This window comes from Bacillus rossius, chromosome 17, assembly GCF_032445375.1.
Source record: "Bacillus rossius redtenbacheri isolate Brsri chromosome 17, Brsri_v3, whole genome shotgun sequence".
Taxonomy (NCBI): domain Eukaryota; kingdom Metazoa; phylum Arthropoda; class Insecta; order Phasmatodea; family Bacillidae; genus Bacillus; species Bacillus rossius.
The window spans coordinates 39,975,546-40,046,938 of NC_086344.1; the positions used below are offsets into that span (position 1 = coordinate 39,975,546).

Genomic DNA, 71,393 nt, shown 5'->3' on the forward strand with positions numbered 1-71,393 from the left:
TAGAGTTACTGTCCTCATGGAGGAGTAGAGTTACTGTTCTCTATAGAGGAGTAGAGTTACTGTCCTCGCTGGAGGAGTAGAGTTACTGTCCTCGCTGGAGGAGAAGAGTTACTGTCCTCGATGGAGGAGTAGAGTTACTGTCCTCGCTGGAGGAGTAGAGTTACTGTCCTCGCTGGAGGAGTAGAGTTACTGTCCTCGATGGAGTAGTAGAGTTACTGTCCTCGCTGGAGGAGTAGAGTTACTGTCCTCGCTGGAGGAGTAGAGTTACTGTCCTCACTGGAGGAGTAGAGTTAATGTCCTCGCTGGAGGAGTAGAGTTAATGTCCTCGCTGGAGGAGTACAGTTACTGTCCTCGCTGGAGGAGTAGAGTTACTGTACTCGCTGGAGGAGTAGAGTTACAGTCCTCGATAGAGGAGTAGAGTTACTGTCCTCGATAGAGGAGTAGAGTTACTGTCCTCGATAGAAGAGTAGAGTTACTGTCCTCGCTGGAGGAGTAGAGTTACTGTCCTCGATGGAGTAGTAGAGTTACTGTCCTCGCTGGAGGAGTAGAGTGACTGTCCTCGCTGGAGTAGTAGAGTTACTGTCCTCGGTAGTGGAGTAGAGTTACTGTCCTCGATGGAGGAGTAGAGTTATTATCCTCGCTGGAGGATTAGAGTTACTGTACTCGCTGGAGGAGTAGAGTTACAGTCCTCGATAGAGGAGTAGAGTTACTGTCCTCGATAGAGGAGTAGAGTTACTGTCCTCACTGGAGGAGTAGAGTTACTGTCCTCGCTGGAGGAGTAGAGTTACTGTCCTCGATGGAGGAGTAGAATTACTGTCCTCGCTGGAGGAGTAGAGTTACTGTCTTCGATGGAGGAGTAGAGTTACTGTCCTCGTTGGAGGAGTAGAGTTACTGTCCTCGCTGGAGGAGTAGAGTTACTGTCCTCGCTGGAGGAGTAGGGTTACTGTCCTCGATAGAGAAGTAGAGTTACTGTCCTCGCTGGAGGAATAGAGTTACTGTCCTCGCTGGAGGAGTAGAGTTACTGTCCTCGCTGGAGGAGTAGGGTTACTTTTTTCTCGCTGGAGGAGTAGAGTTACTGTCCTCGATAGAGGAGTAGAGTTACTGTCCTCGCTGGAGGAGTAGAGTTACTGTCCTCGCTGGAGGAGTAGAGTTATTGTCCTCGCTGGAGGAATAGAGTTACTGTCCTCGATAGAGGAGTAGAGTTACTGTCCTCGCTGGAGGAGTAGGGTTACTTTCCTCGCTGGAGGAAAGTAACTGTCCTCAATGGAGGAGTAGAGTTACTGTCCTAGCTGGAGGAGGAGAGCTACTACCCTTGCTGGAGTAGAGCTTCTTCCTTGTTGGAGAAGTAGAGCTACTTTCCTCGCTGGAGGAGTAGAGTTACTGTCCTCGATAGAGGAGTAGAGTTACTGTCCTTGCTGGAGGAGTAGAGTTACTGTCCTAGCTGGAGGAGGAGAGCTACTACCCTTGCTGGAGTAGAGCTTCTTCCTTGTTGGAGAAGTAGAGCTACTGTCCTCGCTGGAGGAGTAGAGTTACTGTCCTCGATAGAGGAGTAGAGTTACTGTCCTCGCTGGAGTAGTAGAGTTACTGTCCTCGATAGAGGAGTAGAGTTACTGTCCTCGATGGAGGAGTAGAGTTACTGTCCTCGCTGGAGGAGTAGAGTTACTGTCCTCGATAGAGGAGTAGAGTTACTGTCCTCGCTGGAGGAATAGAGTTACTGTCCTCGATAGAGGAGTAGAGTTACTGTCCTCGATAGAGGAGTAGAGTTACTGTCCTCGATAGAGGAGTAGAGATACTGTCCTTGCTGGAGGAGTAGAGGTACTGTCCTAGCTGGAGGAGGAGAGCTACTACCCTTGCTGGAGTAGAGCTTCTTCCTTGTTGGAGAAGTAGAGCTACTGTCCTCGCTGGAGGAGTAGAGTTACTGTCCTCGATAGAGGAGTAGAGTTACTGTCCTCGCTGGAGGAGTAGAGTTACTGTCCTCGATAGAGGAGTAGAGTTACTGTCCTCGATGGAGGAGTAGAGTTACTGTCCTCGATAGAGGAGTAGAGTTACTGTCCTTGCTGGAGGAGTAGAGTTACTGTCCTAGCTGGAGGAGGAGAGCTACTACCCTTGCTGGAGTAGAGCTTCTTCCTTGTTGGAGAAGTAGAGCTACTGTCCTCGCTGGAGGAGTAGAGTTACTGTCCTCGATAGAGGAGTAGAGTTACTGTCCTCGATGGAGGAGTAGAGTTACTGTCCTCGCTGGAGGAGTACAGTTACTGTCCTCGATAGAGGAGTAGAGTTACTGTCCTCGCTGGAGGAATAGAGTTACTGTCCTCGATAGAGGAGTAGAGTTACTGTCCTCGCTGGAGGAGTAGAGTTACTGTCCTCGATAGAGGAGTAGAGTTACTGTCCTTGCTGGAGGAGTAGAGTTACTGTCCTAGCTGGAGGAGGAGAGATACTACCCTTGCTGGAGTAGAGTTACTGTCCTCGATAGAGGAGTAGAGTTACTGTCCTCGCTGGAGTAGTAGAGTTACTGTCCTCGATAGAGGAGTAGAGTTACTGTCCTCGCTGGAGGAGTAGAGTTACTGTCCTCGATAGAGGAGTAGAGTTACTGTCCTCGCTGGAGGAATAGAGTTACTGTCCTCGATAGAGGAGTAGAGTTACTGTCCTTGCTGGAGGAGTAGAGTTACTGTCCTAGCTGGAGGAGTAGAGTTACTGTCCTAGCTGGAGGAGGAGAGCTACTACCCTTGCTGGAGTAGAGCTTCTTCCTTGTTGGAGAAGTAGAGCTACTGTCCTCGCTGGAGGAGTAGAGTTACTGTCCTCGCTGGAGGAGTAGAGTTACTGTCCTAGCTGGAGGAGGAGAGCTACTACCCTTGCTGGAGTAGAGCTTCTTCCTTGTTGGAGAAGTAGAGCTACTGTCCTCGCTGGAGGAGTAGAGTTACTGTCCTCGATAGAGGAGTAGAGTTACTGTCCTCGCTGGAGGAGTAGAGTTACTGTCCTCGATAGAGGAGTAGAGTTACTGTCCTCGCTGGAGGAATAGAGTTACTGTCCTCGATAGAGGAGTAGAGTTACTGTCCTCGATGGAGGAGTAGAGTTACTGTCCTCGATAGAGGAGTAGAGTTACTGTCCTCGCTGGAGGAATAGAGTTACTGTCCTCGCTGGAGGGGGCGAGCTACTACCCTCACCGGGTGGAGGGGGGAGGGTGCACACCCTTGCCTTCTCAGGCCATCATCGCCCCAGCCACCTGCTCCCCTCCCCCCTGCCCCCCATCCCCTCAGCCGCGCCGAGCTGATGAGCCGCACGTAATCTCGCGCGGCGGCTTAATTACCCTCGCCACGGCTTGGTACCGCCCCCGCCGCCCCCCGCCCCCCGTCATCTGCCAGGAGGGCCGTGCTAGTCACCGCCCCCGGCCGTGCACGGGTCCCCTCTGGCACTCATGCTTACAGAGGTTACATGTTTATACATCACTCGTGAGTGATTCAAGTCTTTGGTTTATAGATTGTTCTCGATTACAATAGCTATACATAATTTTTATATAAGTTGATTTTTTTAAAATTTCATTCACGATTTGAAGTGATATTTATTTAGGCAAGTTGAATTTTTTACGAATCGCGCGCACCATGCCACGAGATTTACACAGGATGAAAAAAAGTGCTACATACAAATAAAAGTTATTTATATGTATTTAAATCGTACACTTTAGTGATTGATATAGCATATTGAGCCACATTACTGATATAAATTGAGTTTATAAAAAATTTTTCAAGTGTATTTATATAAGGAGATTATGTTCCTGTATGTATAATTTTTTTGTATTATAAATTAATAATTATTACAATATTATTTAATAAATTAAAATAAGCATTCAGCATATTAATTTATTTTTATTATAAGTAGAAATTTATATCTATTATATTTCTAAATTAAATAATTATTTTAATTGAGTACTAGGTATTTATTAAAGATGTTTAATTCGATAGAATTTATAATTTACAAACAGTATTTATAAGATCGCTCCAGTCCTTTTAATATATTATTAGTATTAATTTTTTTTCATGCTAATTAAAAGTTAGTTATTTTATTACTCTAAGTACGACTTCCAACGCGCGTACGCAAGTACACGCACCCATTGTTTTATTTCCCGTCGGAGACGCGGCAGTGGCGCAGTCACGGGGAGGGGCGAGAGAGACAGAGAGAGTGTGTGTGTGAGAGAGAGAGACAGTGAGAGAGAGAGTGAGAGAGCTAGAGAGAGGAAGAGAGAGTGAGAGAGACAGCGAGAGAGAGAGAGAGAGAGTGAGAGATAGGGAGAGAGTGAAAGAGAGAGATTGAGAGAGCTTGAGAGAGCTAGAGAGAGGGAGAGAGAGTGAGAGAGAGAGAGTGAGAGAGAGACAGCGAGAGAGAGGAAGAGAGAGTGAGAGAGACAGCGAGAGAGAGAGAGAGAGAGTGAGTGAGAGATAGGGAGAGAGTGAAAGAGAGAGATTGAGAGAGCTAGAGAGAGGGAGAGAGAGTGAGAGAGACAGAGAGAGGGAGAGAGTGAGAGAGAGAGAGTGAGAGCGAGAGAGAGGGAGATAGAGAGGGAGAGAGAGTGAGAGAGAGAGACAGCGCGGCCAGGACCCGGGACACCGCGCGGTCTCCGAACCAGGGACCGTCACTCGCAGGGCGGAGGGATACAGGGGGGAGGGGGGAGGCGCGCAGGTAATTAAGGCACCCGCCGCGAAGGCGAGGAGTTCATCAGCGACCTGCTGGCGAGGTTCCCGTGGGAGCCGCCAGCTGCGCCACCGTCGCGCCTGCCCGCCCCTCCCCTCCCCTCCTCCGCTGCAGAGGCTCGGCTCTCGACGCGGTGCCGCAATACCGCACTTTGAGCCGACACCCCTCGTTGGTTCAAACATACGCCATTACACCGTGTGTCATAGAGAAAAACCCCGAACAACGCACAAAGAATTATGGATACACAAAACACACTGAAAACCAAACCAAGTTCAGCTTATGTCAAATGTTAAATGCACACACAGCACGGAGAATTCAGCCGAAGAAACTAGTCAGAACGATATCACGGCACTGGAGGACACAAGTGGGCTGCGAACGACGGGACAGTTGCGACAACAACAGCGAACACCCACGAAAAAACACCGACACAAATGCGAACCCACAGAGATGAAATTCGACAGATACCTGTTCTGACAACAAAACGACGACGACAGCACAGAAGAACACAGAAAGCTTCTCGAGACAAAAAAAAAGTTGTAACGTTCCGGAATTGAACTCTTTCCGTTCACCTAGCATGCCAATATATTATACGATATTATAGATTATGGCAGTGCAGAACCTTTGAATACTGCATTAAAACCTACATTTGTCTCACACGTGGTTTAAATACGGACCTAAGTGAACTGGCGCTGGAGCAGGACTCTGTACACCCCAGGGGTCGTCACACGTGGACCAAGTGCCCGGAGCTCTGCCCCTGTCACCAACTCCGACCACAGGCTGCCGCTACACTCCCAGGACAACAGAACCTTACTTCTTGTGGGACACTTGCACCTCCATACACTTCCACTCGCAGTGCACACAGCTTCTGCGGGGAACTCAGCGACTGGACCACAGGAATACCTAGAGGGCCAGAACTGCCGTGGAACAGACGGTAGTCACTAACAGGACGGTGGCTCGTGCCGTGGGATCCTCCTCCACGGAGTGTGGACCTGCCCCGAGCCTTGCACTCTGTCCACCAATGGCATCGCCGCGACGTCACCATGGCGACGAGAACCAGCTCTCTGGGTCTCCATTGCCCCCCCCCCCCCAACCCCCCACAAGGCGTCAAGCGGTATCCTGAACCAGCCAGTAGCAATCTTCAGTTCTGCAACCCATCTCATTTGTGAGTTTTAGAACTTTGTGAAATAAGGTTGAAATGTAACCTTGTTAGATAATTATGAAAATTTCATGCAAATGACGTATCTTTATTTGGTGAAAATTAGATCACTCATAAAGTCTTAAAGTTTACCAGGTGCTTGGGGATTTTAAATGACCATTTGTACTTCTGTTTCGTCATTTTTGTCTGTGCTTTGGAGCTTGGATGCATAAAGGTATTTCTTTGTGCAGTGCTGCTGTTTGGATGCGGACTGTAATTTTTTCCGGGCTTTGTGTTAAAAAAAAACTCATTAAAACTCAAGATGGCCGGCCCAATCTACTCAGTGCTGGGGGCCTCTGGTTTCCACAGCGGGACATAGAACACCAGGTCCTAGCATCTACATAAAATAATTACCTAAATGTGAAGCATCACCTCAACTTCAAGATACCTAGGTTAAATGTCTGCGGAGAGATAAGAAAGACATTGTAACAAAAATAGAAAAATGTCAAAAACGCTCCTTTTACGTATATTTTTCTTAATTTTGTTAGTTAACTAGGAGGGAATAGAGTTTTAGCGATTTCCAGGACTCAGATACCAACTCATTTAATTATGAAATAGCGTGATAAAACCCTATATGTATGTGTCAGGGATGATTAGTCTAACAACTCTGAAGCTTTTCTTACTCATAGCATAATAAGTGCAACAAATGAAAAAAAGTGATTATTGCAGTGAGGAGCTGGCATGACGTCACGTACGTGATGCCAGGGCGTCTGCCAACGGCCATCTTGGATTGGCAGACGTTGCGTGGTCTATAATGTGCACCAGGGCTTCTGACCCTGTTGTGTGCTAAATATTTATGTTGCCAAGAAATTTAAGCGGTGTGCTTTAACGAGATTGATGATTGATTTCTGTCACTTATAATGGTTGTCAGCTGTGAAGCTGATAGGTTTAAAAAAGGACTTGCTTATCTAACGTTTCTCAAGTAAGAACTTATTGCAAAAATTGTTTAATCAAAAGTGTTGGTACTTTAAAATACGTACATTATCTTTTAGATTTAGTAATCTAACCAGCCATTCATGGTAGTTTAAACCTAACGAAAATAACAATTTTCACAAATTCATAATTTTTCTAGTATAAGTGCCACAACAAAAATTTAGATTTTTACAGCTTATCCTGTGAAAATAATCACTAGTAAATTTCTTAATATACAATAAGCTTGTTGGGTGCGACATGAGTCTGGAGTTGTTTCGTTAATTAGTTACCTTTATTAGGCTACCGGGGTCTGGATACTCGTTGCAGCACGTGTCAAAATCCTAAAATCATAGCTGAAACAAATTATCACTAATCAGTTTGAAAATTAACAATTATTTTTAAAGAAAAGTCCTATAGCGTTTTAAACAGTCGAATAAGACTATTTTTCTTCATACAGTCTTAGACAGGCTTTTTGTAATTCTTTATACAACAATGGTTGAACACTTTGGTTTGCCTACCCAAACATGGGGGATAATCCACGCTCCATTGCTTATTCATTAATTCAGAAATATGCGCGAAATATATATTCAATAAAGCAGGAACACAGTTGAGCAGAAAACACATGTCTCACTACTGCGTGCGGTTAGTTTGTTCAGCCCCAATCTACACTACAATCCCGTAGGCGTAACGTGTTTGTAGAAGTTGAAACAAGGAGAAATATGTCTTTCGGATATGGAGGACAAACAGCGTCAATTAACTTCGATAAAGTAAACAAATGATTTCATTTAAAATGAACGTTTAATACATGAAACCCTGTATTATTTTAATTAAAAACCATTACATGATTATCCCAGTAGTCTTAAATTCTGGTACAAGAATATGGTTTGGCAAAATAGCAAACACTTTAGTTGATTTGCTATAAAAAGTCTGTGCTCTGGACCCTTTTTTTCTTTCCTGGAGCAATTATTTGGTGACCTGGTGGCAGTCCTGTAAGCTACCGATGCTCAACTGTTTCTTTGTTCCGTTGTCCAAGCCATTCTTCAAGATGGCTCCGGTCAGTGATGGATGTTATTCATCGTGATATTCACTTCTGAAGTTTTTGTGAAATATCTCACCGTAACTGTAGTGAATATTTGGTGCTTCAAAATGAACAAAATTTCTGGATGACGTTTCTTCGTCCTCTGTTCTCTCTCTCTCATGAGAGAGAGAAAAAATGAGAGAATAATATATATTTTTTGTTGGCCTTAGTATTTTATTTACTTAATTTGTGTGTCTGGAGCTTCCAGTCTCGATGTCTCGCTGAAACTTGGTCCTCAGCTCGGGGAATATGGTTTCACCCGTTGGCTGTACACGAGTGTACGGACTTGAACCAGTCAAGGAAATGTCTCATCTTCAGCTAGTCCGCACTTTCTATTATGAGCTATTAGTTATATGTTCTTCATCCGGCCGTTATGTCACCTAATGCCTACAAAAGACTACGTCACCAAGATTAATATTTTAATAACTATTTCATCTTGTTTCTGAAGACGCTTATTAGAAATACTATTACTTATATATATGTATACATATGTAAAAATAATTTCACAGCTTTTTATATATTATTATATAATATAGTAAAATATCAAATTATTAGCATGTAGTTCGGGTGCAACATAGGTTTTCAATACTTAACAAAAATTTCAAAATTAACGAATATAATAAATAATTATTTTACCTTTTCAGAATTTTTATGTTGTTGGTTGTCATTTTCTTTGAAAAAGAAGTTTCTAAATATATCGCAACGAATAGATGGAAACACTTATGTTGTTATAATTTATTAGTTTTAGTATTATTTTTATTACGATTGAGGTGGATAGTACATATGTAAGGCTGCTTTATTCTAGTAAAATTACCATCATAAATTATATAAGAATTCACCCGTAATTAAAAAAAATTATTTCTCTATTATAGGCAAACATTACAAATTTGGTACCAGCAGTCATTACAATTTTAACGGAAGAACTATAAAGAAATATAAACAAACAAAAATTCACACGGCGGCAGCCGACACATTATTGAGACAACATGAGAAACGAGAGCGCTGGGAAGAGGCGCACAAGCGCAGTCACTGGGCACATGTGTCACCTCCAAGAGTACAGACCAATGAGACGGCCTAAGGGGCCCACCTACTCAGGGGCGTGTGTCATTGAGGCGGGAATAGCTGGTGCTGCTAGCGCGGTGTCGCCTCTAAGCGCGCAGTCTTCTCGTCGTGCACAGAGACACCATGAGACATTATGCTCGTCATGGTGGCTGAATAATTATTGCTTTAAGTAGTGGTGTGTGTGGAATCAGGACTTTCTATTGCGGTGTTTGTAGAATCATGTTATAATGATTGTGGGATCATTAATTACCGTTGTGGTATTTATAGAATCACTACTTTATGTTGTGATAATTTTAAAATCATTACTTACTGTTGTGATGTTTGTTGAGTCATTTCTTTCTGTTGTAGTGTTTGTAGACACATTATTTTCCGTTGTAGGGGTTTGTAGAAACATTACTTTCTGTTTTGGGGTTTGTAGAATCTTTACATTTAGAAGTGATGTTTGTATACTCATGACTTTCTGTTGTGGAGTTTGTAGGATCATTACTTTCTGTGGTGGTGTTTGTAGAATCATAGGTTTATGTTGCGATTTTTGTAGAATCACTACTATCTGTTGTGATGTTTGCAGACTCATTTATTTATATGGTAGTGTTTGTAGACTCATTACTTTCTGTAGTGGTATTTGAAGAATCATTGCTTTCTGGGGTTGTGTTTGTAGAGTCATTAGTTTCTGTTGTGATGTTTGAAGGAACATTACTTTCTATGGTGGTGTTTGTAGAATCATTAATTTCTGTTGTAGTGTTTGTAGAATCATCACTTTCTGTCGTGGTGTTTGAAGACTCATTAATTTATGTGGTGCTGTTTGTAGAATCATTACTTTCTGTTGTGGTGTTTGTAGAATCATCACTTTCTGTCATGGTGTTTGAAGACTCATTACTTTCTGTGATGCTGTTTGTAGAATCATTACTTTCTGTTGTGGTGTTTGTAGAATCATTACTTTCTGTTGTGGTGTTTGTAGAATCATTACTTTCTGTTGTGGTGTTTGTAGAAACATTACTTTCTGTTGTAGTGTTCGTAGAACCATCACTTTCTGTCGTGGTGTTTGAAGACTCATTACTTTCTGTGGTGCTGTTTGTAGAATCATTACTCTCTGTTGTGGTGTTTGTAGGATCATTACTTTCTGTTGTAGTGTTCGTAGAACCATCACTTTCTGTCGTGGTGTTTGAAGACTCATTAATTTCTGTGGTGCTGTTTGTAGAATCATTACTTTCTGTTGTGGTGTTTGTAGAATCATCACTTTCTGTCATGGTGTTTGAAGACTCATTACTTTCTGTGGTGCTGTTTGTAGAATTATTACTCTCTGTTGTGGTGTTTGTAGAATCATTACTTTCGGTTGTTGTATTTGTAGAACCATCATTATTGTCAATGGTGCCTGTAGAAAATTCTGTTGTGGTTGCAGAAGCCACAGATGATGTTTGGGCACAAAGTGCTCCTAATTGCGGGTCTCTGTCCAGTACAAAGTTTATCACGTCCTGCAAGGACGACTCCAGTGTGTCGAGTACCCTGTCGAAGTTCCTGAGAATTGTGGAAAGAAGGTTATCGTCTGAAAGTTGAAAGTTATTTTCCCTGAATTCTCTAAGTTTGCATATTTGGTTCTGCGTGAAGTCGGGCAGGTCGAAGGACCCAGGGAACAGGAGAGGCAGTCCGTCAGCACTGGACAGCGACATCGCTGCCGCTGCCAGAATGAAGACGACCTTCATCTGAAAAACCCCCACATGCACCGCCCACTTAGTTCCACTGGAAGTCAAACACGACAAAAGGCCCTGATACATTGTAAGTTTCTGCAGTAAATTTACGGACTTTACACGAAGAATTTAACCCAAATAAACGAAGAATTCTTCGTAATTTCAAATAACTGAATCTTCATAGAAACTACGCTGTATTTCGACTTTTGAGTTGTATGTTTCGTTATAAATAGAGGTGATAAAAAGAATAGTGTTCTTGCTGTAGACTTAACCAGTTTTTTAATAATATTTTGTTAACATACCATTATTGTTCTTTGGGATTCATGTTCTGTGTCCGTAAATTTACGAATAACACAGCAGATTTACGAAGATACCTGGATAATTTTCAACCAGCTTTCTTTGTAAATTGCAGGTGAAAATTTTTACAGTAAGGCATGCTAACAAACTATCTGATTCCAGCCTGACTAATGCACGAGCCTGTGTTCAGGGCAACTTCAACTACTTATGTGATATAATACATTTTTATAATGCTAGTTCTTTGAAAGAACCTTGCAGTGGGCTGTAGCACGGAAGATTCCCAAATGTTCACATGACAATCATCAGATCAGAATAGACATCTTTCAGTTTGTCACAAAGCTTAAGCATCGCGCTTTCTCCAACGCCGCCCACGTCATTTATATTATATTTTTCTGTTTATTTCAAAACTTTTGTATGTGTTGTAATATAAAATCTGAGTTCTTATAAATTGGAAACTATCTCTTAAGTAATTCATTATAATTTGAAGGATAAATATTACTTTATGACCAGCTGCAGTAGGCGGTTTCAAATTCTGTTTTGTAGCTAAGCGTTGTTATGCACTGTAAACGGGCCTTACCTATCAAATTCTTTATTATGTAGAATAAAGAGATCTAATTTGATAAGACTCGAATGTACTTAGACTCGTTCTGGTGTATTTATATGATAAGAACAAAAGAACGAATCATTTATTTTAATTTGTGGGCGCCACAACTTCTAAGAAGTTGAAATTATGAATAATCATTGCAATTACTTCTGTTTGAATTAATTAGTAAGACACACCATTAATTAAAATATGTTTATTATTGTCCGGACTAATTCAGTGGTAGAGTTGGGTATGTCGTGGAAAAGTTCGTAAAATCTTAGATTAGCTAGTATATTAAGGTTTCGTGAATTTTTAACTCAAGTTGTTACTAACTTCAACAATCTGGTAGTATGTAAAACATTTAGTAAGAGATTTCAAGTGATTTTAATTATTCCCGCGTGTCAGTTTTGCAAGCTAGTAAGTGTGGTGATATTCATGCATCATTATATATCCAACCTGTGATTATAGTTCCGTGGTAACGAACTAGGATTTACTAGATTCGCCTTCTCTCAGCCAGGAACTCAGCAATGAATCGGCTGCGTCTTCGTCCTTGGCACGCCCATTCGCAGTCTTACACCTTCGTCCTGGGAACGCCTAGTATGGACTAGTAGTCTTCGTACTGGAAACGCCTTTCGTAGTTTCAAACTTCGTCCTGGAATCGCCTCTAGATGATGGTCTTCGTCCTAGGAACGCCTATCGTTGATCGTCTTCGTCTTCTTTCTTCGTACTGGAAACGCCTATATGATTTCAGTCTTCTTAGTTCAGATTCGCAGTCTTCTTCCTGGTATCGCCTTGTAGTACTCAATTCTTCTTATAATTAATAATTCTTCCTTATTTCAATATCTTTCTTCAAATTCTTAATATTATTCATGTTTAATATCATTTCTTTATAATTATTCAAAATATTTCAACAGTTATAAATTCAATTACTTCAGTCATCAAAATCATGTCTTTCCTGTTCGAAGTTCATATATCAAGTCTCCTTCATTTTCTCTATTCATTCCAAACAAAACTTTTATTAACGAGCTATAATTTTTGTTAAATGTTTTCCACCAATACCAGATTGTTTTACAAATATTTGTCATATAATATTACATATGAACTGTGAACAAAATCTATTCTTATTCGTCAAACAAATATCATTACTTGAGCAAAGAAGTTTTTCCTTCAAAGATATAAATACAAATTACTGATTTTAAGGTTCATAGAGAAATAAGCTGTGTAGTGAAGTGAAAGTATAAATATGCTACATTAATTTTGTTCATCCATCTTGTTATGTGAAATTAACAAGTCCAACCTTTATAACTGTCACATATCTTTTTATTTATCTACAATGATACTTGGATAACTCATGTTTGTTACATAAATTTTTTTACAATTACATCGTGATAAATAAATGTTGTGAAATCTTTCACATGTCTTGCCAATACAAAATTTTTAAACAAAATATTTCTTGAAACTGTAAACACAGTGGCATTTATTTTGCTTCGGAGAAAATATGACAACTTTCAATGTTCTGAAATTTAGCGTTATCATCGAAATAATGGAAGGCCAATGAATTAAAACCCATGTTATACAGGATTAGCATAAATGATTCATTCGTTTTGAAGAGGCTATATTTTCAAAAGTAGGACATGTACACACATGGAAGCTATTTGAAAAGAAACACAAACTCACCAAGTTTTTACACCCTACAAATGTTCGATATGTGCCCCTTTGGTTACATGACACACATCCAGACGATACTCGAGCTCATTCCATACATTTAGTAGCATAGTCCTGTCAATGGTCTGCACTGCAGCACTGATGCGTTCTTTGAGCTCAACTAAGGATTGCGGTAGTGGGGGTACGTAGACAATGTCTTTAATGTATCCCCACAGGAAAAAGTCGCAGGGCGTTAAATCTGGAGATCTGGGAGGCCAGGGGAACAAAGCTTGGTCATCCTCACACATACGCCCAATCCAGCGATGCGGAAGTTCATTGTTTAGGTAGTCACGAACTGGGATGTACCAATGAGGGGGTGCCCCATCTTGCTGGAAAACAAAGTCCCTTAAGTCAGCACTGAGTTGCGGGAACAACCACAACTGCAACATATCCAGGTAACATGTACCGGTCACAGTTCGCTCAGCGAAGACAAATGGCCCATACACCTTTGTTAATGACACTGCACAGAAAACATTCACCTTTGGCGAATCTCTTTCAACTGTCACGACTGCATGTTGATTCTCGCTGCCCCAGACACGCACATTATGACGATTCACTTTCCCATATAAGTGAAAAGTTGCTTCATCGCTGAATATCAAATTGGTGGCGAAATCCTCGTCCTCCAATTCTTCCTGCATGGTGAAGCAAAATTCTAGTCGACGGGCATAATCCTGCGGCTTTAATTGTTGCAGAAGCTGCACACGGTACGGTTTGAAATGCAAACATTGACGCAGAATCTTCCACACAGTTTTTGTGGTATTCCAAGTTCACGGCTTGCGCGGGCCGTTGATTTTTTTGGGCTACGCAAGAAACTATCCCTCACTCTCTCCACTGTTTCTTCTGGCACTCTTGGTCGACCAGTGCTTTTCCCTTTACACAAGCAACCAGTGTCCTTGAATTGCCGATACCACCGCAAAATGCTTTGTTTACATGGTGGTTCTTTTCCATACTCTCTTCTCTAAGCGCGTTGCACAGCTATGACAGACGAACATCTGGCATATTCAAGCACACAAAAACTCTTTTCGTGCTGTCCCTCCATTTTCGACCGATACTACCTTTGTACTGCCACACACCCAATCGGAAAGATAATGTACTAGTGCTGCCACCTGGAACACACAATATGAAATTTGTGAGTTTGTGGTTCTATTCATATAGCTTTCATGTGTTTACATGTCCTACTTTTGAAAATATAGCCTTTTCAAAACGAATGAATCATTTATGCTAACCCTGTATATAAAAAATATTTCATGTTACCAATAACTTACGATGATAACGAAATGGGTAATTTAGATTTGCAGTTACTCTCAAGTTCGTTAGAACAACTCAATTTTAAACTATTTATACTATTAATAAGGTCATTTATAATGCATTTAAATCTTATTGATTACAGATACTAGTATTAATTTAACTTGTATTAAAACTTAAGATATGATTTTTGTATACGCATATTATAAAGGTAACGTTACTCTTTATAGCAAGGAGTAATGAACGATTTAAATTCAAGGAATATGTTTGTTTTTCTCTAAGCTTTCATACGAAATGTCATGTAAAAGTTTTAACGTGTGGTTTAGTTTTGTTTTATCTCTGGTTGTTTGGTTTTTTTTTTAAAAAAAGAAAGAAAAAATGTAAAAGTAGAGAAGATAAAATAATTTAAAACTTGAATTATAATTTTATTTTATGATGTTATAGATGTGACTAGAGGTAAAATTGCTGGATTGTAAGTGTTGAAATAGCTTGGGAAGTTGGGATTTGTCGAAATCCTTGAAGATAAACTTTAAACTACAGCGACGTGAAGCATGGTGCAGGAGCAAGATAAGGAATAGACGTTGGGTTGATGAAGCTACCAGACGACTACTGGTAGTATTGTGCCATCATCGGGACGATGAAGTGTCGCAGGAGTGTTCCATCTGGTGTTCATGTACTGCCTACATCGGTATACATTTCCAGGTATTAATATAGAGATCGCTCTACCAAAGGACCTGTTATATTAAAGAACTTCTATAAGGTTGGTCAGTTGGTTGAGATATGGAGAACTGTAAAATTTTACTATTTATAATTATTCAAACTGGAATCGTACTCCAATATAATCATAATTGCACTAGTGAAGGGCCATTTGTTTATAATAAAATAGTAAGAAGTCAGTCGATTACTAGTAAGGATGAGTAGTAGTTTGATACCCGTATGATTGACACTTGTTTAATGTCTGATTTTAGTTTCTTTATCTCCACTTGTACAACCCCAGAGGAAAAAAACTCCGACTGAGTTAACTAAAGCTTGGCAAAAATAATATATAATTATTAACTCTGAGTACCACCTACCTTGAGCATTGGTATAATATAACTATTATCCAAAATCTACTAAAGGGAGTTGTATAATATGTTTTGAAAAATATAAATTTTAATGCATTTTATTGAGTTACAAATTGTTCTTGGTTATGTTAGCAATCTGTTAGCAAAGAGAGAGATTATGCTGAAGGGAATCTACATTGGCTTCAACAGTTACTTACGCCGTGCCAGGTTTTTGACTTGTAATATTGAAAATTTTGCCTCCAACAACGCACTGATCACACGTCTACAGGTTTCTAAAGCCCTTGACGCAGAGGTTATTGACAATGTCATTACATCGGTAGTCATTTCCGAAATTGAATGCAGTACTAAACACTATTGACTTTACAGGGGACATTATTTGCATCAGCCAGTAGCATAAAATTCAGGCATTACGTTATAAACTACAATCTAACTTAGCCAAAATTTTGAAAAAAAAAAAATAATCGAAAGAAAATTATTTAGACCTAAAATCTATAGAAACCAAATAGTATGATTTCGTTTTAAATCGATCCCCATTATATCCCAGATCAGCCACAGCAAGCTGGGATAGTCACTGGACCCAGTCAACAACCTTGTCAACAATGACGAGACAATTGTAACAAGAACAGGAAAATCAACAGACAAACGAAAACCTTGGAAAATACGGCGACAAATAGACAAACCCAAAGATGAAACTTAACATATTCTGGTCAACAAATCGACGTTGTAGGCTACCTGAGACAAAATAGTTGGCTTCCTTGTTGTCTGTCCCTGTAGTTTCTTCTATGGCATACAAAACGTGTGTCAAACATATTATGTGAAATATGTAGTATCACAAATAATTTTTATTTTAATATTTAGTGTTTTTTGCACATGAATTTTATTAAGTCATACATTAATCATATTTAATTATCCAAAGTTTTAGCCTTATAAATAAATAAAACTAAATGTCTTTTATAAAAATTAAAGGAAATCTCTATGTCGCTCTCAGCTGCGCTGCACTGCTCACTCATGTGGAATAGACGTGTGGAATAACGGTTCGTATGGAGCGTACGTCTCAAAAACTCTATTATTTTAGTGCATTATTCATTAATAAATAAAATTTATTATTCCCAAAAACCTAAAAAAAATCAGGTTTCTATGATTACTGTAAAGCTTAGTTTTCATTATTTAAGGCATAATATACTTCACTTAAAAAAATCAATAAGAATTTTACTTACAAACGATTCATACAAAAGAGTACAACAAGCAATTGCATGTTTTTTTTAGTACATACTGGAAATTATATAGAAATATCCTTAAAGTTGATAAATACCAATCATGTTCAAAAACTCGAAATATAAGAAGGAAATAACTAAGATTACTTCCTCCTCAACTAACTCCTATTGCAATATCCAGCCAGAGAGCGCCGTTCACCGACTCCTCCTAGTGCAATAACCAGCCAGAGAGCGCCGCTCACCGACTCCTCCCAGTGCAATAACCAGCCAGAGAGCGCCGCTCGCCGACTCCTCCTAGTGCAATAACCAGCCAGAGAGCACTGCTCACCGACTCCTCCTAGTGCAATAACCAGCCAGAGAGCACCGTTCACCGACTCCTCCCAGTGCAATAACCAGCCAGAGAGCGCCGTTCACTGACTCCTCCTAGTGCAATAACCAGCCAGAGAGCGCCGCTCACCGACTCCTCCTAGTGCAATAACCAGCCAGAGAGCGCCGCTCACCGACTCCTCCTAGTGCAATAACCAGCCAGAGAGCGCCGCTCACCGACTCCTCCTAGTGCAATAACCAGCCAGAGAGCGCCGCTCACCGACTCCTCCTAGTGCAATAACCAGCCAGAGAGCGCCGCTCACCGACTCCTCCTAGTGCAATAACTAGCCAGAGAGCGCCGCTCACCGACTCCTCCTAGTGCAATAACCAGCCAGAGAGCGCCGCTCACCGACTCCTCCTAGTGCAATAACCAGCCAGAGAGCGCCGTTCACCGACTGCTCACAGTGCAATAACCAGCCAGAGAACGCCGCTCACCTACTCCTCCTAGTGCAATAACCAGCCAGAGAGCGCCGTTCACCGACTGCTCACAGTGCAATAACCAGCCAGAGAGCGCCGCTCACCGACTCCTCCTAGTACAATAACCAGCCAGAGAGCGCCGTCAACCGACTCCTCCTAGTGCAATAACCAGCCAGAGAACGCCGCTCACCTACTCCTCCTAGTGCAATAACCAGCCAGAGAACGCCGCTCACCTACTCCTCCTAGTGCATTAACCAGCCAGAGAGCGCCGCTCACCGACTCCTCACAGTGCAATAACCAGCCAGAGAGCGCCGTTCTCCGACTCCTCCTAGTGCAATAACCAGCCAGAGAGCGCCGCTCACCGACTCCTCCTAGTGCAATAACCAGCCAGAGAGCGCCGTTCACTGACTCCTCCTAGTGCAATAACCAGCCAGAGAGCGCCGCTCACCGACTCCTCCTAGTGCAATAACCAGCCAGAGAGCGCCGCTCACATACTCCTCCTAGTGCAACAACCAGCCAGAGAGCGCCGCTCACCGACTCCTCCTAGTGCAATAACCAGCCAGAGAGCGCCGTTCACCGACTCCTCACAGTGCAATAACCTGCCAGAGAGCGCCGCTCACCGACTCCTCCTAGTGCAATAACCAGCCAGAGAGCGCCGCTCACCTACTCCTCCTAGTGCAATAACCAGCCAGAGAGCGCCGCTCACCGACTCCTCCTAGTGCAATAACCAGCCAGAGAGCGCCGTTCACCGACTCCTCACAGTGCAATAACCAGACAGAGGGCGCTGCTCACCGACTCCTCCTAGTGCAATAACCAGCCAGAGAGCGCCGCTCACCGACTCCTCCTAGTGCAATAACCAGCCAGAGAGCGCCGCTCACCGACTCCTCCTAGTGCAATAACCAGCCAGAGAGCGCCGTTCACCGACTCCTCCTAGTGCAATAACCAGCCAGAGAGCGCCGTTCACCGACTCCTCCTAGTGCAATAACCAGCCAGAGAACGCCGCTCATTTACTCCTCCTAGTGCAATAACCAGCCAGAGAGCGCCGGTCACCGACTCCTCCTAGTGCAATAACCAGCCAGAGTACGCCGCTCACCGACTCCTCCTAGTGCAATAACCAGCCAGAGAGCGCCGTTTACCGACTCCTCACAGTGCAATAACCAGCCAGAGAGCGCCGCTCACCGACTCCTCCTAGTGCAATAACCAGCCAGAGAGCGCCGCTCACCTACTCCTCCTAGTGCAATAACCAGCCAGAGAGCGCCGCTCACCGACTCCTCCTATTGCAATAACCAGCCAGAGAGCGCCGTTCACCGACTCCTCACAGTGCAATAACCAGACAGAGGGCGCTGCTCACCGACTCTCCCTAGTGCAATAACCAGCCAGAGAGCGCCGCTCACCGACTCCTCCTAGTGCAATAACCAGCCAGAGAGCGCCGCTCACCGACTCCTCCTAGTGCAATAACCAGCCAGAGAGCGCCGTTCACCGACTCCTCCTAGTGCAATAACCAGCCAGAGAGCGCCGTTCACCGACTCCTCCTAGTGCAATAACCAGCCAGAGAACGCCGCTCATTTACTCCTCCTAGTGCAATAACCAGCCAGAGAGCGCCGGTCACCGACTCCTCCTAGTGCAATCACCAGCCAGAGTACGCCACTCACCGACTCCTCCTAGTGCAATAACCAGCCAGAGAGCGCCGTTCACCGACTCCTCACAGTGCAATAACCAGCCAGAGAGCGCCGCTCACCGAATCCTCCTAGTACAATAACCAGCCAGAGAGCGCCGCTCACCTACTCCTCCTAGTGCAATAACCAGCCAGAGAGCGCCGCTCACCGACTCCTCCTAGTGCAATAACCAGCCAGAGAGCACCGTTCACCGACTCCTCACAGTGCAATAACCAGCCAGAGAGCACCGTTCACCGACTCCTCCCAGTGCAATAACCAGCCAGAAAGCGCCGTTCACTGACTCCTCCTAGTGCAATAACCAGCCAGAGAGCGCCACTCACCGACTCCTACTAGTGCAATAACCAGCCAGAGAGCGCCTTTTACCGACTCCTCCTAGTGCAATAACCAGCCAGAGAACGCCGCTCACCGACTCCTCCTAGTGCAATAACCAGCCAGAGAGCGCCGCTCACCGACTCCTCCTAGTGCAATAACCAGCCAGATAACGCCGCTCACCGACTCCTCCTAGTGCAATAACCAGCCAGAGAGCACCGCTCACCGACTCCTCACAGTGCAATAACCAGACAGAGAGCGCCGTTCACCGACTCCTCCTAGTGTAATAACCAGCCAGTGAGCGCCGTTCACCGACTCCTCCTAGTGCAATAACCAGCCAGAGAGCGCCGCTCACCGACTCCTCCTAGTACAATAACCAGCCAGAGAGCGCCGTTCACCGACTCCTCACAGTGCAATAACCAGCCAGAGAGCACCGCTCACCGACTCCTCACAGTGCAATAACCAGCCAGAGAGCACCGCTCACCGACTCCTCCTAGTACAATAACCAGCCAGAGAGCGCCGTTCACCGACTCCTCCCAGTGCAATAACCAGCCAGAGAGCGCCGCTCACCGACTCCTCACAGTGCAATAACCAGCCAGAGAGCGCCACTCACCGACTCCTCCTAGTACAATAACCAGCCAGAGAGCGCCGCTCACCGACTCCTCCTAGTACAATAACCAGCCAGAGAGCGCCGTTCACCGACTCCTCCCAGTGCAATAACCAGCCAGAGAGCGCCGCTCACCGACTCGTCACAGTGCAATAACCAGCCAGAGAGCGCCGCTCACCGACTCCTCCTAGTACAATAACCAGCCAGAGAGCGCCGCTCACCGACTCCTCCTAGTGCAATAACCAGCCAGAGGGCGCCGCTCACCGACTCCTCCTAGTACAATAACCAGCCAGAGAGCGCCGTTCACCGACTCCTCCCAGTGCAATAACCAGCCAGAGAGCGCCGCTCACCGACTCCTCACAGTGCAATAACCAGCCAGAGAGCGCCGCTCACCGACTCCTCCTAGTACAATAACCAGCCAGAGAGCGCCGCTCACCGACTCCTCCTAGTACAATAACCAGCCAGAGAGCGCCGTTCACCGACTCCTCCCAGTGCAATAACCAGCCAGAGAGCGCCGCTCACCGTTTCCTCACAGTGCAATAACCAGCCAGAGAGCGCCGCTCACCGACTCCTCCTAGTACAATAACCAGCCAGAGAGCGCCGCTCACCGACTCCTCCTAGTACAATAACCAGCCAGAGAGCGCCGTTCACCGACTCCTCCCAGTGCAATAACCAGCCAGAGAGCGCCGCTCACCGACTCGTCACAGTGCAATAACCAGCCAGAGAGCGCCGCTCACCGACTCCTCCTAGTACAATAACCAGCCAGAGAGCGCCGCTCACCGACTCCTCCTAGTACAATAACCAGCCAGAGAGCGCCGTTCACCGACTCCTCCCAGTGCAATAACCAGCCAGAGAGCGCCGCTCACCGACTCCTCACAGTGCAATAACCAGCCAGAGAGCGCCGCTCACCGACTCCTCCTAGTACAATAACCAGCCAGAGAGCGCCGCTCACCGACTCCTCCTAGTACAATAACCAGCCAGAGAGCGCCGTTCACCGACTCCTCCCAGTGCAATAACCAGCCAGTGAGCGCCGCTCACCGACTCGTCACAGTGCAATAACCAGCCAGAGAGCGCCGCTCACCGACTCCTCCTAGTACAATAACCAGCCAGAGAGCGCCGCTCACCGACTCCTCCTAGTGCAATAACCAGCCAGAGAGCGCCGCTCACCGACTCCTACTAGTGCAATAACCAGCCAGAGAGCGCCTTTTACCGACTCCTCCTAGTGCAATAACCAGCCAGAGAACGCCGCTCACCGACTCCTCCTAGTGCAATAACCAGCCAGAGAGCGCCGCTCACCGACTCCTCCTAGTGCAATAACCAGCCAGAGAGCGCCGCTCACCGACTCCTCACAGTGAAATAACCAGACAGAGGGCGCTGCTCACCGACTCCTTCTAGTGCATTAACCAGCCAGAGAGCGCCGCTCACCGACTCCTCCTAGTGCAATAACTAGCCAGAGAGCGCCGTTCACCGACTCCTCACAGTGCAATAACCAGCCAGAGAGCGCTGCTCACCGACTCCTTCTAGTGCATTAACCAGACAGAGGGCGCTGCTCACCGACTCCTCCTAGTGCAATAACCAGACAGAGGGCGCTGCTCACCGACTCCTCCTAGTGCAATAACCAGCCAGAGAGCGCCGCTCAACGACTCTTCCTAGTGCAATAACCAGCCAGAGAGCGCCGTTCACCGACTCCTCCTAGTGCAATAACCAGCCAGAGAGCGCCGCTCACCGACTCTTCCTAGTGCAATAATCAGCCAGAGAGCACCGTTCACCGACTCCTCCTAGTGCAATAACCAGCCAGAGAGCGCCGTTCACCGACTCCTCCTAGTGCAATAACCAGCCAGAGAGCGCCGCTCACCGACTCCTCCTAGTGCAATAACCAGCCAATGAGCGCCGCTCACCGACTCCTCACAGTGCAAAAACCAGACAGAGAGCGCCGTTCACCGACTCCTCCTAGTGCAATAACCAGCCAGAGAGCGCCGCTCACCGACTCCTCCTAGTACAATAACCAGCCAGAGAGCGCCGTTCACCGACTCCTCACAGTGCAATAACCAGCCAGAGAGCACCGCTCACCGACTCCTCACAGTGCAATAACCAGCCAGAGAGCACCGCTCACCGACTCCTCCTAGTACAATAACCAGCCAGAGAGCGCCGTTCACCGACTCCTCCCAGTGCAATAACCAGCCAGAGAGCGCCGCTCACCGACTCCTCACAGTGCAATAACCAGCCAGAGAGCGCCACTCACCGACTCCTCCTAGTACAATAACCAGCCAGAGAGCGCCGCTCACCGACTCCTCCTAGTACAATAACCAGCCAGAGAGCGCCGTTCACCGACTCCTCCCAGTGCAATAACCAGCCAGAGAGCGCCGCTCACCGACTCGTCACAGTGCAATAACCAGCCAGAGAGCGCCGCTCACCGACTCCTCCTAGTACAATAACCAGCCAGAGAGCGCCGCTCACCGACTCCTCCTAGTGCAATAACCAGCCAGAGGGCGCCGCTCACCGACTCCTCCTAGTACAATAACCAGCCAGAGAGCGCCGTTCACCGACTCCTCCCAGTGCAATAACCAGCCAGAGAGCGCCGCTCACCGACTCCTCACAGTGCAATAACCAGCCAGAGAGCGCCGCTCACCGACTCCTCCTAGTACAATAACCAGCCAGAGAGCGCCGCTCACCGACTCCTCCTAGTACAATAACCAGCCAGAGGGCGCCGTTCACCGACTCCTCCCAGTGCAATAACCAGCCAGAGAGCGCCGCTCACCGTTTCCTCACAGTGCAATAACCAGCCAGAGAGCGCCGCTCACCGACTCCTCCTAGTACAATAACCAGCCAGAGAGCGCCGCTCACCGACTCCTCCTAGTACAATAACCAGCCAGAGAGCGCCGTTCACCGACTCCTCCCAGTGCAATAACCAGCCAGAGAGCGCCGCTCACCGACTCGTCACAGTGCAATAACCAGCCAGAGAGCGCCGCTCACCGACTCCTCCTAGTACAATAACCAGCCAGAGAGCGCCGCTCACCGACTCCTCCTAGTACAATAACCAGCCAGAGAGCGCCGTTCACCGACTCCTCCCAGTGCAATAACCAGCCAGAGAGCGCCGCTCACCGACTCCTCACAGTGCAATAACCAGCCAGAGAGCGCCGCTCACCGACTCCTCCTAGTACAATAACCAGCCAGAGAGCGCCGCTCACCGACTCCTCCTAGTACAATAACCAGCCAGAGAGCGCCGTTCACCGACTCCTCCCAGTGCAATAACCAGCCAGTGAGCGCCGCTCACCGACTCGTCACAGTGCAATAACCAGCCAGAGAGCGCCGCTCACCGACTCCTCCTAGTACAATAACCAGCCAGAGAGCGCCGCTCACCGACTCCTCCTAGTGCAATAACCAGCCAGAGAGCGCCGCTCACCGACTCCTACTAGTGCAATAACCAGCCAGAGAGCGCCTTTTACCGACTCCTCCTAGTGCAATAACCAGCCAGAGAACGCCGCTCACCGACTCCTCCTAGTGCAATAACCAGCCAGAGAGCGCCGCTCACCGACTCCTCCTAGTGCAATAACCAGCCAGAGAGCGCCGCTCACCGACTCCTCACAGTGAAATAACCAGACAGAGGGCGCTGCTCACCGACTCCTTCTAGTGCATTAACCAGCCAGAGAGCGCCGCTCACCGACTCCTCCTAGTGCAATAACTAGCCAGAGAGCGCCGTTCACCGACTCCTCACAGTGCAATAACCAGCCAGAGAGCGCTGCTCACCGACTCCTTCTAGTGCATTAACCAGACAGAGGGCGCTGCTCACCGACTCCTCCTAGTGCAATAACCAGACAGAGGGCGCTGCTCACCGACTCCTCCTAGTGCAATAACCAGCCAGAGAGCGCCGCTCAACGACTCTTCCTAGTGCAATAACCAGCCAGAGAGCGCCGTTCACCGACTCCTCCTAGTGCAATAACCAGCCAGAGAGCGCCTCTCACCGACTCTTCCTAGTGCAATAATCAGCCAGAGAGCACCGTTCACCGACTCCTCCTATTGCAATAACCAGCCAGAGAGCGCCGTTCACCGACTCCTCCTAGTGCAATAACCAGCCAGAGAGCGCCGCTCACCGACTCCTCCTAGTGCAATAACCAGCCAATGAGCGCCGCTCACCGACTCCTCACAGTGCAAAAACCAGACAGAGAGCGCCGTTCACCGACTCCTCCTAGTGCAATAACCAGCCAGAGAGCGCCGTTCACTGACTCCTCCTAGTGCAATAACCAGCTAGAGAGCGCCGCTCACCGATTCCTCCTAGTACAATAACCAGCCAGGGAGCGCCGTTCACCGACTCCTCACAGTGCAATAACCAGCCAGAGAGCGCCGCTCACCGACTCCTTCTAGTACAATAACCAGCTAGAGAGCGCCGCTCACCGACTCCTCCTAGTACAATAACCAGCCAGAGAGCGCCGTTCACCGACTCCTCACAGTGCAATAACCAGACAGAGGGCGCTGCTCACCGACTCCTCCTAGTGCAATAACCAGACAGAGGGCGCTGCTCACCGACTCCTCCTAGTGCAATAACCAGACAGAGGGCGCTGCTCACCGACTCCTCCTAGTGCAATAACCAGCCAGAGAGCGCCGCTCACCGACTCCTCCTAGTGCAATAACAAGCCAGAGAGCGCCGCTCACCGACTCCTCCTAGTGCAATAACCAGCCAGAGAGCGCCTTTTACCGACTCCTCCTAGTGCAATAACCAGCCAGAGAGCGCCGCTCACCGACTCCTCCTAGTGCAATAACCAGCCAGAGAGCGCCTTTTACCGACTCCTCACAGTGCAATAACCAGCCAGAGAGCGCCGTTCACCGACTCCTCCTAGTGCAATAACCAGCCAGAGAGCGCCGCTCACCGACTCCTCCTAGTGCAATAACCAGCCAATGAGCGCCGCTCACCGACTCCTCACAGTGCAAAAACCAGACAGAGAGCGCCGTTCACCGACTCCTCCTAGTGCAATAACCAGCCAGAGAGCGCCGCTCACCGACTCCTCCTAGTACAATAACCAGCCAGAGAGCGCCGTTCACCGACTCCTCACAGTGCAATAACCAGCCAGAGAGCACCGCTCACCGACTCCTCACAGTGCAATAACCAGCCAGAGAGCACCGCTCACCGACTCCTCCTAGTACAATAACCAGCCAGAGAGCGCCGTTCACCGACTCCTCCCAGTGCAATAACCAGCCAGAGAGCGCCGCTCACCGACTCCTCACAGTGCAATAACCAGCCAGAGAGCGCCACTCACCGACTCCTCCTAGTACAATAACCAGCCAGAGAGCGCCGCTCACCGACTCCTCCTAGTACAATAACCAGCCAGAGAGCGCCGTTCACCGACTCCTCCCAGTGCAATAACCAGCCAGAGAGCGCCGCTCACCGACTCGTCACAGTGCAATAACCAGCCAGAGAGCGCCGCTCACCGACTCCTCCTAGTACAATAACCAGCCAGAGAGCGCCGCTCACCGACTCCTCCTAGTGCAATAACCAGCCAGAGGGCGCCGCTCACCGACTCCTCCTAGTACAATAACCAGCCAGAGAGCGCCGTTCACCGACTCCTCCCAGTGCAATAACCAGCCAGAGAGCGCCGCTCACCGACTCCTCACAGTGCAATAACCAGCCAGAGAGCGCCGCTCACCGACTCCTCCTAGTACAATAACCAGCCAGAGAGCGCCGCTCACCGACTCCTCCTAGTACAATAACCAGCCAGAGAGCGCCGTTCACCGACTCCTCCCAGTGCAATAACCAGCCAGAGAGCGCCGCTCACCGTTTCCTCACAGTGCAATAACCAGCCAGAGAGCGCCGCTCACCGACTCCTCCTAGTACAATAACCAGCCAGAGAGCGCCGCTCACCGACTCCTCCTAGTACAATAACCAGCCAGAGAGCGCCGTTCACCGACTCCTCCCAGTGCAATAACCAGCCAGAGAGCGCCGCTCACCGACTCGTCACAGTGCAATAACCAGCCAGAGAGCGCCGCTCACCGACTCCTCCTAGTACAATAACCAGCCAGAGAGCGCCGCTCACCGACTCCTCCTAGTACAATAACCAGCCAGAGAGCGCCGTTCACCGACTCCTCCCAGTGCAATAACCAGCCAGAGAGCGCCGCTCACCGACTCCTCACAGTGCAATAACCAGCCAGAGAGCGCCGCTCACCGACTCCTCCTAGTACAATAACCAGCCAGAGAGCGCCGCTCACCGACTCCTCCTAGTACAATAACCAGCCAGAGAGCGCCGTTCACCGACTCCTCCCAGTGCAATAACCAGCCAGTGAGCGCCGCTCACCGACTCGTCACAGTGCAATAACCAGCCAGAGAGCGCCGCTCACCGACTCCTCCTAGTACAATAACCAGCCAGAGAGCGCCGCTCACCGACTCCTCCTAGTGCAATAACCAGCCAGAGAGCGCCGCTCACCGACTCCTACTAGTGCAATAACCAGCCAGAGAGCGCCTTTTACCGACTCCTCCTAGTGCAATAACCAGCCAGAGAACGCCGCTCACCGACTCCTCCTAGTGCAATAACCAGCCAGAGAGCGCCGCTCACCGACTCCTCCTAGTGCAATAACCAGCCAGAGAGCGCCGCTCACCGACTCCTCACAGTGAAATAACCAGACAGAGGGCGCTGCTCACCGACTCCTTCTAGTGCATTAACCAGCCAGAGAGCGCCGCTCACCGACTCCTCCTAGTGCAATAACTAGCCAGAGAGCGCCGTTCACCGACTCCTCACAGTGCAATAACCAGCCAGAGAGCGCTGCTCACCGACTCCTTCTAGTGCATTAACCAGACAGAGGGCGCTGCTCACCGACTCCTCCTAGTGCAATAACCAGACAGAGGGCGCTGCTCACCGACTCCTCCTAGTGCAATAACCAGCCAGAGAGCGCCGCTCAACGACTCTTCCTAGTGCAATAACCAGCCAGAGAGCGCCGTTCACCGACTCCTCCTAGTGCAATAACCAGCCAGAGAGCGCCGCTCACCGACTCTTCCTAGTGCAATAATCAGCCAGAGAGCACCGTTCACCGACTCCTCCTAGTGCAATAACCAGCCAGAGAGCGCCGTTCACCGACTCCTCCTAGTGCAATAACCAGCCAGAGAGCGCCGCTCACCGACTCCTCCTAGTGCAATAACCAGCCAATGAGCGCCGCTCACCGACTCCTCACAGTGCAAAAACCAGACAGAGAGCGCCGTTCACCGACTCCTCCTAGTGCAATAACCAGCCAGAGAGCGCCGTTCACTGACTCCTCCTAGTGCAATAACCAGCTAGAGAGCGCCGCTCACCGATTCCTCCTAGTACAATAACCAGCCAGGGAGCGCCGTTCACCGACTCCTCACAGTGCAATAACCAGCCAGAGAGCGCCGCTCACCGACTCCTTCTAGTACAATAACCAGCTAGAGAGCGCCGCTCACCGACTCCTCCTAGTACAATAACCAGCCAGAGAGCGCCGTTCACCGACTCCTCACAGTGCAATAACCAGACAGAGGGCGCTGCTCACCGACTCCTCCTAGTGCAATAACCAGACAGAGGGCGCTGCTCACCGACTCCTCCTAGTGCAATAACCAGACAGAGGGCGCTGCTCACCGACTCCTCCTAGTGCAATAACCAGCCAGAGAGCGCCGCTCACCGACTCCTAGTGCAATAACAAGCCAGAGAGCGCCGCTCACCGACTCCTCCTAGTGCAATAACCAGCCAGAGAGCGCCTTTTACCGACTCCTCCTAGTGCAATAACCAGCCAGAGAGCGCCGCTCACCGACTCCTCCTAGTGCAATAACCAGCCAGAGAGCGCCTTTTACCGACTCCTCACAGTGCAATAACCAGCCAGAGAGCGCCGCTCACCGACTCCTCCTAGTGCAATAACCAGACAGAGGGCGCTGCTCACCGACTCCTCCTAGTGCAATAACCAGCCAGAGAGCGCCGCTCACCGACTCCTCCTAGTTCAATAACCAGCCAGAGAGCGCCGCTCACCGACTCCTCCTAGTGCAATAACCAGCCAGAGAGCGCCGCTCAACGACTCCTCCTAGTGCAATAACCAGCCAGAGAGCGCCTTTTACCGACTCCTCCTAGTGCAATAACCAGCCAGAGAGCGCCGCTCACCGACTCCTCCTAGTGCAATAACCAGCCAGAGAGCGCCGCTCACCGACTCCTCCTAGTGCAATAACCAGCCAGAGAGCGCCGCTCAACGACTCCTCCTAGTGCAATAACCAGCCAGAGAGCGCCTTTTACCGACTCCTCCTAGTGCAATAACCAGCCAGAGAGCGCCGCTCACCGACTCCTCCTAGTGCAATAACCAGCCAGAGAGCGCCGCTCACCGACTCCTCCTAGTGCAATAACCAGACAGAGGGCGCTGCTCACCGACTCCTCCTAGTGCATTAACCAGCCAGAGAGCGCCGCTCACCGACTCCTCCTAGTTCAATAACCAGCCAGAGAGCGCCGCTCACCGACTCCTCCTAGTGCAATAACCAGACAGAGGGCGCTGCTCACCGACTCCTCCTAGTGCATTAACCAGCCAGAGAGCGCCGCTCACCGACTCCTCCTAGTGCAATAACCAGACAGAGGGCGCTGCTCACCGACTCCTCCTAGTGCATTAACCAGCCAGAGAGCGCCGCCACCGACTCCTCCTAGTGCAATAACCAGACAGAGGGCGCTGCTCACCGACTCCTTCTAGTACAATAACCAGCCAGAGAGCGCCGCTCACCGACTCCTTCTAGTACAATAACCAGCCAGAGAGCGCCGTTCACCGACTCCTCACAGTGCAATAACCAGACAGAGGGCGCTGCTCACCGACTCCTCCTAGTGCATTAACCAGCCAGAGAGCGCCGCTCACCGACTCCTCCTAGTACAATAACCAGCCAGAGAGCGCCGCTCACCGACTCCTCTCAGTGCAATAACCAGACAGAGGGCGCTGCTCACCGACTCCTCCTAGTGCATTAACCAGCCAGAGAGCGCCGCTCACCGACTCCTCCTAGTGCAATAACCAGACAGAGGGCGCTGCTCACCGACTCCTCCTAGTGCATTAACCAGCCAGAGAGCGCCGCTCACCGACTCCTCCTAGTACAATAACCAGCCAGAGAGCGCCGCTCACCGACTCCTCTCAGTGCAATAACCATACAGAGGGCGCTGCTCACCGACTCCTCCTAGTGCATTAACCAGCCAGAGAGCGCCGCTCACCGACTCCTCCTAGTGCAATAACCAGACAGAGGGCGCTGCTCACCGACTCCTCCTAGTGCAATAACCAGCCAGAGAGCGCCGTTCACTGACTCCTCCTAGTGCAATAACCAGCCAGAGAGCGCCGCTCACCGACTCCTCCTAGTACAATAACCAGCCAGGGAGCGCCGTTCACCGACTCCTCACAGTGCAATAACCAGCCAGAGAGCGCCGCTCACCGACTCCTTCTAGTACAATAACCAGCCAGAGAGCGCCGCTCACCGACTCCTCCTAGTGCAATAACCAGCCAGAGAGCGCCGTTCACCGACTCCTCACAGTGCAATAACCAGACAGAGGGCGCTGCTCACCGACTCCTCCTAGTGCAATAACCAGCCAGAGAGCGCCGCTCACCGACTCCTCCTAGTGCAATAACCAGCCAGAGAGCGCCTTTTACCGACTCCTCCTAGTGCAATAACCAGCCAGAGAGCGCCGCTCACCGACTCCTCCTAGTGCAATAACCAGACAGAGGGCGCTGCTCACCGACTCCTCCTAGTGCAATAACCAGCCAGAGAGCGCCGCTCACCGACTCCTCCTAGTGCAATAACCAGACAGAGGGCGCCGCTCACCGACTCCTCCTAGTGCAATAACCAGACAGAGGGCGCTGCTCACCGACTCCTCCTAGTGCAATAACCAGCCAGAGAGCGCCGCTCACAGACTCCTCCTAGTGCAATAACCAGCCAGAGAGCGCCTTTTACCGACTCCTCACAGTGCAATAACCAGACAGAGGGCGTTGCTCACCGACTCCTCCTAGTGCATTAACCAGCCAGAGAGCGCCGCTCACCGACTCCTCCTAGTGCAATAACCAGACAGAGGGCGCTGCTCACCGACTCCTCCTAGTGCATTAACCAGCCAGAGAGCGCCGCTCACCGACTCCTCCTAGTGCAATAACCAGACAGAGGGCGCTGCTCACCGACTCCTCCTAGTGCATTAACCAGCCAGAGAGCGCCGCTCACCGACTCCTCCTAGTGCAATAACCAGACAGAGGGCGCTGCTCACCGACTCCTTCTAGTACAATAACCAGCCAGAGAGCGCCGCTCACCGACTCCTCCTAGTACAATAACCAGCCAGAGAGCGCCGTTCACCGACTCCTCACAGTGCAATAACCAGACAGAGGGCGCTGCTCACCGACTCCTCCTAGTGCATTAACCAGCCAGAGAGCGCCGCTCACCGACTCCTCCTAGTACAATAACCAGCCAGAGAGCGCCGCTCACCGACTCCTCACAGTGCAATAACCAGACAGAGGGCGCAGCTCACCGACTCCTCCTAGTGCATTAACCAGCCAGAGAACGCCGCTCACCGACTCCTCCTAGTGCAATAACCAGACAGAGGGCGCTGCTCACCGACTCCTCCTAGTGCAATAACCAGCCAGAGAGCGCCGTTCACTGACTCCTCCTAGTGCAATAACCAGCAAGAGAGCGCCGCTCACCGACTCCTCCTAGTACAATAACCAGCCAGGGAGCGCCGTTCACCGACTCCTCACAGTGCAATAACCAGCCAGAGAGCGCCGCTCACCGACTCCTTCTAGTCCAATAACCAGCCAGAGAGCGCCGCTCACCGACTCCTCCTAGTGCAATAACCAGCCAGAGAGCGCCGCTCACCGACTCCTCCTAGTGCAATAACCAGCCAGAGAGCGCCTTTTACCGACTCCTCCTAGTGCAATAACCAGCCAGAGAGCGCCGCTCACCGACTCCTCCTAGTGCAATAACCAGCCAGAGAGCGCCGTTAACCGACTCCTCCTAGTGCAATAACCAGCCAGAGAGCGCCGTTCACCGACTCCTCCTAGTGCAATAACCAGACAGAGGGCGCTGCTCACCGACTCCTCCTAGTGCAATAACCAGCCAGAGAGCGCCGCTCACCGACTCCTCCTAGTGCAATAACCAGCCAGAAAGCGCCGCTCACCGACTTCTCCTAGTGCAATAACCAGCCAGAGAGCGCCGCTCACCGACTCCTCACAGTGCAATAACCAGACAGAGGGCGCTGGTCACCGACTCCTCCTAGTGCATTAACCAGCCAGAGAGCGCCACTCACCGACTCCTCCTAGTGCAATAACCAGACAGAGGGCGCTGCTCACCGACTCCTCCTAGTGCAATAACCAGCCAGAGAGCGCCGTTCACTGACTCCTCCTAGTGCTATAACCAGCCAGAGAGCGCCGCTCACCGACTCCTCCTAGTACAATAACCAGCCAGGGAGCGCCGTTCACCGACTCCTCACAGTGCAATAACCAGCCAGAGAGCGCCGCTCACCGACTCCTTCTAGTACAATAACCAGCCAGAGAGCGCCGCTCACCGACTCCTCCTAGTGCAATAACCAGCCAGAGAGCGCCGTTCACCGACTCCTCACAGTGCAATAACCAGCCAGAGAGCGCCGCTCACCGACTCCTCCTAGTACAATAACCAGCCAGAGAGCGCCGCTCACCGACTACTCCTAGTGCAATAACCAGCCAGAGAGCGCCTTTTACCGACTCCTCCTAGTGCAATAACCAGCCAGAGAGCGCCGCTCAACGACTCCTCCTAGTGCAATAACCAGCCAGAGAGCGTCGTTAACCGACTCCTCCTAGTGCAATAACCAGCCAGAGAGCGCCGTTCACCGACTCCTCCTAGTGCAATAACCAGACAGAGGGCGCTGCTCACCGACTCCTCCTAGTGCAATAACCAGCCAGAGAGCGCCGCTCACCGACTTCTCCTAGTGCAATAACCAGCCAGAGAGCGCCGCTCACCGACTCCTCACAGTGCAATAACCAGACAGAGGGCGCTGCTCACCGACTCCTCCTAGTGCATTAACCAGCCAGAGAGCGCCGCTCACCGACTCCTCCTAGTGCAATAACCAGACAGAGGGCGCTGCTCACTGACTCCTCCTAGTGCAATAACCAGCCAGAGAGCGCCGTTCACTGACTCCTCCTAGTGCAATAACCAGCCAGAGAGCGCCGCTCACCGACTCCTCCTAGTACAATAACCAGCCAGGGAGCGCCGTTCACTGACTCCTCACAGTGCAATAACCAGCCAGAGAGCGCCGCTCACCGACTCCTTCTAGTACAATAACCAGCCAGAGAGCGCCGCTCACCGACTCCTCCTAGTGCAATAACCAGCCAGAGAGCGCCGTTCACCGACTCCTCACAGTGCAATAACCAGACAGAGGGCGCTGCTCACCGACTCATCCTAGTGCAATAACCAGCCAGAGAGCGCCGCTCACCGACTTCTCCTAGTGCAATAACCAGCCAGAGAGCGCCGTTCACTGACTCCTCCTAGTGCAATAACCAGCCAGAGAGCGCCGCTCACCGACTCCTCCTAGTGCAATAACCAGCCAGAGAGCGCCGCTCACCGACTCCTCCTAGTGCAATAACCAGCCAGAGAGCGCCGCTCACCGACTCCTCCTAGTGCAATAACCAGCCAGAGAGCGCCTTTTACCGACTCCTCCTAGTGCAATAACCAGCCAGAGAGCGCCGCTCACCGACTCCTCCTAGTGCAATAACCAGCCAGAGAGCGCCGTTAACCGACTCCTAGTGCAATAACCAGCCAGAGAGCGCCGTTCACCGACTCCTCCTAGTGCAATAACCAGACAGAGGGCGCTGCTCACCGACTCCTCCTAGTGCAATAACCAGCCAGAGAGCGCCGCTCACCGACTCCTCCTAGTGCAATAACCAGCCAGAGAGCGCCGCTCACCGACTTCTCCTAGTGCAATAACCAGCCAGAGAGCGCCGCTCACCGTCTCCTCCTAGTGCAATAACCAGCCAGAGAGCGCCGCTCACCGACTCCTCCTAGTGCAATAACCAGCCAGAGAGCGCCTTTTACCGACTCCTCCTAGTGCAATAACCAGCCAGAGAGCGCCGCTCACCGACTCCTCCTAGTGCAATAACCAGCCAGAGAGCGCCGCTCACCGACTTCTCCTAGTGCAATAACCAGCCAGAGAGCGCCGTTCACCGACTCCTCACAGTGCAATAACCAGACAGAGGGCGCTGCTCACCGACTCCTCCTAGTGCAATAACCAGCCAGAGAGCGCCGCTCACCGACTTCTCCTAGTGCAATAACCAGCCAGAGAGCGCCGCTCACCGACTTCTCCTAGTGCAATAACCAGCCAGAGAGCGCCGCTCACCGACTCCTCCTAGTGCAATAACCAGCCAGAGAGCGCCGCTCACCGACTCCTCCTAGTGCAATAACCAGCCAGAGAGCGCCTTTTACCGACTCCTCCTAGTGCAATAACCAGCCAGAGAGCGCCGCTCACCGACTCCTCCTAGTGCAATAACCAGCCAGAGAGCGCCGCTCACCGACTCCTCCTAGTGCAATAACCAGCCAGAGAGCGCCGCTCACCGACTCCTCCTAGTGCAATAACCAGCCAGAGAGCGCCGCTCACCGACTTCTCCTAGTGCAATAACCAGCCAGGGAGCGCCTTTTACCGACTCCTCCTAGTGCAATAACCAGCCAGAGAGCGCCGTTCACCGACTCCTCCTAGTGCAATAACCAGACAGAGAGCGCCGTTCACCGACTCCTCCTAGTGCAATAACCAGCCAGAGAGCGCCGTTCACCGACTCCTCCTAGTGCAATAACCAGCCAGAGAGCGCCGTTCACCGACTCCTCCTAGTGCAATAACCAGCCAGAGAGCGCCGTTCACCGACTCCTCCTAGTGCAATAACCAGCCAGAGAGCGCCGTTCACCGACTCCTCCTAGTGCAATAACCAGCCAGAGAGCGCCGTTCACCGACTCCTCCTAGTGCAATAACCAGCCAGAGAGCGCCGTTCACCGACTCCTCACAGTGCAATAACCAGACAGAGGGCGCTGCTCACCGACTCCTCCTAGTGCAATAACCAGCCAGAGAGCGCCGTTCACCGACTCCTCCTAGTGCAATAACCAGCCAGAGAGCGCCGCTCACCGACTCCTCCTAGTGCAATAACCAGCCAGAGAGCGCCGCTCACCGACTCCTCCTAGTGCAATAACCAGCCAGAGAGCGCCGCTCACCGACTCCTCCTAGTGCAATAACCAGCCAGAGAGCGCCGCTCACCGACTCCTCCTAGTGCAATAACCAGCCAGAGAGCGCCGCTCACCGACTCCTCCTAGTGCAATAACCAGCCAGAGAGCGCCGCTCACCGACTCCTCCTAGTGCAATAACCAGCCAGAGAGCGCCGCTCACCGACTCCTCCTAGTGCAATAACCAGCCAGAGAGCGCCGCTCACCGACTCCTCCTAGTGCAATAACCAGCCAGAGAGCGCCGCTCACCGACTCCTCCTAGTGCAATAACCAGCCAGAGAGCGCCGCTCACCGACTCCTCCTAGTGCAATAACCAGCCAGAGAGCGCCGCTTACCGACTCCTCCTAGTGCAATAACCAGCCAGAGAGCGCCGCTCACCGACTCCTCCTAGTGCAATAACCAGCCAGAGAGCGCCGCTCACCGACTCCTCCTAGTGCAATAACCAGCCAGAGAGCGCCGCTCACCGACTCCTCCTAGTGCAATAACCAGCCAGAGAGCGCCGCTCACCGACTCCTCCTAGTGCAATAACCAGCCAGAGAGCGCCGCTCACCGACTCCTCCTAGTGCAATAACCAGCCAGAGAGCGCCGTTCACCGACTCCTCCTAGTGCAATAACCAGCCAGAGAGCGCCGCTCACCGACTCCTCCTAGTGCAATAACCAGCCAGAGAGCGCCGCTCACCGACTCCTCCTAGTGCAATAACCAGCCAGAGAGCGCCGCTCACCGACTCCTCCTAGTGCAATAATCAGCCAGAGAGCGCCGCTCACCGACTCCTCCTAGTGCAATAACCAGCCAGAGAGCGCCGCTCACCGACTCCTCCTAGTGCAATAACCAGCCAGAGAGCGCCGCTCACCGACTCCTCCTAGTGCAATAACCAGCCAGAGAGCGCCGCTCACCGACTCCTCCTAGTGCAATAACCAGCCAGAGAGCGCCGTTCACCGACTCCTCCTAGTGCAATAACCAGCCAGAGAGCGCCGCTCACCGACTCCTCCTAGTGCAATAACCAGCCAGAGAGCGCCGCTCACCGACTCCTCCTAGTGCAATAACCAGCCAGAGAGCGCCGCTCACCGACTCCTCCTAGTGCAATAACCAGCCAGAGGGCGCTGCTCACCGACTCCTCCTAGTGCAATAACCAGCCAGAGAGCGCCGCTCACCGACTCCTCCTAGTGCAATAACCAGCCAGAGAGCGCCGCTCACCGACTCCTCCTAGTGCAATAACCAGCCAGAGAGCGCCGCTCACCGACTCCTCACAGTGCAATAACCAGACAGAGGGCGCTGGTCACCGACTCCTCCTAGTGCATTAACCAGCCAGAGAGCGCCGCTCACCGACTCCTCCTAGTGCAATAACCAGACAGAGGGCGCTGCTCACCGACTCCTCCTAGTGCAATAACCAGCCAGAGAGCGCCGTTCACTGACTCCTCCTAGTGCTATAACCAGCCAGAGAGCGCCGCTCACCGACTCCTCCTAGTACAATAACCAGCCAGGGAGCGCCGTTCACCGACTCCTCACAGTGCAATAACCAGCCAGAGAGCGCCGCTCACCGACTCCTTCTAGTACAATAACCAGCCAGAGAGCGCCGCTCACCGACTCCTCCTAGTGCAATAACCAGCCAGAGAGCGCCGTTCACCGACTCCTCACAGTGCAATAACCAGCCAGAGAGCGCCGCTCACCGACTCCTCCTAGTACAATAACCAGCCAGAGAGCGCCGCTCACCGACTACTCCTAGTGCAATAACCAGCCAGAGAGCGCCTTTTACCGACTCCTCCTAGTGCAATAACCAGCCAGAGAGCGCCGCTCAACGACTCCTCCTAGTGCAATAACCAGCCAGAGAGCGTCGTTAACCGACTCCTCCTAGTGCAATAACCAGCCAGAGAGCGCCGTTCACCGACTCCTCCTAGTGCAATAACCAGACAGAGGGCGCTGCTCACCGACTCCTCCTAGTGCAATAACCAGCCAGAGAGCGCCGCTCACCGACTTCTCCTAGTGCAATAACCAGCCAGAGAGCGCCGCTCACCGACTCCTCACAGTGCAATAACCAGACAGAGGGCGCTGCTCACCGACTCCTCCTAGTGCATTAACCAGCCAGAGAGCGCCGCTCACCGACTTCTCCTAGTGCAATAACCAGACAGAGGGCGCTGCTCACTGACTCCTCCTAGTGCAATAACCAGCCAGAGAGCGCCGTTCACTGACTCCTCCTAGTGCAATAACCAGCCAGAGAGCGCCGCTCACCGACTCCTCCTAGTACAATAACCAGCCAGGGAGCGCCGTTCACTGACTCCTCACAGTGCAATAACCAGCCAGAGAGCGCCGCTCACCGACTCCTTCTAGTACAATAACCAGCCAGAGAGCGCCGCTCACCGACTCCTCCTAGTGCAATAACCAGCCAGAGAGCGCCGTTCACCGACTCCTCACAGTGCAATAACCAGACAGAGGGCGCTGCTCACCGACTCATCCTAGTGCAATAACCAGCCAGAGAGCGCCGCTCACCGACTTCTCCTAGTGCAATAACCAGCCAGAGAGCGCCGTTCACTGACTCCTCCTAGTGCAATAACCAGCCAGAGAGCGCCGCTCACCGACTCCTCCTAGTGCAATAACCAGCCAGAGAGCGCCGCTCACCGACTCCTCCTAGTGCAATAACCAGCCAGAGAGCGCCGCTCACCGACTCCTCCTAGTGCAATAACCAGCCAGAGAGCGCCTTTTACCGACTCCTCCTAGTGCAATAACCAGCCAGAGAGCGCCGCTCACCGACTCCTCCTAGTGCAATAACCAGCCAGAGAGCGCCGTTAACCGACTCCTAGTGCAATAACCAGCCAGAGAGCGCCGTTCACCGACTCCTCCTAGTGCAATAACCAGACAGAGGGCGCTGCTCACCGACTCCTCCTAGTGCAATAACCAGCCAGAGAGCGCCGCTCACCGACTCCTCCTAGTGCAATAACCAGCCAGAGAGCGCCGCTCACCGACTTCTCCTAGTGCAATAACCAGCCAGAGAGCGCCGCTCACCGTCTCCTCCTAGTGCAATAACCAGCCAGAGAGCGCCGCTCACCGACTCCTCCTAGTGCAATAACCAGCCAGAGAGCGCCTTTTACCGACTCCTCCTAGTGCAATAACCAGCCAGAGAGCGCCGCTCACCGACTCCTCCTAGTGCAATAACCAGCCAGAGAGCGCCGCTCACCGACTTCTCCTAGTGCAATAACCAGCCAGAGAGCGCCGTTCACCGACTCCTCACAGTGCAATAACCAGACAGAGGGCGCTGCTCACCGACTCCTCCTAGTGCAATAACCAGCCAGAGAGCGCCGCTCACCGACTTCTCCTAGTGCAATAACCAGCCAGAGAGCGCCGCTCACCGACTTCTCCTAGTGCAATAACCAGCCAGAGAGCGCCGCTCACCGACTCCTCCTAGTGCAATAACCAGCCAGAGAGCGCCGCTCACCGACTCCTCCTAGTGCAATAACCAGCCAGAGAGCGCCTTTTACCGACTCCTCCTAGTGCAATAACCAGCCAGAGAGCGCCGCTCACCGACTCCTCCTAGTGCAATAACCAGCCAGAGAGCGCCGCTCACCGACTCCTCCTAGTGCAATAACCAGCCAGAGAGCGCCGCTCACCGACTCCTCCTAGTGCAATAACCAGCCAGAGAGCGCCGCTCACCGACTTCTCCTAGTGCAATAACCAGCCAGGGAGCGCCTTTTACCGACTCCTCCTAGTGCAATAACCAGCCAGAGAGCGCCGTTCACCGACTCCTCCTAGTGCAATAACCAGACAGAGAGCGCCGTTCACCGACTCCTCCTAGTGCAATAACCAGCCAGAGAGCGCCGTTCACCGACTCCTCCTAGTGCAATAACCAGCCAGAGAGCGCCGTTCACCGACTCCTCCTAGTGCAATAACCAGCCAGAGAGCGCCGTTCACCGACTCCTCCTAGTGCAATAACCAGCCAGAGAGCGCCGTTCACCGACTCCTCCTAGTGCAATAACCAGCCAGAGAGCGCCGTTCACCGACTCCTCCTAGTGCAATAACCAGCCAGAGAGCGCCGTTCACCGACTCCTCACAGTGCAATAACCAGACAGAGGGCGCTGCTCACCGACTCCTCCTAGTGCAATAACCAGCCAGAGAGCGCCGTTCACCGACTCCTCCTAGTGCAATAACCAGCCAGAGAGCGCCGCTCACCGACTCCTCCTAGTGCAATAACCAGCCAGAGAGCGCCGCTCACCGACTCCTCCTAGTGCAATAACCAGCCAGAGAGCGCCGCTCACCGACTCCTCCTAGTGCAATAACCAGCCAGAGAGCGCCGCTCACCGACTCCTCCTAGTGCAATAACCAGCCAGAGAGCGCCGCTCACCGACTCCTCCTAGTGCAATAACCAGCCAGAGAGCGCCGCTCACCGACTCCTCCTAGTGCAATAACCAGCCAGAGAGCGCCGCTCACCGACTCCTCCTAGTGCAATAACCAGCCAGAGAGCGCCGCTCACCGACTCCTCCTAGTGCAATAACCAGCCAGAGAGCGCCGCTCACCGACTCCTCCTAGTGCAATAACCAGCCAGAGAGCGCCGCTCACCGACTCCTCCTAGTGCAATAACCAGCCAGAGAGCGCCGCTTACCGACTCCTCCTAGTGCAATAACCAGCCAGAGAGCGCCGCTCACCGACTCCTCCTAGTGCAATAACCAGCCAGAGAGCGCCGCTCACCGACTCCTCCTAGTGCAATAACCAGCCAGAGAGCGCCGCTCACCGACTCCTCCTAGTGCAATAACCAGCCAGAGAGCGCCGCTCACCGACTCCTCCTAGTGCAATAACCAGCCAGAGAGCGCCGCTCACCGACTCCTCCTAGTGCAATAACCAGCCAGAGAGCGCCGTTCACCGACTCCTCCTAGTGCAATAACCAGCCAGAGAGCGCCGCTCACCGACTCCTCCTAGTGCAATAACCAGCCAGAGAGCGCCGCTCACCGACTCCTCCTAGTGCAATAACCAGCCAGAGAGCGCCGCTCACCGACTCCTCCTAGTGCAATAATCAGCCAGAGAGCGCCGCTCACCGACTCCTCCTAGTGCAATAACCAGCCAGAGAGCGCCGCTCACCGACTCCTCCTAGTGCAATAACCAGCCAGAGAGCGCCGCTCACCGACTCCTCCTAGTGCAATAACCAGCCAGAGAGCGCCGCTCACCGACTCCTCCTAGTGCAATAACCAGCCAGAGAGCGCCGTTCACCGACTCCTCCTAGTGCAATAACCAGCCAGAGAGCGCCGCTCACCGACTCCTTCTAGTGCAATAACCAGCCAGAGAGCGCCGCTCACCGACTCCTCCTAGTGCAATAACCAGCCAGAGAGCGCCGCTCACCGACTCCTCCTAGTGCAATAACCAGCCAGAGGGCGCTGCTCACCGACTCCTCCTAGTGCAATAACCAGCCAGAGAGCGCCGCTCACCGACTCCTCCTAGTGCAATAACCAGCCAGAGAGCGCCGCTCACCGACTCCTCCTAGTGCAATAACCAGCCAGAGAGCGCCGCTCACCGACTCCTCCTAGTGCAATAACCAGCCAGAGGGCGCTGCTCACCGACTCCTCCTAGTGCAATAACCAGCCAGAGGGCGCTGCTCACCGACTCCTCCTAGTGCAATAACCAGCCAGAGAGCGCCGCTCACCGACTCCTCCTAGTGCAATAACCAGCCAGAGAGCGCCGCTCACCGACTCCTCCTAGTGCAATAACCAGCCAGAGAGCGCCGCTCACCGACTCCTCCTAGTGCAATAACCAGCCAGAGAGCGCCGCTCACCGACTCCTCCTAGTGCAATAACCAGCCAGAGAGCGCCGCTCACCGACTCCTCCTAGTGCAATAACCAGCCAGAGAGCGCCGCTCACCGACTCCTCCTAGTGCAATAACCAGCCAGAGAGCGCCGCTCACCGACTCCTCCTAGTGCAATAACCAGCCAGAGAGCGCACTCACGTTGTAGGTCGAGCAGCAGAGCACCAGGGACTGCGGTGTTGTAGCGAGGTGGGCATCGCCTTAAAGCCCCACGCAGCCGGGCGGGGTGTTCCCTCGGGCACCCGGTCGCTGATAGCCACACCCCCTACTGGCGCCTGACGTCACTCTTTACCTCCGCGCCTCAATGTCACGTGACCCTGGCTAGATAAGCCTCACTGTGTGGACATGTCGCCGCCTGAAGGTGATAAACATCTGAGTTATTGTATACGTCGTAAGTGCAGACTCTTGTGACTCGTTGGTTTTAAAATTTATTTTTAGCTTAGATAAAATATTTCCTCACAAATCCTATCTCAATATAATATTATGAATGCGAAGTAGTTTGTTTATCCCTCAATCCTTCTCAAACAGTTGTACGTATTATAAAAATGTTTGGTTTAGAAGTCAATCGAGGAATAGGACATATGATACTTCTTATAATCCTAATTATAATTATTATCTTAATACGATTTACTAAATAATGTTTGTTTAAATATTTGTCCCTCTATCAGGCCCAAACGGTTGCACAGATTCCAAAGAAATTTAGTATAGGTACTTGGCCAAAAAGATAGGTACTTGGCCAAAAAGATAAACTTACGAGTCGAGTTTTGAATTGCCAAAGAAGTTTCACTTATTACACGCTTTATATATTAGCTTCACCTGTATGTTTGTAACCGATTCCTTTGGGTGCGATTTTGACCCACTTTAAACGGCCAGATTTCATTCAAACTTTGTAGATTTATCGAGGACCGATGACAATACACTAATCTGATAAGATTATTCCATTATTCAATTTGGAAAATAAGATTTTTGTAAATTTATATAATTTCATAATATTTATTAACCTTTGTTTATATCACGTCAAAGACAACTGAAAGAAAAGAGTTCGCACATTGTAAAGAAAACCATTTCGCTCATGTCTTTGGCGCGATATAAACAAAGCCTACTAAATATTGTGACATTTAATTAAATGAAAAGTGAGAGTGGGTTATGATTATTGTGAACAATATTCTTTCTTGAAGAGAATATTATCTATATTTGTAAAAATATGAAGGGAAAAAACCCCTGAAATATGGGCTTTAAATGTTGTTTCTTTCGTTAAATAGAGAAACACAATTACGTCTTTTGTTTCATTTTACCAGTTAACCAAGAGTGAAACATTATTATAAAACAACATTTTCTGCAAATATTTCACGAAACATGGAAAAATTGAGGTTTGATTTTGCTGTGAAACCAACAGCAGATGGGAAATCAAACACCATATGCATAACCTCAATAGCTACACCTGATGGGCAGATTTTTGAAATTCCACTCGAACACCAACCTGCAAATCTACACCAAGCAGTTACAAATACTCCAAAATATGGCAAGGTCAGTAAGTTATTAAATAAAAGACATCAAACACGGAAAATATGGATATGTTTGACAGATGATATATCAAAAACATATTTGGATAGAAAGCAAAACTTACTGTTTAAGGATTTTTACCTGGAAGAAATTGAGGAAAAAACAAAAAGTGCTGAAGCTATACCTAGTGGATCAAATAAAAAATTGGAATAACTATTAGAAAAATTTCTTGAAGAAAAAAAAAACTATATCTGAAACTCAAAATTTAGGGAAAATTGCAAAATATTTCATGATTGAGAAATTCACGGGCAGAAACTGAAATGCTTACCAGTATATTAAAGATTTCAACAAAGAATGTGAACGTTTCCTAATCAAAGAAGACAAAAAATAAATAGAAATTTAAAAACATTTCTTAGAATACTCCAGTGTAGTCTGGTACAACTGAATGCAAATGAAACTTACAGTGGAATCGGACTGGAACAAATGGGAGAAAATTTTTGTGAGACATTTGCAAACAAAGGATGGTCACCCATCAGATATGCTGTCTTAGAATAAACATCAATGACTTCCCGAATATATTGATTTTCATAGCAGGATATTGAAATTATTGAGTACTGTAGTTCGTTAACACGCTATATTGGATATATGTTTTAGAAGCAGCCAATATCTACTCATCACTTTAATAGTAAAGTCATGTAATAAATAAAAAACTGAGCCACATCTTGAGACACTTCTGAGATAAAACAACATTTATCGATTTTATTTTAACTGCAGCCAATATATATTCAAAATCTACTTTAATAGTAAATTGATGTAATAACTATCAAGTTTTTTTACAATGGTATAAAATTTCTTTCATACGTCGATAAAGAAGTATCACTTTAAATTATAAATAAACCAAACTAAAAAGTAGAAAATAAATAATAATTTAAAAAACTAAAAAACACGCTTTATATAGAAAACCAAACTAAAAAATAGAATTTTTTAAAAATAAATTTGAATTAAGAATAGTGTAAATTTTTTTAATAAATATAAATGAATAATAGTGTATATAAGAAAAAAATGTATTTTATTTAAAAAAAAGCGTGGGGTGCATGGTGTCAATAATTATAAATATTTTATTGACATATATGAGTAGAAGGATTATCATTTCGGTAATATCTTAAAAGGCACACCACGCTTTTTTATAATTAAAATACATTTTTTTTCTTATATACACTATTATTAATTTATATTTATTAAAAAAATTTACACTATTCTTGATTCAAATTTATTAAAATTTATTTTCTATTCTTTAGTTTGGTTTTCTATATAAAGCGTATTCTTTAATATCACGTACATTGAGTTATACGTGCTCGTTTTGTTAAGTAAATATGTTTATATTTAATCGCTCAATTGTTTAACGTCAAGATTGACAATTGTGAATCTATCTTGGACAAAATATTATAGAACAAATAATAACGAATGTTATTTATATGAGCTCATTTTAATTACTTTCAATTGTTTTATTATGATTATATTTGACTAGCTCTTTATCTGCGGCTTCGCTCGCACAACTTATAAGCTTTGCTAAAATCTTACCACTAAAAAGGTTATGTGTTTAATTCCAAACATTTTTACTGAATAAATAGGCAAAACGTTTTATAACATAACTGTTTAAGAATAACATAACTGTTTAAGACTGATATTTTTGGAATAGTTATGCGTAGGGCCTTTTTGACGCTAATACGTCTTTAAAATTGCTTCCATAGTGGGAGGCAATTCAAAAAACGAATGATAACAAAATCGGAGGATACAGTTTGGTGTTGCAGCTACATATCTATCATCTTCATCCAAAATTGAATTACACCACTGGATAGCTAAAGGATCAAAGAATTCATTACGCTAAGTGAGGACTGTGACGCATCGCGCGCGGTGGAGGGGGAAGCGCCGCCATTTTGAGGTAATTTTGCTGCGTTTCGAGATTTCCATTTAGTGTAACTTTTGACTCGGAGAAGCTACGACGCTCGTTTAGGTTTCAATCGTCAGCTCTCGTCAAAATCTATCGATTGCATACACAAAACAGTTAGAGAGATACTAGATGAGTACCAGAGACTGGCCCAACATCCGTTGCCGACACTAGTCGTCAAAGTAAAAACGTTTTGTGATAGTGTTCCTGACCAGCGTTGTCTTACACTTATCGCCGCCATTAATGCAAAGAGCTTGGTCGCGCTTTCAGAAGACATCTCCACCGGTTCCATCATAAACCGATCTGATTATTTGGCAATTAGCGAGACTTGGATGGAAGATTCCATGCCAGTGCATGTGCCTGGCTTTGATCTGAGATCATATTGTAATCCCGCTGAACGCAGACAAATTGCAACTGCACCATCGGTGGCGGTATAATAATCATCATCATCATCAAGTCGTATAGCCGGTGGAGTCACCATATATCGTAACATCAATAGCTTCACTGATTGTTACAGAGTTAACATTGACAGTGAAAGGCGCAAATACTGGTGATGTCTGTCTAGTAGACGTAACGGTTAATGGCATCTTAAAATGCATACTCGGGTGTGTGTACCTCCATCCGGGCACAGCGTCAGCAGAAATTAAACTCTTTATGTTACGATTGCTATTAAAATATTCCAAAAACATCGCTAAAATCATCCCCGATTACGAGCCTGATATCACTACACCAACTATGATAGACGGAGACTTCAATGCTACTGTCTCTGAAGACCGCTCATTCCACGGCTTCATGCTCAGCGAGTTACATTTGTCTTACATCGAAACTTTTGCGCCGTAATTTTTTAATCACATACCTATAATTAATAAAGTTATAGCACGGTAATTATTTGTTTACTTGATTTATTTTCTGAACCCGACGAACGGAAATAGTTGCTATCATAAACAAAACATGGAAACCCGAAGGACTTCTTAGTGTTCAAACATGATTATAACATACATAAAATAGCGTATTTTGTATGTTGTATAGACAATATTACCTGTTACGTACACGTATTCACGTACAACACACGGCCGTGTCCATGACACAGCCAGACCCGATTTTCTATTTTTAGTATGGATTAACTATCTGATTGTAAAACTTCTGTTTAAGAAGTTACCTTACCTCGTTTTCGTTTCATGCGGTGGACCAGATGTTCCCAGGGGTCAGTGGCAAGGTCTCGTGGATCCGTGAGTCAGGACGAATGTCATATAAAGCAGGCACAGTTATTGTCAAATAACTTCATTTGAAGGAGATGGAATTCCACCAAAAGAAAAGTCCATAATAGGGTTCCCTGGCCAAAAAGAATTACCTACCTCTGAGGTAGACAGTTAAAAAAAATTATTTGCATCAGCCAGTAACATAAGCTTCAGGCATTAATTATAAACTACGCTCTAACTTAACCAAATTTATAATTTCCCCTGCAAGTGTTTATTATTGCATTAAATTTCGGAAATGACTACCAATGTAATGACATTGTCAATAAACCTCTGCGTCAAATTCTTTATAAAGCTGTAAACGTGTGATCAGCGCGTTGTTGGAGGCAAAATTTCAATATTACACGTCAAAAAACCTGGTACGGCGTAAAGAAAGGGTTTTCGGTTCGACAATAAATGAACGCCCACAAAAGCTAGTTTTTGTGTAAGTGCTGCTTAATGTCTACTTGCCTTTATTATTGCTACGTTTACCATTTTATGACATAATACCCACAGGGATGCCAATGCTCAAATAAATATCGAGTGAAGAAAGTAGCTGGTCTACATTTGGGAACGCCATTTTTCTCACAAGGTCAACTGTAGGTAGTTCTAGAGTACCAAGGCCTAACAATTTGCGTGTTTGCTGAAAATAGTAAATCATATAATATTGTATACTGAGATGTTTTGAAATGATTTAATTTAACCGATTTTATGTATTTATTACATGTTTATAGTTTTGTATCCCTCGTAATTTCATCTTAATGAAATTTGTTGAATAGAAAAGTTGAAAAATCAATCATTACTAAAGTCCGATGTTTGCCTAGTGAAGCAGGTGGGTAACAGCTAGTGAAATATAAATTTTAAAAATTGTAAGGAACGTTCACGAAAAATACTTAAAACACCCTGCATGCGTTTTTTTTATAGAAAATAAGAAGGAAACATATTTAAATACTTCCTTAAAGTGAATTTTACTAAATGAGTTATGCAACCTTAAATATAAAATTGCAGAAACCACTTTTAAAGAAATATCAGTGAGTGTTTTAGACTAAATATAAAATCGACGAGATAAGTTTTAAAAATGGGCATTATACACAGTGAAAACATGGTTGGCGAAGTCATCGCTGTTTGGTTGGCAACATGTTTCGCACGCGGCTTCATAGCAGTTTGCCGTAATCTACTTTTCATGGGATTCAGTCAGACATTAATTGAGGCGGTTAGAAGCAAAGGGATGCAAGTGTCAAAATATTAGTAATGAGTAAATGAGGTTAAAAGTTAGGACCAAATGTAAAATTCCTTGAAAATTTATAAAATTATTTACATTATGAATTATGTATATTGGATGCTAATGAAGCTAATTATTCTATAATAATGTATCCGGAGCAATATTTTGTGGTCAGTAATGTTTTTTTTTTAAATATTTTGTTAGCACTTACACCCTTCTGTCACCAAATGTGTCATCCTTTTGACTGTCAATAAGGTCAGGTTTAGAATAAAGTACAACTAGTCAACTCCCGATAATCCGGCGGCCATTTGGAAAACATATTTGTTTTTAATTTGTTGAAACAATTTTTTTATGGTTTTGGATTATCCGCGATTTTGGATTATTCGCCGCATCGGTCCCCTCCATTAGCATAGATAATCAAGAGTCTACTGTATTTCATTCAATTTTTATGTCCAATATTCTAATATTAATGAAATAAACAATATGTATCATACAATGTTCATATTCAAAGTAACATTATAGCACACCAACAACAGCACAAAAACAACAGTCCAAGAACGACAATATTATTCTCATGGCCCAATTATTGTTATTTAAATATTTTGTTTATCTCAAGCACAATACATTATCATTTACGCAAATGGATAAGACAATGAAACTTTTTTTTCCAAAACATTATTATTAGTTTACGGACAAAATAGTCTCCTTTACTTTCCTCCTCAGAAAACATTAATCTGACTCCCACTTATCATCCTCAGAAGACACCACTTCATTAGCAGGTGCAGTGCATGGTGTTCTACTTCCTGTAGATTTGCTGTGCAAGGCAGAAGCTGATTTTTTTGATTTGTGGTTGAGATTTGTGTAGAATGGATGGTAAATTGGGGGCACAAATGGAAGTAACTGCTGCAGATTCTGATATTTCTCTGTTGTTATGGCAGGTGGTGAAGAAAAGAGTTCAGTCAACTGTATTCCTGAGCTTGGGCACCCTGGTTTTGCTCGTCATAAATCAATGGAATCAAACTCCATGTCTTCGTTGAGGGTGGATTTATAAAACAGCTTGTATGGACTATCTTTTTCAAAATGAAGCCACTGAAATGTGCGAAAACCTGTGAATTTGTCTTTGACTTCTCTATCCATAGATTCTATAGAGAGGAAGTCATTGTTTGGCATCCGTACTACTTGGAATTTACGACTTGCATGTGCCACAACCTGCATCCAGTCATCGGGAACAAAAATATACGGGTGATGTTTCTTGCTTTTTTCAATGAGACCAACATCTTGGTCGCACTCCATATAGGAGTTTGTGGTCAATGGTCTCGAGAGAGGTGTGTTTTATGATGTACATCCAGAACTTAATGATGTTTTTGTTCTTGTTCTGTCCCCCTGCATTGTCACTGAAAGCAATGAGATTCTTCACAGTTGGAGGTAGTTGCTGCACATACTTAAGCAAACATGAACCAATTTTGTGAGCCCCTTGATGCCTGACCTTCATGCCACATGTACATTATAGCATGTCCACTAGCAAGATCATGTACAGCAAAGTTGTATGTCCGTAGTTGCCGCAGATAGTATACTTTATTGCAAGTTAAAACTGGGCTAGGCAAAGTTTTTTGAAGATCAAAGTATATTGCTTTTGTTGTGGTAGGACTATCTTTTGCCAGCTGTTTAGCATCACTCTTTGCTGACCTTGCTTTTTCTGCCCTACGCAAATGAAGTTCCTTGTTAAGTATGCTGCTATTAACTATGTCAGGATCCACACTATGTGTAATCTTACTGTCAAGTACATCGCATGTAGAACACGTGTCTGTGTAAGGATGTTTGAAACTAAGATTAAAGTGTATGTTAAAACGGTTTGGAGCCAAAGAGGTGTATGTGCACTTGTATCCCTTTGCCTCCACAGAGAAATCACATCTTGCTAAGTAGTACATCCAACAGTCACTAGAAGGCAGCATCAGTCAGCCCGCACACCTATATCCCTTTGCCACCAAATAAATAGGATATTATACTACAATGTGATGCAATTAAATCCAAATATTTGATTTTGTCACTTACACTCCTTTGCTTCTAACCGCCTCAATTCGGATTCACGGAAGAGTTTGTCTTTTCTGAACACTCTTAGGTAAGGAGTTTCCGCAAAAATTTGTTTATAAGTGACAATCGTTACAAATGAATTACCTTAAGTTGAAGTGGTAAAATAAATTCATTTCTGCGAAGATTATTAACACGCCATTAGTAATAAGTCAGTAGTAATCCACTCTGCAACACTTGGGGGTGGGAAAATAGCTCTGCAACAGTTGGTCAGAGCGAAGGCCCACTGAGAGGCTCAGTGATGATGGAAAAAAGGGGGGGGGGACAGGGGTCTGAATGAGATTCCAGATGAGTACACCCTGATAGGACGACATTGCAAGTCTCTTGCTAATACAATTCACTGGAAACCATGCAAATGATGTGATGTGCACAGGTAAATTTTTTAGTTATGGCTTCTGTAACGTTTACAGTTTTTAGATATTTTTAAATTGTGGTGTCTCAAAAATTGTACATTTAGCAATGGCTAGGGGGCTGGAAAAATGATTCGCCCGAAAATCTAAGCTTGCCTCGATGGGCCTGCGTGGAGTACGTGAGCAGAGTTTTCACGCGCCTCTCTCTAACCGATGCTCACAAAAACTGTTGTTACACGACCAGGATCACCACCAGAGAGTTACATCGTATCGGGGCCTGGCGAAAGCACAGGACCTCCGCGACCAATCAGCGAGCTGCACAAGTATCTGCCAGTACCCACGCACTCTCCTCACCACCTTGCTGTAACCTGGTACCTCCCCGGCCCGGTACCTTTGTGGCCTGGTACCTACCTGGGCTGGTAACTCTCTAGGGCTATACTTCCCTGGGATGATACCTCCCTGGTCTGGTATCTCTCTTGACTAGTACCTACCTGAACTAGTACCTCCCTGAACTAGTCCCTCCCTGGGCTGGTACCTCTCTGACCAGATACCTCTCTGGCCTGATAACTTACTGGAATGGTATTTCACAGGGCTGGTACTTCTCCGGGTTGATATCTCCCTGGACTGGTAACTCCCCAGGCAGGAACCTCCCTGGGTTTGTACCTCCCTGGGCTGTTACATCCCTGGGTTTGTACCTCCCTCGGTTGGCACCACCCCTGACTGGTACCTCCCTGGGCTGCTTTATTCTTAGGTTGGTATCACCCTGGGCTGGTACCACCCTGGGATGAACATTTCAAATCTTGATATTTCTTTTTTTCACGTAAAATTTTTGTTTTCTCATGCACCTCATTTAGATTTTCAAAAAATTCAATTTTGTGTAATGGTTTTATTTTATATTTATTTTTTAATCACGGAGTTACTTTAACTCACGTAAAAATGCATGAAAATAGACTAACGAATATAATTAAAACATGTTTATTACTCTGAATTACAGATATCTATGTAAGTTAACAAAGAAATTAAAGTAACAATATACATACATCTTATAAATAACCTCTTTAACACCGATAAAATTAAAATTTTAAAAATCATTTAATTATGAAAGTGTATTTCTGTAAAGTCACAATCACGTGAGTCACTGAGTTGGCAAGTCGGTGCATTATGCGTGCACAATGCAGCTACACACACGGCGTGGGGCCGTTGGCAAGAGAAGTTGTAGTTCTAGTGATCACGGCCGTAGCTAGAGTCGCAGCTGCCTTTCAACTGCCAGTTGTATCACCAGATGCAGCTGTGGTTTATACAGCAAGGGAAGCACCAGCTGCAACTCTTAATCCCCCTGTGGCACGAGTAGCACCAAGTGCACTGGTACCACTGATAGTGGTCACAGCCGGACAACTGCGCACCTGCGAGCTGTACACTGATGTCAGAAGGAGTTGTATGACTGTCTGCACGGATACTGTCTCGCCGAGAGCCGTGATCCTGGCGCGGATGGTGGAGTAGATGTTCAAGGTGGTGGGGTCGCTGGTCTGCCAGTTGTTCAGCCGCAAGGTCTCTAGACGGCAGACCTGGTCCTGGGTGAAGGAGGGCAGGCTCAGGCGTGCCAATAGAGTGAGGTTGGGCAGAGATAGAAGACTGCTGACTGCACTGTTTAGACTGTTGACAGACGCTGGAGCTATGACAGCGGTCACAGCCGGACAACTGCGCACCTGCGAGCTGTACACTGATGTCAGCAGGAGTTGTATGACAGTCTGCACGGATACTGTCTCGCCGAGAGCCGTGATCCTGGCGCGGATGGTGGAGTAGATGTTCAAGGTGGTGGGGTCGCTGGTCAGCCAGTTGTTCAGCCGCAAGGTCTCTAGACGGCAGACCTGGTCCTGGGTGAAGGAGGGCAGGCTCAGGCGTGCCAATAGAGTGAGGTTGGGCAGAGATAGAAGACTGCTGACTGCACTGTTTAGACTGTTGACAGACGCTGGAGCTATGACAGCGGTCACAGCCGGACAACTGCGCACCTGCGAGCTGTACACTGATGTCAGCAGGAGTTGTATGACAGTCTGCACGGATACTGTCTCGCCGAGAGCCGTGATCCTGGCGCGGATGGTGGAGTAGATGTTCAAGGTGGTGGGGTCGCTGGTCAGCCAGTTGTTCAGCCGCAAGGTCTCTAGACGGCAGACCTGGTCCTGGGTGAAGGAGGGCAGGCTCAGGCGTGCCAATAGAGTGAGGTTGGGCAGAGATAGAAGACTGCTGACTGCACTGTTTAGACTGTTGACAGACGCTGGAGCTATGACAGCGGTCACAGCCGGACAACTGCGCACCTGCGAGCTGTACACTGATGTCAGCAGGAGTTGTATGACAGTCTGCACGGATACTGTCTCGCCGAGAGCCGTGATCCTGGCGCGGATGGTGGAGTAGATGTTCAAGGTGGTGGGGTCGCTGGTCTGCCAGTTGTTCAGCCGCAAGGTCTCTAGACGGCAGACCTGGTCCTGGGTGAAGGAGGGCAGGCTCAGGCGTGCCAATAGAGTGAGGTTGGGCAGAGATAGAAGACTGCTGACTGCACTGTTTAGACTGTTGACAGATGCTGGAGCTATGACAGCGGTCACAGCCGGACAACTGCGCACCTGCGAGCTGTACACTGATGTCAGCAGGAGTTGTATGACAGTCTGCACGGATACTGTCTCGCCGAGAGCCGTGATCCTGGCGCGGATGGTGGAGTAGATGTTCAAGGTGGTGGGGTCGCTGGTCTGCCAGTTGTTCAGCCGCAAGGTCTCTAGACGGCAGACCTGGTCCTGGGTGAAGGACGGCAGACTCAGGCGTGCCAATAGAGTGAGGTTGGGCAGAGATACGAGACTGCTGACTGCACTGGTTGAGTTAGAAGCTATTATTGCATTAGTAGCATTGGAAGCACTGGTTGCATTGGTACCAATGGTTGGACTGGTAGCATTGGTTACATTGGTAGCGCTGGTTACATTGGTAGCGCTGGTTACATTGGTAGCGCTGGTTGCATTGGTAGCGCTAGTTGCATTGGTAGCGCCTGTTGCATTGGTAGCACTGGTCACATTGGTACCAATGGTTGGACTGGTAGCATTGGTCGCATTGGTAGCGCTGGTTGCATTGGTAGCGCTAGTTCCATTGGTAGCGCCTGTTGCATTGGTAGCACTGGACGCATTGGTACCAATGGTTGGACTGGTAGCATTGGTTACATTGGTAGCGCTGGTTACATTGGTAGCGCTGGTTGCATTGGTAGCGCTAGTTGCATTGGTAGCGCCTGTTGCATTGGTAGCACTGTTCACATTGGTGCCAATGGTTGGGCTGGTAGCATTGGTCGCATTGGTAGCGCTGGTTGCATTGGTAGCGCTAGTTGCATTGGTAGCACCTGTTGCATTGGTAGCACTGGTCACATTGGTACCAATGGTTGGACTCGTAGCATTGGTTTCATTGGTAGCGCTGGTTCCATTGGTAGCGCCTGTTGCATTGGTAGCACTGGTCGCATTGGTACCAATAGTTGGACTGGTAGCATTGGTTGCATTGGAAGCGCTGGTTGCATTGGTAGCGCTGGTTGCATTGGTAGCGCTAGTTGCATTGGTAGCTCCTGTTGCATTGGTAGCACTGGTCACATTGGTACCAATGGTTGGACTCGTAGCATTGGTTTCATTGGTAGCGCTGGTTCCATTGGTAGCGCCTGTTGCATTGGTAGCACTGGTCGCATTGGTACCAATGGTTGGACTAGTAGCATTGGTTGCATTTGTAGCGCTGGTTGCATTGGTAGTGCTAGTTGCATTGGTAGCACCTGTTGCATTGGTAGCACTGGTCACATTGGTACCAATGGTTGGACTCGTAGCATTGGTTTCATTGGTAGCGCTGGTTCCATTGGTAGCGCCTGTTGCATTGGTAGCACTGGTCGCATTGGTACCAATAGTTGGACTGGTAGCATTGGTTGCATTGGAAGCGCTGGTTGCATTGGTAGCGCTGGTTGCATTGGTAGCGCTAGTTGCATTGGTAGCTCCTGTTGCATTGGTAGCACTGGTCACATTGGTACCAATGGTTGGACTGGTAGCATTGTATTCATTGGTAGCATTGGTTCCATTGGTAGCACTAGTTTCATTGGTAGCGCCTGTTGCATTGGTAGCACTGGTCGCATTGGTACCAATGGTTGGACTGGTAGCAATAGTTGCATTGGTAGCGCTGGTTGCATTGGTAGGATTGGTTGCATTGGTAGCGCTTGTTGCATTGGTAGCGCCTGTTGCATTTGTAGCACTGGTCGCATTGGTTCCAATGGTTGGACTGTTAGCATTGGTTGCATTGGTAGCGCCTGTTGCATTGGTAGCACTGGTCACATTGGTAGCGCCTGTTGCATTTGTAGCACTGGTCGCATTGGTTCCAATGGTTGGACTGTTAACATTGGTTGCATTGGTAGCACTGGTTGCATTGGTAGCATTGGTTGCATTGGTAGCGCTGGTTGCATTGGTAGGATTGGTTGCATTGGTAGCGCTTGTTGCATTGGTAGCGCTAGTTACATTGGTAGCGCCTGTTGCATTGGTAGCACTGGTCGCATTGGTACCAATGGTTGGACTGGTTGCATTGGTAGCGCTAGTTGCATTGGTAGCGCCTGTTGCATTGGTAGCACTGTTCACATTGGTTCCAATGGTTGGACTGTTAGCATTGGTTGCATTGGTAGCGCCTGTTGCATTGGTAGCGCTGGTCGCATTGGTACCAATGGTTGGACTAGTAGCATTGGTTGCATTTGTAGCGCTGTTTGCATTGGTAGTGCTAGTTGCATTGGTAGCTCCTGTTGCATTGGTAGCACTGGTCACATTGGTACCAATGGTTGGACTGGTAGCATTGTATTCATTAGTAGCATTGGTTCCATTGGTAGCACTAGTTTCATTGGTAGCGCCTGTTGCATTGGTAGCACTGGTCGCATTGGTACCAATGGTTGGACTGGTAGCAATGGTTGCATTGGTAGCGCTGGTTGCATTGGTAGGATTGGTTGCATTGGTAGCGCTTGTTGCATTGGTAGCGCCTGTTGCATTGGTAGCACTGGTCACATTGGTAGCGCCTGTTGCATTTGTAGCACTGGTCGCATTGGTTCCAATGGTTGGACTGTTAGCATTGGTTGCATTGGTAGCGCCTGTTGCATTGGTAGCACTGGTCACATTGGTAGCGCCTGTTGCATTTGTAGCACTGGTCGCATTGGTTCCAATGGTTGGACTGTTAGCATTGGTTGCATTGGTAGCACTGGTTGCATTGGTAGCATTGGTTGCATTGGTAGCGCTGGTTGCATTGGTAGGATTGGTTGCATTGGTAGCGCTTGTTGCATTGGTAGCGCTAGTTCCATTGGTAGCGCCTGTTGCATTGGTAGCACTGGTCGCATTGGTACCAATGGTTGGACTGGTTGCATTGGTAGCGCTAGTTGCATTGGTAGCGCCTGTTGCATTGGTAGCACTGTTCACATTGGTTCCAATGGTTGGACTGTTAGCATTGGTTGCATTGGTAGCGCCTGTTGCATTGGTAGCACTGGTCGCATTGGTACCAATGGTTGGACTAGTAGCATTGGTTGCATTTGTAGCGCTGGTTGCATTGGTAGTGCTAGTTGCATTGGTAGCACCTGTTGCATTGGTAGCACTGGTCACATTGGTACCAATGGTTGGACTCGTAGCATTGGTTTCATTGGTAGCGCTGGTTCCATTGGTAGCGCCTGTTGCATTGGTAGCACTGGTCACATTGGTTCCAATGGTTGGACTGGTTGCATTGGTAGCGCTTGTTGCATTGGTAGCGGTAGTTCCATTGGTAGCGCCTGTTGCATTGGTAGCACTGGTCGCATTGGTACCAATGGTAGGACTGGTTGAATTGGTAGCGCTTGTTGCATTGGTAGCGCTAGTTCCATTGGTAGCGCCTGTTGCATTGGTAGCACTGGTCGCATTGGTACCAATGGTTGGACTGGTTGCATTGGTAGCGCTGGTTGCATTGGTAGCGCCTGTTGCATTGGTAGCACTGGTCACATTGGTAGCGCCTGTTGCATTTGTAGCACTGGTCGCATTGGTTCCAATGGTTGGACTGGTAGCATTGGTTGCATTGGTAGCACTGGTTGCATTGGTAGCACTGGTTGCATTGGTAGCAATGGTTGCATTGGTACCTTTGAATGGACTGGTACCACTGGTTGGGCTGTTGACAGACGCTGGAGCTATGACAGCGGTCACAGCCGGACAACTGCGCACCTGCGAGCTGTACACTGATGTCAGCAGGAGTTGTATGACAGTCTGCACGGATACTGTCTCGCCGAGAGCCGTGATCCTGGCGCGGATGGTGGAGTAGATGTTCAAGGTGGTGGGGTCGCTGGTCTGCCAGTTGTTCAGCCGCAAGGTCTCTAGACGGCAGACCTGGTCCTGGGTGAAGGAGGGCAGGCTCAGGCGTGCCAATAGAGTGAGGTTGGGCAGAGATAGAAGACTGCTGACTGCACTGTTTAGACTGTTGACAGATGCTGGAGCTATGACAGCGGTCACAGCCGGACAACTGCGCACCTGCGAGCTGTACACTGATGTCAGCAGGAGTTGTATGACAGTCTGCACGGATACTGTCTCGCCGAGAGCCGTGATCCTGGCGCGGATGGTGGAGTAGATGTTCAAGGTGGTGGGGTCGCTGGTCTGCCAGTTGTTCAGCCGCAAGGTCTCTAGACGGCAGACCTGGTCCTGGGTGAAGGAGGGCAGGCTCAGGCGTGCCAATAGAGTGAGGTTGGGCAGATACAGCAGACTGCTGACCCCGCATACTGCCATCAGAATCACTGCCGTCGCGAGACTCTGCTTCACCTGAAGCAGCAGTTAGCCATGTAGCTGTTTGAGCTCGACTATGTTTAAGTACTCATAAGGTAACCGGATTATTTGCACCAATAAACTTTTTATCAAATATTCATATCCCAACAAACAGCTTATATCATATCATTTGTGATATAAATAATGGTTGACAAATACATTTTTGTAACTTTATATTATTCAAATGTATTTATGTATATCTGTGCCATGTTTTGAACTTTCTGTCTACTACTTTACTTAACAATTTTTTATTTGTTTATATATAATTTTAAATCAACCAATTTAATTTTATAATCTTTAATTAATAAAATTAAATTTTGACATAAATTAATAGTCACTTAACTTTTAGAAATTTTGTGTAAGAATAAAAATAAATCTAATGTGGGAGTGTTGAGAGTAATGTTTGCCCACAGAAAGGGAATATTTTAAATTATGTTCGAAATAAAAATAATGCAATGCATGAATTTAGTGTGCGTTTACTATGTACGTGCATTAAAAAGTCATAATTAAAATTTTCTTTCTTGGCAACAACATTTTCTCCAAATACATGACCCGGGTATTTATTGTGTACAAATACGAATTACAGTAAGCACATTGTGACCTTTGAAATGCACCCTTTAATTTTTCAAATAAACGAAATATACAGTTAACATCGAAAATAAGAGTTAGCATAGCGCTTGTTTCTTATATAATTAAATAATTTATAAGTAAATGTAAATAACACCAAATTGCAGAACAGTGGCGGATGCATGTACTACGTGTGATTTGCGTTCAGAAATATAACTGAATCACATATTGCGTAGATTTATCTCACTAGGCATTATTTTAAACATAATTACGTTAAACTTTGTTTCCTAGTGTCGTATTATAATTGTATTTTCAACATTAGAACATATGATTTTGCTCGTTACATTGCATTTAAAAGCTACTCAATGTGCACAGGGTGGCATCAAACACTCACACTCATCACCCATAAGCTCACCATCCTGTCCATCCCAGCTGCAGTGCTTAGAGGTGACTCGTCATTTGGCGAGCACGTTGGAGTCGCCCTTGTGCATACACACTCGGTGCCTCAGTATTGTAACTGAGGCCCAGGATCCCAGGAGCCTTGTGTTTGCTCTCTGCTGGTTGTGGGCTGAGCTTCATCAGGACATTCAAATTTTTTCATTCCTTTCGGCTTACTGCGTGTTATCTTTACATTCCTTTATGCTAGCTTCGTGGTATCTTTAAATTATTTCGGCTTACGTCATGTTATCTTTACATTCTTTTATGCTTACTCCGTGTTATATTTACATTCCTTTATGCTAGCTTCGTGGTATCTTTAAATTATTTCGGCTTACGTCATGCTATCTTTACATTCTTTTATGCTTACTCCGTGTTATCTTTACAATCCTTTCTACTAGCTTCCTGGTATCTTTAAATTATTTCGGCTTACATCATGTTATCTTTACATTCTTTTATGCTTACTCCGTGTTATCTTTACATTCTTTTATGCTTACTGCGTGTTATCTTTACATTCCTTTATGCTAGCTTCGTGGTATATTTATATTATTTCGGCTTGCTTCGTGGTATATTTATATTATTTCGGCTTGCTTCGTGTATCTCTACATTCCTTTCTGCTCACTTCGTGTTTTTTATATTCTTTTCTGCTTTCTTCACGTTATCTTTACATTAATTTCTGCTTATTTCGTGTTATATTTTATTTTTTGTGTGTTCAAACTTCCTTTGCATCTTTGTATGAACGAGTGTGACTGATTTTGTCACATCCAGTTAAATTCCTTCGTTTAGTATTTGTTACGGAAAAAATTATTTATGATAGATGTTCTGTCTCCGAAAGTATCAAAATTATTTTTCTCAGTCGGAGACCAGTTATTGAACCATGTCGATGACGAAAGGTAGTGATGGTGTTTTTAATTTATTCTTCTAAGGTCTTCAGAGAACTTCAAGTAGTAGATGGACAGTCTCGTGTTTGAAAAGTGTCTGTAAGCTGCAAACATCTTTATTTATTAACTGAACACTGTAGAACATAGAAGCACATGGTACCTATCCTGGCTATCATCCATCTGCCTGCGAGCAAATTATTTTTGCTTGTTCGGTCGACTGTATGACAAAAATCTCAAGAATCTAGACGGCAAGAAAGAGTGAACAACTTTGTGAATGTTCGAGACACTAAGACACTCGGTGTTGACTGTACCAAGTAGCTTGAGCCAGAGTGGAGAATGAGAGTATCTGTCAAGCTTCACTCGTGTCTGACATACACATCTCAGATACCACTGGTAAACGAAGTAATGCATGCTCAAGCATTGGCCGTCTATTACTGGTCCTCAGAGTCACGTGATTCTTACTTGACCCTTAAATGTGCTAGGTGATGCTGTGACGCTGTACTGGTAGCTCATGAGTTATAGTTAGTTTGCATTTAATTACAAGTTTCGAACATTTCCAGAATATTGGTTGTACATTGAAAATGGAAAATAATGCGTTCTTTAAATGGTTCTTCCAATACGGAATATTGATTTAAGAATTTCGGGCATACAATGTGAAGCATAAATACCTCTTTCACAGAACAACTATTTTTGGTACCAATTTAACACCTTTATTATATCTTTGAAGCATTTTGTTATGTTTTTAGTTTTTTTCTAAGCTTCACTAATTATTTCACTTGTCTAGCTTATATTAAGTTAGAGTTTACTCTTTGCTCATCAAGAATTTGCTGTTACACTATGAGGCCAATAGAAAGTCTCGTTTCTTTTGAGCATAAATTCAGAAATGACTATTTTTAATTATTTTGTTTAGTATTTTCGGTTGTGAACCTTCGTAATGGTCCCATTTTTATCATAGAGTATATTACTGCTGCAAATGAACGTAATTTGTGTTTTGTATGGCAGAAGGATAATTTATGCTAGTAAGTTTCGAGTGATGTGATTGGTCGGCGGCTGTACACGGTCTCCAAATAGGCGAATAAATGCTGTTTTTAAGGAGGAGTTTCGATTAGCCTTCAGAGATGAAGCCCGTCGTTGTCTCTCAGTCAACAGCTTGAAATTATTCTCTAACATTTGGTCAGAAGCAGACTTGGAAGCGATACGTTATAAGATATTATTGAATATCAACATTGGTGATTCGAAATATTCATGGAAGAATAGTTCATAAGAACTATTATATTTAAATTATATTACCGGGACTTGACGTAGCCAACTGGATTAATCGATTAAATAAGCCGAAGCATATATAACTAAAAATAATATGGTAACTAACATTGGTACATAATCATACGAAGGAAACTGATACTAAAAGAATAACTGGAGTAATATTCCATGCCAGAATATTGCCTGAAAATTAACAGGAGCGAACGGACGAAGTTCTAACCACGAGAAACGACAAAACGCCGCCGAAGACAGACTAGACGTCATCAACGAGGCTCTGGGTTCGAGTCCCGCCGAGGTTCTCGAGCTCACCTCGCCAGATGCAGTCCGAGGACAAGGGTTCCACCAGAAGTCGCCCTAATGACCACGCGTGTGCAAGGCCCCTGTCCCAGAATTAGCATCGTCCTACCAAGGGCACACTTTGAGGAACGAGTTCCAAGTAAGACTGTAATAACTAGGCCTTGGCTAGTTATCTGGCACCAACTACTCTCTTGAACCTAGTAAGTTGTCATTTACTGACACGAGCTGTAGAGAAATCTTCTTTCATTAATAAACACTATTTCGGATTCAACGGGTTGAATCATTGAATAATGTATTAAATAGACATATAATACTTGCGTTAATGATATTAGATGGATATGAATATTCAGTTAAAGTCAGGTTATTTCTTACTTGTATCTTGTTCCTTTTTTCTTAACCTTTGTTTAGTTTTGTTTGTTTGCATGATCAACTAGAGGTCCAATTGATTAAGTATGTTTCTTTTCTCTAGTGAATACCGAACATAGTTGGCTCATTTAGCGTAAAATAGTATAAAATCAAAGGATTTCGTTTATTTCAAATAACTTTAATTGATTTACCTGAAGGCATGAGAGTAACTGCCAACACTAAATAAAGATCACGACTAAAGTAAACCTTTTTGCACCTAATCCGCAGATTCGCACGCTGTTATATTGACATATCAAATGTCGGGGGACTCTGCAACATTGCTTCAGTAAAATATTGTATCACATCGCTATTAACGGATGCTTGCCCAGTATGTATTAAATGAAACGTAGGCCTATGTGAGGTATAACTGAAGCTAGGTAAAAGTACTCACCTGGCAGACCATTGCGCCACTCGGCTGGGGAACTGCTGGTTGAGCAGGTGTCGGGGTTAAGTAGTCCCTGAGCCCCGCACACATCAGAGCACCGCGGGGGTTGGCCATGCAGCTGATATCATGAGCAGGGCGTCCCGTGGGGCCGGCCATGTCCTGATATCACCCGATAGCGGCCACATCGAGGCCACACCAACAGAACCTAAGGACATCACCTCGAGGACATTTCCTGCCAAGCCTTGTTCCCGGGGCACGTGGTGAGTGGATCTGGCCTCTGTGCTGCTCGCTCTCCGCTGCCTCTAGGGTAAGAGAGAGCAGCTGCCTAAAGGGCGGGAAGGGAATAGCTTCCTGAATGGCAGGAGAGTCCAGCTGCCTGAAGGGTGGGAGGGAGCAGCTGCCTGAAGGGTGGGAGAGATCAGCTGCCTGAAGGGTGGGAGAGAGCAGCTGCCTGAAGGGTGGGAGAGAGCAGCTGCCCGAGGGTGGGAGGGAGCAGCTGCCTGAAGGGTGGGAGAGATCAGCTGCCTGAAGGGTGGGAGAGAGCAGCTGCCTGAAGGGTGGGAGAGAGCAGCTGCCCGAGGGTGGGAGGGAGCAGCTGCCTGAAGGGTGGGAGAGATCAGCTGCCTGAAGGGTGGGAGAGAGCAGCTGCCCGAGGGTGGGAGGGAGCAGCTGCCCGAGGGTGGGAGGGAGCAGCTGCCTGAAGGGTGGGAGAGAGCAGCTGCCTGAAGGGTGGGAGAGAGCAGCTGCCCGAGGGTGGGAGGGAGCAGCTGCCCGAGGGTGGGAGGGAGCAGCTGCCTGAAGGGTGGGAGGGAGCAGCTGCCTGAAGGGTGGGAGAGAGCAGCTGCCTGAAGGGTGGGAGGGAGCAGCTGCCTGAAGGGTGTGAGAGAGCAGCTGCCCGAGGGTGGGAGGGAGCAGCTGCCTGAAGGGTGTGAGAGAGCAGCTGCCTGAAGGGTGGGAGGGAGCAGCTGCCTGAAGGGTGGGAGGGAGCAGCTGCCTGAAGGGTGGGAGAGAGCAACTGCCTGAAGGGTGGGAGGGAGCAGCTGCCTGAAGGGTGTGAGAGAGCAGCTGCCCGAGGGTGGGAGGGAGCAGCTGCCTGAAGGGTGGGAGGGAGCAGCTGCCTGAAGGGTGGGAGGGAGCAGCTGCCTGAAGGGTGGGAGAGAGCAACTGCCTGAAGGGTGGGAGGGAGCAGCTGCCTGAAGGGTGTGAGAGAGCAGCTGCCCGAGGGTGGGAGGGAGCAGCTGCCTGAAGGGTGGGAGGGAGCAGCTGCCTGAAGGGTGGGAGGGAGCAGCTGCCTGAAGGGTGGGAGAGATCAGCTGCCTGAAGGGTGGGAGAGAGCAGCTGCCCGAGGGTGGGAGGGAGCAGCTGCCTGAAGGGTGGGAGGGAGCAGCTGCCTGAAGGGTGTGAGAGAGCAGCTGCCCGAGGGTGGGAGGGAGCAGCTGCCTGAAGGGTGGGAGGGAGCAGCTGCCTGAAGGGTGTGAGAGAGCAGCTGCCCGAGGGTGGGAGGGAGCAGCTGCCTGAAGGGTGGGAGGGAGCAGCTGCCTGAAGGGTGGGAGGGAGCAGCTGCCTGAAGGGTGGGAGAGAGCAGCTGCCTGAAGGGTGGGAGGGAGCAGCTGCCTGAAGGGTGGGAGGGAGCAGCTGCCTGAAGGGTGTGAGAGAGCATCTGCCCGAGGGTGGGAGGGAGCAGCTGCCTGAAGGGTGGGAGGGAGCAGCTGCCTGAAGGGTGTGAGAGAGCAGCTGCCCGAGGGTGGGAGGGAGCAGCTGCCTGAAGGGTGGGAGGGAGCAGCTGCCTGAAGGGTGGGAGGGAGCAGCTGCCTGAAGGGTGGGAGAGAGCAGCTGCCTGAAGGGTGGGAGGGAGCAGCTGCCTGAAGGGTGGGAGGGAGCAGCTGCCTGAAGGGTGTGAGAGAGCAGCTGCCCGAGGGTGGGAGGGAGCAGCTGCCTGAAGGGTGGGAGGGAGCAGCTGCCTGAAGGGTGTGAGAGAGCAGCTGCCTGAAGGGTGGGAGGGAGCAGCTGCCTGAAGGGTGGGAGGGAGCAGCTGCCTGAAGGGTGGGAGGGAGCAGCTGCCTGAAGGGTGGGAGGGAGCAGCTGCCTGAAGGGTAGGAGGGAGCAGCTGTCTGAAGGGTGGGAGAGAGCAGCTACCTGAAGGGTAGGAGGGAGCAGCTGCCTGAAGGGTGGGAGGGAGCAGCTGCCTGAAGGGTGGGAGGGAGCAGTTGCCTGAAGGGTGGGAGGGAGCAGCTGCCTGAAGGGTGGGAGGGAGCAGCTGCCTGAAGGGTGGGAGGGAGCAGCTGCCTGAAGGGTGGGAGGGAGCAGCTGCCTGAAGGGTGGGAGGGAGCAGCTGCCTGAAGGGTGGGAGGGAGCAGCTGCCTGAAGGGTGTGAGAGAGCAGCTGCCTGAAGGGTGTGAGAGAGCAGCTGCCTGAAGGGTGGGAGGGAGCAGCTGCCTGAAGGGTGTGAGAGAGCAGCTGCCCGAGGGTGGGAGGGAGCAGCTGCCTGAAGGGTGGGAGGGAGCAGCTGCCTGAAGGGTGGGAGGGAGCAGCTGCCTGAAGGGTGGGAGAGAGCAGCTGCCTGAAGGGTGGGAGGGAGCAGCTGCCTGAAGGGTGGGAGGGAGCAGCTGCCTGAAGGGTAGGAGGGAGCAGCTGCCTGAAGGGTGGGAGAGAGCAGCTGCCTGAAGGGTGGGAGGGAGCAGCTGCCTGAAGGGTGGGAGGGAGCAGCTGCCTGAAGGGTAGGAGGGAGCAGCTGTCTGAAGGGTGGGAGAGAGCAGCTACCTGAAGGGTAGGAGGGAGCAGCTGCCTGAAGGGTGGGAGGGAGCAGCTGCCTGAAGGGTGGGAGGGAGCAGCTGCCTGAAGGGTGGGAGGGAGCAGCTGCCTGAAGGGTGGGAGGGAGCAGCTGCCTGAAGGGTGGGAGGGAGCAGCTGCCTGAAGGGTGGGAGGGAGCAGCTGCCTGAAGGGTGGGAGGGAGCAGCTGCCTGAAGGGTGGGAGAGAGCAGCTGCCTGAAGGGTGGGAGAGAGCAGCTGCCTGAAGGGTAGGAGGGAGCAGCTGCCTGAAGGGTGGGAGAGAGCAGCTGCCTGAAGGGTGGGAGGGAGCAGCTGCCTGAAGGGTGGGAGGGAGCAGCTGCCTGAAGGGTAGGAGGGAGCAGCTGTCTGAAGGGTGGGAGAGAGCAGCTGCCTGAAGGGTAGGAGGGAGCAGCTGCCTGAAGGGTGGGAGGGAGCAGCTGCCTGAAGGGTGGGAGAGAGCAGCTGCCTGAAGGGTAGGAGGGAGCAGCTGCCTGAAGGGTGGGAGGGAGCAGCTGCCTGAAGGGTGGGAGGGAGCAGCTGCCTGAAGGGTGGGAGGGAGCAGCTGCCTGAAGGGTGGGAGAGAGCAGCTGCCTGAAGGGTGGGAGGGAGCAGCTGCCTGAAGGGTAGGAGGGAGCAGCTGCCTGAAAGGGTGGAAGGGGGCAGCTGCCTGAAGGGTAGGAGGGAGCAGCTGCCTGAAGGGTGGGAGGGAGTAGCTGCCTGAAGGGTGGGAGAGAGCAGCTGCCTGAAAGTTGGGAGGGAGCAGCTGCCTGAAGGGTGGGAGGGAGCAGCTGCCTGAAGGGTGGGAGGGAGCAGCTGCCTGAAGGGTGGGAGGGAGCAGCTGCTTGAAGGGTGGAAGGGAGCAGCTGCCTGAAGGGTGGGAGGGAGCAGCTGCCTGAAGAGTGGGAGAGAGCAGCTGCCTGAAGGGTGGGAGGGAGCAGCTGCCTGAAGGGTGGGAGAGAGCAGCTGCCTGAAGGTTAGGGAGAGAGCAACTGCCTGAAGGGTGGGAGGTAGCGGCTGCCTGAAGGGTGGGAGAGAGCAGCTGCCTGAAGGGTGGGAGAGAGCAGCTGCCTGAAGGGTGGGAGAGAGCAGCTGCCTGAAGGGTAGGAGGGAGCAGCTGCCTGAAGGGTAGGAGGGAGCAGCTGCCTGAAGGGTGGGATGTAGCAGCTGCCTGAAGGGTGGGAGAGATCAGATGCCTGAAGGGTAGGAGGGAACAGCTGCTGAAGGATGGGAGAGAACAGCTGAAAGAAGGGTGGGAGAGAGCAGCTGCCTGAAGGGCGGGGAGAGAGCAGCTGCCTGAAGGGTAGGAGGGAGCAGCTGCCTGAAGGACGGGAGAGAGCAGCTGCCTGAAGGGCGGGAGAGAGCAGCTGCCTGAAGGGCGGGAGAGAGCAGCTGCCTGAAGGGCGGGGAGAGAGCAGCTGCTTGAAGGGGAAGGAGGGAGCAGCTGCCTGAAGGGTGGGAGAGAGCAGTTGCCTGAAGAGCGGGAGAGAGCAGCTGCCTGAAGGGCGGGAGAGAGCAGCTGCCTGAAGGGCGGGGAGAGAGCAGCTGCTTGAAGGGTAGGAGGAAGCAGCTGCCTGAAGGGTAGGAGAGAGCAGCTGCCTGAAGGACGGGAGAGAGCAGTTGTCTGAAGGGCGGGAGAGAGCAGCTGCCTGAAGGGCGGAGAGAGAGAAGCTGCCTGAAGGGCGGGAAGAGAGAAGCTGCCTGAAGGGCGGAGAGAGAGAAGCTGCCTGAAGGGCGGGAAGAGAGCAGCTGCCTGAAGGGCGAGAGAGTGCAGCTGCCTGAAGGGCGGAGAGAGAGCAGCTGCCTGAAGGGCGGGGAGAGAGCAGCTGCCTGAAGGGTAGGAGAGAGCAGCTGCCTGAAGGGTAGGAGAGAGCAGCTGCCTGAAGGGCGGGAGAGAGCAGTTGCCTGAAGGGCGGGAGAGAGCAGCTGCCTGAAGGGCGGAGAGAGAGAAGCTGCCTGAAGGGCGGGAAGAGAGCAGCTGCCTGAAGGGCGGGGAGAGAGCAGCTGCCTGAAGGGTAGGAGAGAGCAGCTGCCTGAAGGGTAGGAGAGAGCAGCTGCCTGAAGGGTAGGAGAGAGCAGCTGCCTGAAGGGTAGGAGAGAGCAGCTGCCTGAAGGGCGGGAGAGAGCAGTTGCCTGAAGGGCGGGAGAGAGCAGCTGCCTGAAGGGCGGAGAGAGAGAAGCTGCCTGAAGGGCGGGAAGAGAGCAGCTGCCTGAAGGGCGGGAAGAGAGCAGCTGCCTGAAGGGCGGGAGAGAGCAGCTGCCTGAAGGGCGGAGAGAGAGCAGCTGCCTGAAGGGCGGGGAGAGAGCAGCTGCCTGAAGGGTGGGAGAGAGCTGATACCTGAAGGGTGTATGGGAGAAGCTGCCTGAAGGGCGGGAGAGAGCAGTTGCCTGAAGGGCGGGAGAGAGCAGCTGCCTGAAGGATGGAGCCAAGGAGCCACGTGCAGGCGGTGGCAGACACGAGCAGAGCGACAAGCTGCGCGCTGGACGAGTCATCGTGCCGGATGCCAGAGATGCGGCTCGGCCATAGAGCAGACACCCCGCGGAGCCGGGCAGGATCAATGTGCTGCACTTCCTGGGAGTGACGGGGCTGTTTGTTGCTCGAGCCCGGGAGGGGACCGCGCTGTGAGTCACCGCCGCTGGAGGGATACCGCTGGCCTGTGACCGCGTGGACGTCGCTCTCTGTGCTTTCCTCCGGGAGTACCTACAGGTGACTGTGTGTAGGGGGAGGTGTGATATCAGCATGCCACCACCTATTATTATGTTGGGGGGGATTATTAACATTTTGTTGATATGGTGGTTTTCGTAAATAGACGCGTAATAAAATTTACTGTACTGACAAATGCTTAAATTAAGGAAATATTATTTGTTTCAAATAAGTCTAGTACTTGTAAATTACTTTGTTAGGAATTAATGTACTAATATTCAAACATTTGGGGATTATTTAGGCCAATAATATTTTGTTAGTAACATTTTAAACAACCATATTGTTTCCTAGGGAACAGCAGACCGGCCTGTCGCCCCGCAGAGTCTGTGTGCGCGGGGTAGTGGGAGGGGGATGGGTTGCTGACTGCAGAGCGCCCCTTCCCCCGGCTAGGATAGTGCGACCCCAGCAGATACACCGCTTGCTCTCGGACACTGGTCCCTATGAGCCCTCTGCACGTGACAGAGCTAGAGCTGTGCAACATCCAACCTTGGCAATGTGTTGTTATGTTTCAAATACACTTATAATACGCAACTGCGGTGTAACGAGAGCTAAGATGTTGCAGCGACGGGCGAGAGTTGCCCGGGGGGAGGGGGGACAACAAACCTTGGCAGCACAATCAGCCCGACCAGTAGTCCACTGCGCAGCCTTCACTGTCAGTCAGGGCGATAGCAGAGCGGCGATAGCCGCGAGGCCTGGCCCAATGTTCACCGCAGTACTATCTAGGCCTGCGATTGTTTCCCTGCAGGCTAGACTCAACCCACCTGTACGTAATGAAGCCTGTTTGGAGTGTTCATTGGTCGCTAACTCCTCCTGGTCTACAACTGCTGTCCAGTCACCGACGTGAGCAGATGTGTGTGCGCTTCCAGTCCACTCTGCCAGCCAGGGACTCCGTGCAGTAGCCGCGGATACACTCACAAGTCTAGTCTCGGCCTGGCAGGAGGGAACCGGCCACTTCCAGTCCACTCTGCCAGTCAGGGACTCCGTGCAGTAGCCGCGGATACACTCACAAGTCTAGTCTCGGTCTGGCAGGAGGGAACCGGCCACTTCCAGTCCACTCTGCCAGTCAGGGACTCCGTGCAGTAGCCGCGGATACACTCACAAGTCTAGTCTCGGTCTGGCAGGAGGGAACCGGTCACTTCCAGTCCACTCTGCCAGTCAGGGACTCCGTGCAGTAGCCGCGGATACACTCACAAGTCTAGTCTCGGCCTGGCAGGAGGGAACCGGCCACTTCCAGTCCACTCTGCCAGTCAGGGACTCCGTGCAGTAGCCGCGGATACACTCACAAGTCTAGTCTCGGCCTGGCAGGAGGGAACCGGCCACTTCCAGTCCACTCTGCCAGTCAGGGACTCCGTGCAGTAGCCGCGGATACACTCACAAGTCTAGTCTCGGTCTGGCAGGAGGGAACCGGCCACTTCCAGTCCACTCTGCCAGTCAGGGACTCCGTGCAGTAGCCGCGGATACACTCACAAGTCTAGTCTCGGCCTGGCAGGAGGGAACCGGCCACTTCCAGTCCACTCTGCCAGTCAGGGACTCCGTGCAGTAGCCGCGGATACACTCACAAGTCTAGTCTCGGTCTGGCAGGAGGGAACCGGTCACTTCCAGTCCACTCTGCCAGTCAGGGACTCCGTGCAGTAGCCGCGGATACACTCACAAGTCTAGTCTCGGCCTGGCAGGAGGGAACCGGCCACTTCCAGTCCACTCTGCCAGTCAGGGACTCCGTGCAGTAGCCGCGGATACACTCACAAGTCTAGTCTCGGTCTGGCAGGAGGGAACCGGTCACTTCCAGTCCACTCTGCCAGTCAGGGACTCCGTGCAGTTGCCGCGGATACACTCACAAGTCTAGTCTCGGCCTGGCAGGAGGGAACCGGCCACTTCCAGTCCACTCTGCCAGCCAGGGACTCCGTGCAGTAGCCGCGGATACACTCACAAGTCTAGTCTCGGCCTGGCAGGAGGGAACCGGCCACTTCCAGTCCACTCTGCCAGTCAGGGACTCCGTGCAGTAGCCGCGGATACACTCACAAGTCTAGTCTCGGCCTGGCAGGAGGGAACCGGCCACTTCCAGTCCACTTGGCCAGCCAGGGACTCCGTGCAGTAGCCGCGGATACACTCACAAGTCTAGTCTCGGCCTGGCAGGAGGGAACCGGCCACTTCCAGTCCACTCTGCCAGTCAGGGACTCCGTGCAGTAGCCGCGGATACACTCACAAGTCTAGTCTCGGCCTGGCAGGAGGGAACCGGCCACTTCCAGTCCACTTGGCCAGCCAGGGACTCCGTGCAGTAGCCGCGGATACACTCACAAGTCTAGTCTCGGCCTGGCAGGAGGGAACCGGCCACTTCCAGTCCACTCTGCCAGTCAGGGACTCCGTGCAGTAGCCGCGGATACACTCACAAGTCTAGTCTCGGCCTGGCAGGAGGGAACCGGCCACTTCCAGTCCACTCTGCCAGTCAGGGACTCCGTGCAGTAGCCGCGGATACACTCACAAGTCTAGTCTCGGCCTGGCAGGAGGGAACCGGTCACTTCCAGTCCACTCTGCCAGCCAGGGACTCCGTGCAGTAGCCGCGGATACACTCACAAGTCTAGTCTCGGGTCTGGCAGGAGGGAACCGGTCACTTCCAGTCCACTTGGCCAGCCAGGGACTCCGTGCAGTAGCTGCGGATACACTCACAAGTCTAGTCTCGGTCTGGCAGGAGGGAACCGGTCACTTCCAGTCCACTCTGCCAGTCAGGGACTCCGTGCAGTAGCCGCGGATACACTCACAAGTCTAGTCTCGGCCTGGCAGGAGGGAACCGGCCACTTCCAGTCCACTCTGCCAGCCAGGGACTCCGTGCAGTAGCCGCGGATACACTCACAAGTCTAGTCTCGGGTCTGGCAGGAGGGAACCGGTCACTTCCAGTCCACTTGGCCAGCCAGGGACTCCGTGCAGTAGCCGCGGATACACTCACAAGTCTAGTCTCGGTCTGGCAGGAGGGAACCGGCCACTTCCAGTCCACTTGGCCAGCCAGGGACTCCGTGCAGTAGCCGCGGATACACTCACAAGTCTAGTCTCGGTCTGGCAGGAGGGAACCGGCCACTTCCAGTCCACTTGGCCAGCCAGGGACTCCGTGCAGTAGCCGCGGATACACTCACAAGTCTAGTCTCGGTCTGGCAGGAGGGAACCGGCCACTTCCAGTCCACTCTGCCAGTCAGGGACTCCGTGCAGTAGCCGCGGATACACTCACAAGTCTAGTCTCGGTCTGGCTGGAGGGAACCGGTCACTTCCAGTCCACTCTGCCAGTCAGGGACTCCGTGCAGTAGCCGCGGATACACTCACAAGTCTAGTCTCGGTCTGGCAGGAGGGAACCGGCCACTTCCAGTCCACTCTGCCAGTCAGGGACTCCGTGCAGTAGCCGCGGATACACTCACAAGTCTAGTCTCGGCCTGGCAGGAGGGAACCGGTCACTTCCAGTCCACTCTGCCAGTCAGGGACTCCGTGCAGTAGCCGCGGATACACTCACAAGTCTAGTCTCGGTCTGGCAGGAGGGAACCGGCCACTTCCAGTCCACTTGGCCAGCCAGGGACTCCGTGCAGTAGCCGCGGATACACTTACAAGTCTAGTCTCGGTCTGGCAGGAGGGAACCGGCCACTTCCAGTCCACTTGGCCAGCCAGGGACTCCGTGCAGTAGCCGCGGATACACTCACAAGTCTAGTCTCGGCCTGGCAGGAGGGAACCGGCCACTTCCAGTCCACTTGGCCAGCCAGGGACTCCGTGCAGTAGCCGCGGATACACTCACAAGTCTAGTCTCGGTCTGGCAGGAGGGAACCGGTCACTTCCAGTCCACTCTGCCAGTCAGGGACTCCGTGCAGTAGCACGGATACACTCACAAGTCTAGTCTCGGTCTGGCAGGAGGGAACCGGCCACTTCCAGTCCACTCTGCCAGTCAGGGACTCCGTGCAGTAGCCGCGGATACACTCACAAGTCTAGTCTCGGCCTGGCAGGAGGGAACCGGCCACTTCCAGTCCACTCTGCCAGCCAGGGACTCCGTGCAGTAGCCGCGGATACACTCACAAGTCTAGTCTCGGCCTGGCAGGAGGGAACCGGCCACTTCCAGTCCACTCTGCCAGTCAGGGACTCCGTGCAGTAGCCGCGGATACACTCACAAGTCTAGTCTCGGTCTGGCAGGAGGGAACCGGTCACTTCCAGTCCACTCTGCCAGTCAGGGACTCCGTGCAGTAGCCGCGGATACACTCACAAGTCTAGTCTCGGCCTGGCAGGAGGGAACCGGTCACTTCCAGTCCACTCTGCCAGCCAGGGACTCCGTGCAGTAGCCGCGGATACACTCACAAGTCTAGTCTCGGGTCTGGCAGGAGGGAACCGGTCACTTGCTTGCACGTCAATTCCCGAAGGAGTCTTGTCGAGAGAAAAAAAGTAGTTCATCAAAGTTGAATGCTGTAGTGGCTGTTGCATGACTCAAAACAAACATTCAACAATTTCTCGTTTAATCATTTGAAGTTGGAAAAAGAACCAATAGTTGTATAATCTTCCTTCCTTTCATTGCTCTCTCGTAGGTTTATGAAACGAAAGTTTTACAATATGAACCCCATTGGCGGTCTAGAATGTGAGTTCCCATCGATGCAGTCAAACCTTTCTCTGTAGCTGATGCATGTTTCACGGAAGGTAGCTAGTAACTGTGGCATTAATGATTAAAAAAAAAAATTACGAAACAGAAAAAGCTCAGTAGTCATGGCTGTACTTTGTGCTGAATCTCATATTGCATACAAGGAAAGTTGTGCCTACTTTGCCTTTCGAAACAGGTTTGACCGTAATTCCAGGGCTTGCGAAAGGAAGGCGTTACCTCCATTCTTAGCTGTTTTGAATAAAATTCACTTTGCTATTAAATACACTTTCCATCGTATGGTACAACATGAAGGTATCTTTAGCAGTTAGATCATGGATTTGTAAACAGACGGAGTGCTACCCCTGGCATTGGGCAGGAATGCGGTAGCGCCTGGAGATTTTGCTTTCTCAGAGAGTGCTAAAAAAGAAGATACTCAATCTAACTGCAAGCCCTTAAATTATGTTGAAAGCATTGCAGACTTAATAGAGTTAGTTAAATTATATATTTTAAATTTAGGCAAGGAAAGCAATAAAAATAATTTATTCATAATTTTCTTGGAAAACAAAAGTCATGCATAAAGCAAGATTCTCTGATGTATTGGGGAAGTGTAAAAATGATTATAGGTTCCCGAGAACTTGAAATATTACAAATGTATTTTGCGCAGGTTGACCTACTTCCACAGTCTCACATCTCACATTTTACTCTTCACTCAACGTCAAGTCGAGAACAGTTGGTTAACCAGTATTAAGGTTCTGAAACCAAAAACCAAAATAAAAGGAAGTAGTTCTCTAATTTATAGACATTTTATCAAAATATTTAAAACCCCAATCTTTGATAAATTAATAGATACTGTGACTAAAAGGTTTTGCGACGCAATCATAAATTGCTCTACTATACAGTAGATAACAATTCTAAGTAAAATCAATCATAATAAACTGTTTGGGTAAAAGGAAATTGAAGAATTGTGCAGAAAATTTTTTTAATCGAATAACTTGACTAATCATCCCATAAAAAATAGGCTAACATAGAAAATTATACGAAAATATGACGAATTAAAGAAAATAACTTTTTAAGTTAGCAAAATAAGTTTTTACAGCGTGCATAGTTAAAGCTATGCGAATTAAAATTATTGCTGCAAAGGACGCGCAAACATATATATTTTCCTTTATAGTATAGTATGTTTGATTTTATTTTGAATTGTCATTAATAGTAAGGTAATACATGATCGCGTTAAAAAATTATTCAGGAGAGTATATAAAAAATTACTGCAGTATGAGGATTTTAAGACTTTTGAAAAAATACAAATAAATTAAAAACTAACACACTTTTTTTTTTTAAAGTGAAATTTCCTTGGGCGCGAGAAAGTAAAATTTCAAGTCTGAATTTTAATACAACGTTTTCGTAAAACATTGTTGTGAACAGTTTTTGACGCGAAAAGGACAGAGAATAGTTACTTGGCCAATTTATATAATAGAGCACTATGCTATATACATTGTTGGGCTCGTTTCCGTTCTCCTGTTTGCAGGTTTATTCGTCCTCCGCCCAATAAAAAACATAGAACAGAGAGATAAATGACCGAAAGAATAAGATAGAGAGTGTGAGAATGCGCTTGTTTCTTAAAATATAAACAAGTATCTTATAAAGACAATTGTGAATGCCTTGAATTGATATTTGCTACAATCACGCTCGCGTAGAATGCCCTGCATTTCCCGCATAGGCACCACTACCTGTTATGAATTTCATATTACCTTCAGAGATTTGAAGTATTCCAAAAGGCAGAATTTTTTGAAGAAACAGTAACAGGCACAGTTTATCTTTATGCTGTGGGTATTTCAACAGTGAGTAATATTTATTCTTAATTAATCATTGCTGATTCATCAATAATGATTTATATCAAGAGCAGTTAGTTTTTAAATTA

General features: G+C 49.1%; 2 protein-coding genes across 3 annotated transcripts; both read right to left on the reverse strand.

Moving 5' to 3' along the window:
* Positions 1–7,320: 7,320 nt before the first annotated feature.
* Positions 7,321–40,259, reverse strand: LOC134540799 (uncharacterized). 2 transcript variants are annotated; one of them, XM_063383728.1, is made up of 2 exons: positions 40,174–40,259; positions 7,321–10,630 (listed from the first exon to the last, which is right to left on the reverse strand). In XM_063383728.1, the coding sequence occupies exon 2, from the start codon at positions 10,628–10,630 to the stop codon at positions 9,719–9,721; it is 912 nt and encodes a 303-aa protein (XP_063239798.1). In that variant the 5' UTR covers positions 40,174–40,259; the 3' UTR covers positions 7,321–9,718. The 2 variants fall into 2 exon arrangements, with proteins under 2 accessions (XP_063239798.1, XP_063239799.1); XM_063383729.1 differs by lacking the exon at positions 40,174–40,259 and adding an exon at positions 40,132–40,150.
* Positions 40,260–48,610: 8,351 nt separating this feature from the next.
* Positions 48,611–59,434, reverse strand: LOC134540666 (autotransporter adhesin BpaC-like). The gene is made up of 4 exons (XM_063383537.1): positions 59,418–59,434; positions 54,203–55,178; positions 49,782–53,053; positions 48,611–48,655 (listed from the first exon to the last, which is right to left on the reverse strand). The coding sequence occupies exons 1-4, from the start codon at positions 59,427–59,429 to the stop codon at positions 48,611–48,613; spliced, it is 4,305 nt and encodes a 1,434-aa protein (XP_063239607.1). The 5' UTR covers positions 59,430–59,434.
* Positions 59,435–71,393: the final 11,959 nt, after the last annotated feature.

Bases quoted from the DNA above. Each gene is read 5' to 3' on its own strand.
- LOC134540666 (XM_063383537.1), bottom strand. The intron at 53,054-54,202 runs GTACCAATGCGA...CCAATGCAACAG, and splicing joins TTCAACCAGTCCTACCATTG to GCGCTACCAATGCAACCAAT. The intron at 48,656-49,781 runs GTGCGCAGTTGT...TGCTTTCGCCAG, and splicing joins CATCAGTGTACAGCTCGCAG to GCCCCGATACGATGTAACTC.
- LOC134540799 (XM_063383728.1), bottom strand. From the start codon at position 10,630: ATGAAGGTCGTCTTCATTCTGGCAGCGGCAGCGATGTCGCTGTCCAGT.